This window comes from Hordeum vulgare, chromosome 1H, assembly GCF_904849725.1.
Source record: "Hordeum vulgare subsp. vulgare chromosome 1H, MorexV3_pseudomolecules_assembly, whole genome shotgun sequence".
Lineage (NCBI taxonomy): Eukaryota > Viridiplantae > Streptophyta > Magnoliopsida > Poales > Poaceae > Hordeum > Hordeum vulgare.
Window position 1 is genome coordinate 370,080,331 of NC_058518.1, and position 72,089 is coordinate 370,152,419.

The 72,089-nt window shown below is 47.6% G+C and overlaps 3 protein-coding genes across 4 annotated transcripts; 2 read left to right on the plus strand and 1 right to left on the minus strand.

The window, feature by feature from the left end:
• Positions 1-32,348: 32,348 nt before the first annotated feature.
• On the plus strand, positions 32,349-34,439 carry LOC123437915. Of its 2 annotated transcripts, XM_045115741.1 has the most exons (7): positions 32,349-32,603; positions 32,694-32,811; positions 32,908-33,069; positions 33,189-33,235; positions 33,778-33,937; positions 34,016-34,079; positions 34,176-34,439. In XM_045115741.1, the coding sequence occupies exons 1-7, from the start codon at positions 32,409-32,411 to the stop codon at positions 34,228-34,230; spliced, it is 801 nt and encodes a 266-aa protein (XP_044971676.1). In that variant the 5' UTR covers positions 32,349-32,408; the 3' UTR covers positions 34,231-34,439. The 2 variants fall into 2 exon arrangements, with proteins under 2 accessions (XP_044971676.1, XP_044971675.1); XM_045115740.1 differs by lacking the exon at positions 34,016-34,079.
• Positions 34,440-34,844: 405 nt separating this feature from the next.
• LOC123437899 (probable glucuronosyltransferase Os03g0107900) lies at positions 34,845-37,714 on the minus strand. Its single transcript, XM_045115739.1, has 4 exons — positions 36,908-37,714; positions 36,562-36,809; positions 35,910-36,365; positions 34,845-35,760 (listed from the first exon to the last, which is right to left on the minus strand). The coding sequence occupies exons 1-4, from the start codon at positions 37,475-37,477 to the stop codon at positions 35,748-35,750; spliced, it is 1,287 nt and encodes a 428-aa protein (XP_044971674.1). The 5' UTR covers positions 37,478-37,714; the 3' UTR covers positions 34,845-35,747.
• Positions 37,715-37,862: 148 nt separating this feature from the next.
• LOC123437941 lies at positions 37,863-38,856 on the plus strand. The gene is made up of 2 exons (XM_045115743.1): positions 37,863-38,136; positions 38,284-38,856. Exons 1-2 carry the CDS (start codon positions 37,962-37,964, stop codon positions 38,619-38,621), a joined length of 513 nt encoding a protein of 170 aa, XP_044971678.1. The 5' UTR covers positions 37,863-37,961; the 3' UTR covers positions 38,622-38,856.
• The last annotated feature ends 33,233 nt before the right edge of the window (positions 38,857-72,089 follow it).

Sequence of the window (72,089 nt, forward strand, 5' to 3'; positions counted from 1 at the left end):
CAACAGGGGCACCTGGGATTCGAACCCAGAACCCACTGTATAGCAACAATAGAGCCATACCACTCTGCCATAGCCATTCTATCGACAGGGAAGGGGGTGTGTACAGGGTAACAAGTCCCTGCTGGCTTCTGTACCGAAGCAAATGAGAAAAATAATAAAAGGTGCCGAGGGGGGATCGAACCCATGCCCTCTCATGAGGCTACAACACCCTGCTACCACTAGGCTACGGATCGACACTTGACAGGTAAGAGGGAGTAACTCTGAAGAGTATTCCCTTCTGCATATCTGCTACCCGACGAACGGCCGGAACAGGGGAGGTGCTCGCCGGCGTTGTGCTGCAAATCGAGCTGCGGGTCCTAGATGGAAGGTTGCTGGGGCAACCAGGGTTCCTGATGGGGTTATAGTCCTAGAGTAGGGTCATAGGCCTGCCCTGTAGGTCCTACCCAAGGACTACCCCTCATAAGGGACAGGGCCCTTAGTCAGTTCCGACTGAACTAAGGAGTTCCCATCATCCAGTCGGTAACAGATCCTCGACCATCCAGTCGGAGACGAGCATTCGGAGAATATCAAACTAACCGACTGGATTCCACTCTATGCATCGTAACCCCCTTGGAGGGAAACGGTCATACGTTTCCATGTGCCTTTATTAGCATTTAAGACATACGTTACCTGTAACATAGGCATTTATTCGCCACTAATGCACCCATGTGCACCGAACCGTTGTGGAGGGCAGCGCACTCTATATAAGCCACCCTCCCCCACTGGTGCAGGGGTTGGAAAATCACTGTATTCTATATTCCACTTGACAACAAGCTCCCAGAGCACTGAGACGTAGGGCTATTACCTCCACCGCAGAGGGGCCTGAACTCATACAAACCTCGCCGTAGCTAAGGCTCTGCCCATCCTTTCGTACCCTACACATCTACTGTCAGACTTATACCCACGACAGTTGGCGCCCACCATGGGGCAGGCGTCTAAGCGACTTCCGGCGAGTTTGCGACTTCATCGTTTCGTCATGTCGTCCGGTGGAGATTCGAGCATGGGTCACGAGATCCTCTTCGGCGCTCTCTCCTTCATCGTCGACGATTCGGCATGGCTTCGGGACGCCCCTCTCGACGTCGAGGCGCTTCCCTGCCGCGGGGCTACGCACTTCCATGCCGGCGCCCGCGGCATTCTTCTTCTCCAGCAGTCGCTCCGGTGTCGACCTACACCGTCGTCACGCGCCGCAACAAGCGGTCCCGCCGTCCGCGGCTCCAGCGTTAGGTGCAACACGCCCAGGCGCGTCAGAACGCGTCTTCACAAGTGGCGGTCCTAGAGTCGGTTGTGGTTGCCCCGCCGTCCCAGCGCTCGGACTCGGTTCCGACTGAGTTTCCTTCCGAGTACGTGGGTCGCGGGCCTGCAGCAGAAGTACACATGGCCAACTCCCATGAAGGTCCCCGTCAAGCTGGCCGGAACGAGCACGAGATCGGCGAAACATCCGGCGCTCGCCGTCCACCTCGCCGTTCTGCCAGTCGGCACACTCGGCGGAGCAACGTGGAGTTGTTCCGCACACCCATCCTCAACTTGGCTGCGGCTACCAAGATAGCCGATTCCCTTCAGCCGACTGATTCAGAGGCTGGCAGGGGGATCGAGCAAATCCGCGCCCTGTTGCACACGGCGCAGCAGCAAAATTCGGCGGTCTCCCAGTCGCACAACAGGATCCACAATAGTTCTGTTCATGCGAATACACATCGGTCAGTTCACAGCCCTGGTTCTCATCAGCGACACAGGGGAGGCAGCCGTTCCATAAATCCCGAAGATCTTCGCCATTCACGCAGCCCTCCGCGAGGTGGGCCCTACGGGTCCCGACATCATGATGATCGGCGTTCAGTCGGTGACACTTACGACCCAAGGCCCGACACGAGAGGACATATCGCCCAGCGGAGGGTCGACAGGGGCCGAGCCCACCGCGATGGTTACCATATTGACCGTCCGAGTGGAAGCAGGGCCATCGTTTCTGGTCCTGAATGTTTCAGTCGAGCCATCCGTTCGGCTGATATCCCTCCCAACTTCCGATTGGCAACGGGGATCAGCAAGTTTACAGGAGAATCCAAGCCAGAAACGTGGCTGGATGATTACCGAGTGGCAGTCCAGATCGGAGGAGGGGACGACCACGTCGCCATGAAGCACCTCCCTCTGATGCTCGACGGCTCGGCGTGGGCGTGGCTGAACGAGTTGGCCCCCTCAAGCATCTACAGCTGGGCAGATCTGGCCCGAGTGTTCGTCAGGACCTTCGAAGGGACGTGCAAGCACCCTGCTGGCCTCGTGGAGCTCCAGCACTGTGTCCAGAAGCAGAATGAGCCCCTGCGCGATTTCATTCAGCGTTGGACGACCCTTTACCACATGGTGGAGAATGTCACAGAGCATCAAGCAGTTTGCGCCTTCAAGGCAGGCGTGCGGTACAGGGATCCGTACCTGAAGTTCGGCCGAACAGGCGACATCTCCATGAGCAAGATGATGGAGATAGCGGCACGCTATGCAAATGGTGAAGAAGAGGATCGCATCCGAAGCGGCAAGCACAAAACAGTCGCCGACGAAGATGGGAGTAACACTCGGAAGCAGAAGCAAAAAGCTCCGTCCACTCCGCAGGCAGAAGCTGCAGCTGTTACCAACGCCAAGTTCAAAGGCAAGGGGAAGGCTCAGTTAACCCCCAAGAAGAAGCAGTTCAACAATCCCATCCTGGACCAGCCATGTCCGATTCATACGAAGATGGATGAAGAGGGCAACGCCATATATCCGAGGCATACCACTCGGCAATGTCGCCTCCTGATCCAGGGATTCGGCGAAGGGAAACCGAGTTAAAAGGACAATGAACAGGATGAGGAGGATAAGGAGGATCCGTTCCCCCAAGTCCATGCAACACTGATGATTTTTGCTGACGTTGAGAGCAAGAGTCGACTGAAGCTGGTGAACAGGGAGGTGAACATGGCCACCCCTACCAACCCCAAGTTCCTCAAATGGTCTCAGACTGCGATCACCTTTGACCAGTCGGATCATCCAGCACATGTACCCACCCCAGGGAGACAGGCTCTGGTCGTCGACCCGGTGGTAGAAGGAGTCCGACTGCGCAAAGTCCTCATGGACGGCGGCAGTGGTTTGAACATCATGTACGCCGACACTCTCAAGGGGATGGGCATTCCGATGTCCAAACTCAGCGAGAGCAGCATGCAGTTCCATGGAGTCGTCCCTGGATGAAAGGGCAAGTCACTCGGCCAGATCGCGTTGGACGTCGTTTTCGGCTCCGACAAGAACTTCCGCAAAGAAAAGCCGACGTTCGAGGTGGTGGACTTCCAGAGCGCTTACCATGCAATTCTGGGCCACCCGGCGTATGCGCATTTTATCGGGTTCCGAGCGTATGTCATTTCTTGATGCCTACTCGAGCTATCATCAGATCCGTCTGTATGGCCCCGATGAATTAAAAACAGCCTTCATCACCCCATTCGGGTGCTTCTGCTACATCACTATGCCATTTGGTTTGAAGAATGCAGGAGCAACCTTTATGCGCATGATCCAAAAATGCCTTCTCGACCAGATCGGTCGGAATGTGGAGGCGTATATGGATGATATCGTAGTCAAGTCACGCAAAGGTTCCGACCTGCTGACTGACTTGGCAGAAACATTCGCCAACCTTCGTAGGTACGATATCAAGCTCAACCCCGCCAAGTGTTCATTCGGCGTTCCCAGCGGAAAGTTACTCGGTTTCTTCGTTTCCGAACAAGGGATCGATGTCAACCCTGAAAAGATCGGGACCATCGTCCGAATGGAGAGGCCGGTCAGAATACACGATGTTCAACGGCTCACAGGTTGCCTAGCGGCTTTGAGCAGGTTTATCAGTCGACTCGGTGAGAAAGCACTCCCTCTGTACCGACTCATGAAGAAATCATATACTTTCGAGTGGACAGATGAAGCCCAGGTTGCGTTCGACGACCTCAAAGTCCTACTTTCCACCCAGCCGGTTCTTACTGCTCCACTCAGTAAAGAGCCCCTTCTTTTGTATATCGCGGCTACAAATCAAGTCGTCAGCACTGTTCTTACAGTCGAACGAGAAGAAGAAGGCAAAGTATACAAAGTTCATCGGCCAGTGTATTACGTCTTCGAAGTCCTGACCCCTTCCAAGCAGAGGTATTCCCACTATCAAAAACTTATCTACGGGATTTACATGACTGCGAAGAAGGTGGCTCACTATTTCCAAGACCACTCGGTGTCTGTCGTTTTTGATGCTCCGTTGTCGGAAATCTTCCGCAATCGGGACGCATCGGGCCGAGTGGCGAAGTGGGCAATGGAGATGTTGTACTGTGATATCAAGTTCGAGGCCAAGAAAGCTATAAAGTCTCAAGCTCTGGCTGACTTCATAGCAGAATGGATAGAACAACAACAACCGACCCACATCTACGCGGCTCATTGGACGATGTTCTTCGATGGGTCCAAGATGTTGAATGGCTCCGGCGCTGGCGTTGTGATCGTATCGCCAAAGGGCGACAACCTCAAGTATGTGCTGCAAATACACTTTGATTCCTCCAACAATGAGGCAGAGTATGAAGCTCTCCTTTATGGACTGCGCATGGCCATCACACTCGGCGTCCGTTGCCTGATGGTCTATGGCGATTCGGATTTGGTGGTAAATCAAGTGATGAAAGAGTGGGACATCAGGAACCCCACCATGACCACATACTGCAATGCAGTGAGGAAGCTCGAGAAGAAGTTTGAAGGTCTAGAACTCCACCATGTTCCGCGACTGAAGAACCAAGCAGCCGATGAGTTGGCAAAACTCGGATCCGCTCGGAGACCAGTCCCGAGTGACGTCTGCCTCGAGCACCTCCACCTTCCCTCAGTTAAAGAAGATCCTTTCACAGAGGAACCAGTACAACCAAAGAGCTTGACAGATCCGACTGAAGTCGACGTACCTGCTGTGGTTGATCTGATCATGGATATTCTTGTTGTCATCCCCGATTGGACTGTGCCGATCATCGCATATATCCTGAGGCAGGAGTTACCAGAAGACGAAGTCCAGGCCAGGCAGATAGTCCGCAGGTCGAAGTCGTTCATTGTCATCGATGGCCAGTTATACAAGGAAAGCGTTTCGGGCGTTCTTCAACGATGCATCTCCCCAGAGGAGGGACAGTTGATCCTGGAAGAAATTCACTCGGGAACCTGCGGTCATCATGCCTCTTCAAGAGCAATCGTCGCCAAAGCATTCAGAGCTGGCTTCTTCTGGCTACAGGCAAACAAAATGGCTAAAGATAAGGTCGACCGATGTGAAGGCTATCAGTTCTACTCCAACAAGTCCCACAAGCCAACATCTGTGTTGAAGACAATCCCTCTTGTTTGGTCGTTTGCGGTATGGGGATTAGATACAGTCGGTCCATTCAGGACAGTCCAAGGAGGATACACACATCTTTTGGTGGCAGTCGACAAGTTCACAAAATGGATTGAAGCCAAGCCTATCAAGAAGCTCGACGCCCTAACAGCCATCAAGTTTGTCAGGGACATCATCTCCAGATTCGGGGTACCTTACAGCATAATCACGGACAACGGGACAAACTTTGACTCGGACAGATTCAAAGGTTTCTGTGCAAGCCAAGGTATCCGAGTGGACTTTGCATCTGTGGCGCATCCTTAAACAAACGGACAAGCAGAGCGGGCGAATGGACTTATTCTGCAAGGTTTGAAGCCCCGATTCCTGCGAGAGGTGGGACATGCCGTTGGTGCATGGGTCACCGAGCTACCTTCAGTGCTTTGGGGTCTCTGCACAACCCCGAACAGATCTACGGGGCGATCACCATTCTTCCTCGTTTACGGAGCAGAAGCAGTCCTTCCGAGTGACTTGCTCCACAATGCTCCACGAGTCGAACTCTTCTCCGAAGCTGAAGCAGAACAAGCAAGGCAATACGGAGTGGATCTTCTAGAGGAGGAGCGCGAGATGGCACTGACTCGCTCAACAATTTATCAACAAGATCTTCGGCGCTTCCACGCGTGACACGTCGGGAGTCGTACATTCCAAGCTCGCGACCTGGTGCTCCGAGTGGATCAGCAGAGACCTCATAAGTTGGCTCCCGCCTGGGAAGGATCCTTCATCATCTCCAAGGTGCTGAACAACGGTGCATACCGACTCTACAACATCGACAGGGAAATAGACGAGCCGCGAGCATGGAACGGAGACCTCCTGAAGCGATTCTACACGTGACCGTCGACTGAAGCAATGTAAAGAACAAGTATTGGTGAAATAATACAAAGCAGATTGAGTTTTTGCAGATTCAAAATGCTTCCGCGGTCGCAGACTCCGGTCTCAAAAAAAACTTAGCTGCGATCAAGAATCGCCTAAGTACAAACTTCCTTCGAGTGTGCACTAAACGTCGCACTCGGGGACTTAGCTGCGATCAAGAATCGCCTAAGTACTAACTTTCTCCGAGTGTGCACTAAACGTCGCACTCGGGGACTTAGCTGCGATAAAGAATCGCCTAAGTACAAACTTCCTCCGAGTGTGCACTAAACGTCGCACTCGGGGACTTAGCTGCGATCAAGAATCGCCTAAGTACTAACTTTCTCCGAGTGTGCACTAAACGTCGCACTCGGGGAGTTAGCTGCGATAAAGAATCGCCTAAGTACTAACTTTCTCCGAGTGTGCACTAAACGTCGCACTCGGGGGCTTAGCTGCGATCCAGAATCGCCTAAGTACAAACTTTCTTCAAGTGTGCACTAAACGTCGCACTCGGGGACTTAGCTGCGATCCAGAATCGCCTAAGTACAAAATTTCTCCGAGTGTGCACTAAACGTCGCACTCGGGGACTTAGCTGCGATCCAGAATCACCTAAGTACAAACTTTCTCCGAGTGTGCACTAAACGTCGCACTCGGGGACTTAGCTGCGATCAAGAATCGCCTAAGTACTAACTTTCTCCGAGTGTGCACTAAATGTCGCACTCGGGGGCTTAGCTACGATCCAGAATCGCCTAAGTACAAACTTTCTCCGAGTGTGCACTAAACGTCGCACTCGGAGACTTAGCTGCGATCAAGAATCGCCTAAGTACTGACTTTCTCCGAGTGTGCACTAAACGTCACACACGGGGACTTAGCTGCGATCAAGAATCGCCTAAGTACTAACTTTCTCCCAATGTGCACTAAACGTCGCACTCGAGGACTTAGTTGTGGTCAAGAATCGCCTAAGTACTTACTTTCTCCGAGTGTGCACTAAACATCGCACTCGGAGACTTAGCTGCGATCAAGAATCGCCTAAGTACAAATTTTCTCCGAGCATGAACTAACCATCGCACTCGAGGACTTAACTGCGATCAAGAATCGCTTAAATAAGAAAGCTTCCTTCGACTGTATCCTACAGATACACTCGGGGACTCAGCAGACCCTCATTGAGGCTCATGTGGTTGTCAAGACAACTGACAATTACATGAGTAGCAGAACCTCATTGAGGCTCATGTAGATGTCAAGACCACTGACAATTACATGAGTAACATCCGTTCCGAGTACGACCTTACAGCCGCACTCGAAGACTTAGCCGCGATCAGGAATCGCCTAAGTACTCTATTGCCTTCGAGTGTATCCTGCAGGTTCACTCGAGAACTCAGCAGACCCTCAGTGAGGCTCATGCAGATGTCAAGACAACTGACAATTACATGCTCCGCATGTTTTCCATTGGCTTCACCAAGAAACGCCAAACAAAAGCACGAGCCAAATTCGTATCAGCAACTCTTTGGCAAAAGAAGAGCACACGGTTTGATTCAAATTCAAAGTTCACCTAAGGATAGTTTGCTCGGTGTCGATCAAGCTTATCCACACCTAGCCAAGAATGTGACAGCCAACAGCAGTGGCCAAAGTTTATTACAACCAACACTCGGCATACCGAGGTAAAAGTTTTCTCAAGCGTCGTCAGGACTGGTGATGGGACTGGCGGGCTCTACGAACGTATCGAGGTCCATCCCGTCAGCGATGCGGGTGGTGCTCTCAAGGAAGGTCTCCATGAAGTCTTCGAATCGAAGCTTTTTCGTGTTCACGACCTGCAATGCCTTCAGCTTCTCTTCACGCACCTCCTTGCAATGCACTCGGACCAGAGACAGAGCGATGTCCGCACCACAGCGAGCCGCAGACTTCTTCCATGACTGCACTCGGTTCGGGACCTCCTTCAGCCGACTCATCAAGCCTTCCATCTCGTGCCGAGACTCGTCTTCAGGCCAAAGCTCCTTGTCTATTCGGACGACGACTTCTCTCAGTCGACCGATGAAAGGTCCAACTTTGCCCAGCCGAATGTGCACTCAGAGCAGATCTCGATTGGCATCCTCGCCGAGTGGAATGTTCTCAAGCATCGACCGTTCAACGTCAGCTGTTTCAACCTCAGCGTCCATGCAAAAATCTGCAAAGACAGGACGACCAAACAGTCAGCGCAGAATGAAATGCACGGTCCACAAGCACTCGGAAAAACAAGACTTACCACCCAGAAGCGCTATCATCTTCCGGGCCCAATCACTGACGTAATTTTCCTGTGCTATGCACCGCCTGTTCAGCGTCTTCATCTGCCCCATCAGCTCGCTCCTTTGCGCCTTCATTCTCTCCACTTCAGCAGTCAATGCCTTATTTGCCTCACGGGCATGCTCCAACGACTTTTCTCGTTCCGCCAGAACATCCTTCATACCAGCCATTGCAACCAATGCCGCATCCAGTTCACCAGCAAACTGAACCTTTTCAGCCCTAACAGTCTCGTACGCTGTCCCCATCTTGCAAGTTTTCTGCCAGTCAGCACCAAGAGACGGTCAGACAAATTCAACAATAAAAAATCTAAGTTCTTCAGACCCCTGCCGACGCAAGCAGTCGACAGCGGTCTCGGGGACTACACCAAGTGGGTTCACTAAGAGTGACCCCACTGGCATGAAACTCAAACAGGTCCGCCCTATTGAGCTACATGACAACACCTAAGCCTATGAGGCTACTACTACCCGACCTGAGCAAAATTAGTCTCGGGGACTCATTCAGTAGGTGCACTCCGAGCGCCCCAACTGTCAGCATTCGAACAGATTAATTTGTGATCTGATCAAGTCAAAGAAACTGTGTATAAAGACAACTGCCGGTGCAAGCACTCGACAGAAGTCTCGGGGACTACATCCACTGGGTTCACTAAGAGTGAACCCATTGCAAAAATCTTACGGTATCCGAGCACACCCAGTGGGTTACAAGAGAAAAGTAATTACTTACTAGCCCACTTACTCGGATATCGTCTCGCAGTTCCAAACTTCGCTGGTAGAGGGACGCGATGGAGTCGTACGCCTTCTTGGCCTCTCCCGCCATCAGCTCCGCCTGCACCATGGCCCCCTTGGCCGCTCCCACCTGATCCTCCGGGAGGCGCTGGACGTTGTACTCGACAGTCGACGGGCCTGGGTCTGGCATCGTTGGGGGCTCCTTGGGCATCCCAAGGCCCGCTCCAGTCGATTCAGCAGCAACCAGCGCCGTTTCAGTCGAAGGCATCGCCTCAGTCGGCGGCACGTCCGCGGCGAGAGCAATAACTGGCGGAACAGCCTCAAGGACAGGCACCGCAACTTGCTCAGACCTCCCCTGGTCACCCTCATCCACATAAATCGCCCCTGAGGGAGACCCAACCGAATGGCGTGAGATCACAGGAAAAAAGGCAAGACCGAAGAACAGAATTCGTGATGCGATAATGTAAACTTTCGGATTCGCTACGACGCACCTGGCTGGGACGAGACAACATTATCCATGTCCATGGGGTCATCCCCCTGGCGTGCCGGAGAGGTAGCAGAGGTAGCAACTCTGTCGAGTGAAATTCATTCGACCAATAAACATGAGTTCAATCGAATGTCGGAAGAAGTTAGAAGAACAATGCACTTACGTTGAGGTGACGGGCACGATGACCCTCATCCGCGGCAAAGCCTTCCGAGGTTTAGATCCGCTCGGTTTGGCCACCTTGGAAGGCTGGCCCGCAGGCTCAGCAGCAGCGTCCTGGTCCTCTTGATGCTCCGAGCACTCGGAACCACGGGAACAGTTGGCGGGGCGCTCGGGACAGTAGGAGCGGTTGGCGGAGCAATCGAGGATGCTGGAGGGGCCGAGGGAGCCGCAGGTTCATGTCGGCGTTTGGTTCGAAGCTCTGGTGGCGGAGGTGGCGAGCTCTGCTCTTTGTTTTCCTCCTCCTCTTCCCCAGACTCCTCCTCCGTCTCCCCACTGTCGGAGACGTACTCGACGCTCTCCACGTTGCCCTCCTGGCTGCCCTCCTCCTCCTCCTCGGCCGGGTTCCTGTTCGAGACAGGAGAGAACCAATTGGTCCACTTCTGCATAAAATACAGTCGGTGACATCAGACGTCAGACAATGATTCAAGAAAGCGATAAATCTAAGACAGTTATGTGCATTCGACAAGTTGTACTCACCTCGTTCGGAGGAGGGTTGTCCGCGCGGAAAGCCCTCATTCGTCGGGGCCCTTTGGGGTTCTCGTAGGCGCCCGTGATCTGGAGCACCCACGACGCCACCATCTCCCCGATCACGCACTCGAAGTTGGTCCGAGTGGAGTCTTCGGGCCCCGTGTAGTGCCACATGGCATGGTCTCGGGCCTGCAGTGGTTGGATGCGTCGGCCGAGGAAAACCTCCAGCAAATCTATGCTGGTGACTCCCCTTCTGACGACTTCTATGAGTGCGTCGACCAGAGGCTGGATATGGATTTTATCCGCCTTCGTGAGCGCGAGTTGCTTAGGCGGAGCTGGTCGGTCTAAGCTAAAAGGAGGCAACCCTGTCGTGGCATTCGGACAAGCAACTTCCTGGCAGTAGAACCATGTCGACTGCCAGTTCCTAACCGATTCACTCAGCTGAAGAGTGGGATAACTACTTTTGCTCTTCTTTTGGAAGCCTAAGCCTCCGCAGAGCTGGAGAAGGTGGGTCTTATCATCCGACTGATTAAGTCGTTTGATGGTTTCGGATCTAGCAGAGAAGATATGTTTGAAAAGCCCCCAATGGGGAGGACAGCCGATGAAGCACTCGCACAAGACTACGAAAGCAGAGAGATGAGCTATGGCATTCGGGGGAAAGTGGTGGAGCTGCACCCCGAAGTGGTTCATTATGCCTTTGAAGAAAGGATGCGGGGGCAGGGAGAAACCTCGATGCATGTGGCTGAGCAGCAGGACGCGCTCCCCCTCCCGGGGCGCCGGCTCGGTCTCACCCTCCACCAGCAACCTCCACGACTTGTGCGCGATCATCCCGTGCTCCACCAGCTCCAGCAGATCCTCCTCCGTCACCGTGGAGGGGAGGAAGTCCCCCTGGATCCATCCCGCCGGTAGCGTTCGCTGCCTCCGCTGAGCAGGAGCCGCCGCCTTCCCCCTCTTCTTCCGCGCCTCTAGCTTGCTAGTATGCCCCTTTGTCATGGCGGAAGCTACGGATTCGCGAGGGAGAAGGAGAAGGAAGAAGCTTGGAGTGAGCGGAGAATGGCGAGGGAGGCAGAGCAAAGGCAAGATATCCGGCGAGCGTAACGAAAAAACCCTCGCCGCTGAGGTTTAAGTAAGGTTCCGACTGGGTCGCTGGCAAGTGGCCCCGAAATCTTATCCCCCGACCGGCCGCGGCGATATCAGTGGAGAAGATGAAGGCGCGGGATTCCACGCGTCAGGCACTACTCGAGCGCGATGCCGTTATCCCCGCTGAGAGCGCGATAACCGAAATTTCAGGATCTCGGAAAATCCGTCGTTGTCAGTTGACCGGTCACGTCAGAAGATACCACGGAAGCACTCGGTTTCCAACAGTTTGTTTCACAAATACTTCCACTCGGACCGTTGGTCAAAAAAGATAAAATGGATCGAGGCAAGCAACGCCAAAGTCACATCCGTACCAGTCAGATCCAAACTTCAAGCATCGCTTCGTCGTTCCAACCCCAATCCATTCGGGGACTAATGATGGGGTTATAGTCCTAGGGTAGGGTCATAGGCCTGCCCTGTAGGTCCTACCCAAGGACTACCCCTCATAAGGGACAGGGCCCTTAGTCAGTTCCGACTGAACTAAGGAGTTCCCATCATCCAGTCGGTAACAGATCCTCGACCATCCAGTCGGAGACGAGCATTCGGAGAATATCAAACTAACCGACTGGATTCCACTATGTGCATCGTAACCCCCTTGGAGGGAAACGGTCATACGTTTCCATGTGCCTTTATTAGCATTTAAGACATACGTTACCTGTAACGTAGGCATTTATTCGCCACTAATGCACCCATGTGCACCAAACTGTTGTGGAGGGCAGCGCACTCTATATAAGCCACCCTCCCCCACTGGTGCAGGGGTTGGAAAATCATTGTATTCTATATTCCACTCGACAACAAGCTCCCAGAGCACTGAGACATAGGGCTATTACCTCCACCGCAGAGGGGCCTGAACTCATACAAACCTCGTTGTAGCTAAGGCTCTGCCCATCCTTTCGTACCCTACACATCTATTGTCAGACTTATACCCACGACAGTTCCATTTCTAGCATTACTACGGCCCGAGGAGCCCTACGACGACGGATCCACGGCGAGCGGCAGCTCCGGCGACAGAGGCGAAGCTCGCGTCGATTCTACTGCTACTGCGCTCGATCTGGAACAGGGAGGAGGAGCACTACCTCACATACGGGTCGAGGAGGAAGACGCCCGTAGAGAAAGTAGTGGAAGAAGCGCGCGGAGTGGATGAGCTCGTCGGAGAAGACGCTCCGCCGGGAAGAAGAGGAAGCACGGGGTGATGGAGCCGATCCAGCAGCGGGAATGGACTCCTGGAGGTGCCCTCGAGCTGCGGGAACCTTCGGCAAGGAAGAAGATGCCCCACGACGACGGCGACGTCGAGCTTCACGGATCAGCCATGGCAGAACTGGTCGCTTCTTACCTTGCAGCGACGAGAGAGAGAGGAGGGGGAAGGGATCTGGTAGGAGCGGCGGCGGGGAGGAACCCTAGCAAGGCACGGACGCCAAGGGGCCCTTTATAGAGCGAGGGGGAAAGCGAGGGACGCGCGGGAGGCCATGTGCGCGTGCTCTCTCCAGTGGAACAGAGGGGATCGAAGGAGACGCTGACCGGAGAGACCTACTGTCGAGCTGGAAAGGGGGAGGACGACGACGGACGCGTGACGGGCTCGCGAGGAAAAAGACCGATGGGCCGCTAAGTGGGAGGGAGCCCACTTAGTGCGCCGGATAGAAGAGAGAGGCCCTCTGGCTCTTTTCCTATTAAAATTAAACCAGAGAAATAAAAATAGGTACAGGGCAAACTAAAGAAGATAAAATCAACACAAAAATGGCCCCGAACCTGAAAATGAACATACTATTTGAATAAAATACTAAAAGTATTTATGGGGCTGCTTTAATAAATACCAAAACAGCATTTAAATAATCTGTTTTGTTATTTATTTGTACCCTCAAGTCAACCAATAAAACTCCAAACTATCACATCATCAACTCCACAATGCACTCTATACACAAGACATTTTTTAAATCAGCTTTGGGGAAGATGGAATTTTGAACATGAAACAAAAGGAAAAGAAAAGGGTTTGAATTGCAAGGAGCTTTGAAAATACATAGAAACCACTCCTACACTCCACACACCATCAACACATGTGCATCAACACATGAAATCACAAGTCCCCACTCTAAGACATGGCAAGGTATAGATGCAAGCAAAACAAGGCATGGTAAGAATGGTATGGCATGGATGCATGCATGCAAAATAAGAAATACAAGGTGACACATGAATTCATACATGCATAGATAACTCTCATGACAATGTCAAGGTGGTCCCACATGGAAGGTTACAACAAGGGAAAGCTTTACACTTGGGGCACTACAAATTCTCCCACACTACAAAGAAGATCTCGCCCCCGAGATCTAAGACTGAAAGAAATAGGGAAATTCGGAACGGAGGTGATCCTCGCGTTCCCACGTAGCCTCTTTATCGGAATGGTGAGACCACTGCACTTTGAGAAATTTGATAGTCTTGTTACGGGTCTTGCGCTCAGTTGCCTCGAGAACCGCAACTGGATGCTCACGATAAGAAAGGTCAGGCTGAAGGTCGATATCTTGAAGATGCACAGTGCGCTCGGGGGTCTTGAAACACCTCCGAAGCTGAGAAACATGGAACACATCATGGACATTTGCAAAGGTTGACGGAAGCTCGAGCTGGTACGCAAGGTCACCCCTCTTGCCAACCACTCTGAACGGACCAACGAAACGAGGCGCAAGCTTGCCTTTGATGCCAAAGCGCTGCATATCCTTCATAGGTGACACCTTGAGATAGACAAAGTCATCAAGCTCATAAGACATGTCACGGTGCTTGCTATCGTAATAGCTCTTCTGACGGGACTGCCCTGCTCTGAGGTTGTCGCGAATGATCCGACACATCTCCTCAGCTTCTTCGATCATATCATTGCCAAGGATCTGACGCTCGCCTGTCTGGGACCAGTTGAGCGGAGTACGACACTTCCTGCCATAGAGAATTTCAAATGGAGCCTTGCCAGAACTAGCTTGATAACTATTGTTATACGAGAACTCCGCGAAAGGCAGACAATCTTCCCACTTCATGCCAAAAGAGATAACACAGGCTCTCAGCATGTCCTCAAGAACTTGATTCACTCTCTCCACTTGACCACTAGTCTGAGAATGGAACGCTCTGCTGAAGCGGATCTTCGTGCCCATAGCAGACTGAAAGGAGTCCCAGAACTTGGAAGTGAAGATACTTCCACGATCTGAAGAGATCATCATCGGCACGCCGTGCAAAGAGACAATCCTGGAGGTGTACAACTCTGCCAGCTGAGCTGCTGAAATGGACTCCTTGACTGGAAGGAAATGAGCCACTTTACTCAATTTGTCGATGACGACGAAGATAGCATCATTGCCCTTCTTGGACTTCGGAAACCCGGTGACGAAATCCATCTCAATGTGATCAAACTTCCACTCGGGAATCGGCAAAGGCTGCAAGAGGCCTGCTGGTCTTTGATGTTCTACTTTCACCCTTCGACATACATCACACTCGTTTACGAACTGTGCAATTTCACGTTTCATACGAGTCCACCAGAAAGTCTGCTTCAAGTCATGGTACATTTTGGAGCTTCCAGGATGAATAGAGAGCAGCGAGTTATGAGCTTCTTCCATGATTACCTTCCTGAGATCACCTTTCGGGACGACAAGGCGATCCTCAAAAAACAATGTGTCCCTCGCATCAACAGTGAAACACTTATACTTGGGGAGACTCTTTCCCACACCAATCTTGACCTTCTTCACCATAGCATCAAGTAGTTGAGCTGCTCTAACCTGATCTTCCAAGGTAGGAGAGATCTGAAGGTTCGCAAGAAAACCCTGAGGAACTAGCTGAAGATTAAGCTTCCTGAAAGACTCAGAAAGACCCGGCTGGAGAGGTTGCAGAATCAGACTGTTGCAATCTGCCTTCCTGCTCAATCCATCTGCCACAACATTTGCCTTGCTTGGCGTATACTCAACACTTGGATTAAAATCCTGGAGCATTTCCACCCAACGTGTTTGCCGAAGATTCAAGTTAGGCTGAGTGAAGATATACTTGAGACTCTTGTGCTCGGTGAAAACTTCAACCTTACGTTCCAACAAGAGATGTCTCCAAGTCATCAAGGCGTGCACAACAGCTGCTAGCTCGAGATCGTGCACAGGATAGTTCTTCTCCGCAGGCTTCAACTGCCTGGAGGTATAAGCAACCACCTTCCTATCTTGCATCAAGACTGCACCAAGACCCTGGAGAGAAGCATCGCAAAAGACCTGGTACGGCTTGGAATCATCCGGAGGGGCCAAGACCGGAGTGGAGATAAGCTTCTCTTTGAGTGTATCGAAAGCCAGTTGACACTCTGGAGACCAAACATACTTGACACCCTTCTGGAGAAGACTAGAGATCGGCTTGGCGATTTTGGAGAAGTTCTCAACGAATCTTCTGCAATATCCGGCAAGCCCGAGTAAGCTTCGAAGCTGCTTCACATTCTGCGGAGGTTCCCATTCAACAATGGCTTGAACCTTGGACGGGTCAACCTTAATGCCCTCGGCAGAGATAATATGCCCAAGATAAACCACTTCTTTCAGCCAGAACTCGCACTTGGAAAACATGGCATATAGCTTGTACTCTCTCAGTTTATCAAGCACCAACCTGAGATGTTTCTCATGTTCTTCCTCAGTCTTAGCGAAGACCAGAATGTCGTCGAGATAGAGCAAGACAAATTCATTCTTGTATGGTGAGAAAATATAGTTCATCAATCGACAAAAAGTCGGAGGAGCATTAGCCACACCAAAATACATGACCGTATACTCATACGAGCCAAAACTAGTCCTGAATGCCGTCTTCGGAATGTCTTCCTCGCGAATGCGAATCTGATGATAGCCCATTCTGAGATCAAGCTTGGAGAATACTTTAGCACCTTTCAACTGTTCGAACAACTCAGTTATGTTCGGAAGTGGATATTTGTTCTTGATTGTCTTCTTGTTCAATGGGCGGTAATCGACACACAGCCGGTCCGAACCATCCTTCTTCTTGACAAATAGAACACCACATCCCCACGGAGACGAGCTTGGTCTGATCAAACCCAAACGCTCCTGCTCATCGAGTTGCCTCTTGAGTTCCTTCAATTCTTCTGGACCCAGCTTGTACGGCCGTTTGCACACTGGCTCTGTGCCTGGCTCAAGCTCAATGACGAACTCAACTTCACGGTGCGGAGGCATGCCTGGTAGCTCTTCAGGAAACACATCTTGATATTCGCAGACTACTGGAACTTGCTGAATAGGATTGATCTCACCCTTTTCATTCAAGGAGAACAAACGGATTGTATCATCGCGCGCCGCAAATATAATCACATCCTCCGAAGAGTGGGTAAGCTTGACTTCTTTAGCTTCACAATCAATTGACGCCTTGTTCATGGCCAACCAGTCCATACCAAGAATCAAGTCGATGTCGGAATTGCCCAAGACAATAGGAGTAACCAGAAACGCATAAGCACCCATCTTGACAGAAACGTCCGGAACCACCATGTGAGAATTCATGATCTTACCCGGAGACACAATTGGAAGAGGCTTAAACAAATCACGAGTAGGGAACCCATGCTTAAATGAGAATGGCCTTGAGATAAACGAATGCGACGCACCAGAATCAAATAGCACTTTAGCAGGAATATCATTGATGAGGAGGTTACCCATGATCACATCAGAGGAGTTGTCTGCTTCAGCTGCATTCACCATGTTGACTCGAGCTGATCTGGGGTTGAATTTTACAAGAGCGTTGCTTGGAGGTTTGCCTGGAGGAGGAGGCGGCAGACGGAGCTGAGAAGTACATTTGTTGGCATAGTGACCCTTCTGCCCACATTTGTGACAACTGACATCTGCTGGCTAACGGAACTGAGTCTGAGGAGGCCCTTGCTTCTGATGCCGGTATCTCTGCTGGAAGCCAGGGTTGGGTGGGTGGGAAGAACCACGTCCACCTGAGTGCTTCAGCTGCTGTGAGTACTGAGGAGGAGGAGGAGAAACCCAAAACCTTTGTTGCTTCTGAACCACCTGAGTCGAGGAAGAGATGGAACCTCTGAAGCGCTTCTTGGAGTTTTCCACCCTGAGCAAGGCTGCCTCTGCTCGGAGAGCTAAGTTGTAGAACTTGTCAAACTCCTCAGGATCGTGCAAAGCAAGCGCTAACTGCAAATCCTCCTTTAAGCCACCCCTAAACTGGTAGATCTTGCTCTTCTGATCCGCGACATCCTCCAACGCGTAATGGGCCAGCTCGTGGAACTCGACATTGTACTTGTACACAGAATTGCTGCCCTGCTTCAAACGCCTGAACTTCTCACGCATCTCCTCCACAAAACTGGAAGGGATGTAGTGGGACCTGAAGTCACGACAAAACTCGTCCCAAGACATCACCCTGTCACCTCTGGAGTCCTTAAGCTGCTGCCACCAAATAGAAGCCTGCCCCTTCAACTGAAACGTAGCAAACTTGACATAGTCCTCCGGACGCACATTGCTACACTCGAAATGCTTGTTCATATCACGGATCCAATCTTCCGCATCAAACGGCTGGTCGCAAGAAGTGAACGTCTTAGGCTGGTCGCATCTTCCTCTACGGGCGTCTTCCTCCTCGACCCGTACGTGAGGTAGTGCTCCTCCTCCCTCCTCCCTGTCCCAGATCGAGCACAGTAGTAGTAGAATCGACGCGAGCTTCCCCTCTGTCGCCAGAGCCGCCACTCGCCGTGGATCCGTCGTCGTAGGGCTCCTCGGGCCATAGTAACGCTAGAAATGGAACCCTGGTTGCCCCAGCAACCTTCCATGTAGGACCCGCAGCTCGATTTGCAGCACAACGCCGGCGAGCACCTCCCCTGTTCCGGTCATTCGTCGGGCAGCAGATATGCAGAAGGGAATACTCTTCAGAGTTACTCCCTCTTACCTGTCAAGTGTCGATCCGTAGCCTAGTGGTAGCAGGGTGTTGTAGCCTGATGAGAGGGCGTGGGTTCGATCCCCCCTCGGCACCTTTTATTATTTTTCTCGTTTGCTTCGGTACAGAAGCCAGCAGGGACTTGTTACCATGTACACACCCCCTTCCCTGTCGATAGAATGGCTGTGGCAGAGTGGTATGACTCTGTTATTGCTATACAGTGGGTTCTGGGTTCGAATCCGAGGTGCCCCTGTTGTATTTTTGTCATTTCTTTTATTTCTATTTCTTTTGCTTGTCCTACCACATTTGTGCCTAACCCATAGGCATTAAAGTGGACCATTTTGATTTCTTCTCTTGCTATGCATAGATAGAGGCAGAATCTTTGGTTGTGTGTGTGTGTGCACACACTTGTGATAGTACAAGTGATGTGTGTATGTGTTTATGTGGCTTAAGTGAAAGTGGCTCATGTGATCTTGCTAGTATGTTTGGGTGTGTAGTTCTTTCAAAGTATGTGCAGTGTGGAGTAGGTGAGGTGTGTGTGTATTGAGGTGATGTGTGTGTAAGTAGTGCACACAAATGTGGTACCTAGCAGGAGTGTATGTATGTGTGGCTCCATGTTTACTTGCATAGAGGTTTTTCCTTCATGTTGTACTTGAGATTAAGTGCTTGTGATGAGGGTGTTGTGATGATATGTGTGTGGTCATAACAGCCCCATTTGCAACACTTGTGCACATCCTCATGTTCATATGAGAGAGGGCATGATGTGTGTGTGTGGGGGGGTGATCTAGTGGTAGTTGTGCAAGTGGTGTTGATGTGCATCACACATACATGGGGGTCAAACCCCCATGTCACTTTGTCATTGTGCACATGATCTCAACCTTTGTAGTTGTTGTCTTAGTAGGAACTACATGAAATGATGCCCATTCCCTAGGCATGATTTGGAGTAGTTTCCTCTCCCTTAATTTGTGGTCACTTGTTCCAAGTAAGTGCCCACATATTATATATGATTTTGGGGTAGAATCTCCCAAGGAATCCAGTGGTGAAGTTAGTTTTTCCATTAGGATACTTTATGGAGTTGACATATTCAGATTTGTTGCAAGTTTGATCTTTGATTCCATGGAATAGGTGGAGCCCAAGGGCATGAGTTTTTGTGTGATAGTAGTAGGGGTTTTGCTCTACACCATAGTGGTGTCATATATCACTTGGTGTTACTTGTGTGCAAAATATGCCTAGACAAAGTGGGCATGTGGATGAAAAGGTCCAGCTTAGTGAAATCTGGAATTTCACCAAGTCTGGGATTCTGGAAACATTTTCTTCTCTTATAGATGAGGATGTGCTGGTCATTGTGTTGAGAACTAGCCTTAGTTCAGTGCTAGGATTTTGGACCTGATATGTTCGTGAAGCTCCCTGTCAAATTTCAAATCATTTGGAGTCCAGTAGGTTGTGTTTTGATTGCTGTCAAAAAGCTTCAGAACAAAGACTGAAATTCAGGTGCAGGAATTTTCACCAAGTCCCTGAGATCTGATGGTTTTGGGAAAGTTTGTGGCCTTGTATCTTCTAGAGTTTAATTCCTTTTGCTGTGATTCTTGCTGGTGTTGGTAGTTTTCTTGGTGGGCTACAGCCACATATATAATTTGTCATGTTTGGAGGTCTGTAGCTATGTTGCATGTAGCTCCGAAAGAGCTAAGATGCAGATTATGGCAGATTATGTAGTATAGTCATTTTTGATCATTGTGTGTGCTTAGTTGATGTTGTGGTGTTCTTCCTTGCGCCAATCCATTCATGTTGGGTTGTTTTATGTCTTGGCAACCTGGGAATACCAGATTTGTGCCAATTGTGAGTGTGGTGTTGATTCTTACACGTAGAGCTTCATATCTTGTTTCGTTGATTCCCGTTGATCCGTAGCTCCGTTCACAATGTTCTTTATATGGTTTTGCATCGTTTTCATGAGCCGTGTCTGTTCATGCCATCCTCATGCATGTAAAAATAGCCTAGTGTACAGTTCTGTCCAGAAACTTATAGTAGTTCCTTTTGCTTGCGCTAGTGATAGAAATAGTGATGCATGCTCATTTTTCGTCTCATGCATCATGTGATTGTTGCATCTTGTGGTGCTGCCGTTCATTAGTTGTTATTCTTATGTTGGGTAGCACCGAGATCGGAGAACGAATACGTGGAGTCAGGAGAGTACGTGCAGGACGAACCAGAACCATTCCAAGCTGAGGATATCACACGCAAGATGATATGACCTTGATTCCATCTCTAGACTTGTTATGCTAGTTTCGTTTCCATGTCATATTGCTCGCTGCCTACCACTGAATTAAATTGCCTCTTGATATGCCATGATCCCAAAACACTGTTCCCTTCCTAGCAAAACTTGTATGGCTAAGTAGGCTTTGCTCAGCTACTAATGATAGCGTTGCTAGATGCAGGAGCTTTGACTCATGTGATAACCTGAGCTTGATATCATTATCTTAAATTCTGTTATTTAATTAATGCACCTATATACTTGGTAAATGACGGGAGGCCTAGCCTTTGCCGGGTGCTTTGTTCCGTTATTGCCGCCTTAGTTACCGGTTACCGGTGTTTGATTCCATAATGATCGCTCCTAACACGTTTGGGGTTGTTATGGGGACCCCCTCGATAAATCGCGTAGTGCTAAGGCTTGTCCGGTAGGACCCAACATTGGTTTTAATCTGTTAACCACAAAATAATCTGCATAGGGAATAGCTACCCCGAGGAACTTAATCAACAACCCGGGCCAGTGCTCCTCATGAGTGTTGGCCCCACGTGAGCGATGTCCGGGGCCCCACTGGTCACCCAGAGGTTTAGCCATCCCGACTTCTAGCTCATCCGTCGTGTCCTGAGACTGAGATACGCGGCTCTTATCACGGTCGTCAACACGAGGGGAGGTCCTGCTAGCCTTGTCTTACCTTAGCGGTATATCATGCGTATAGGAATCCCAGTGAAACTTTGGTTTCCCCAGAGTTGAGGTTTTCCTCTAAGGAATCCGACGAGATCACGAGATTCGTGATAGAGGATGCCTTTGCGGCCTGTGTTCGTTTGTGATGGACTAGTTGGAGCACCCGTGCAGGGTTTAATCTTTCGGAAAGCCGTGCCCGCGGTTATGTGGCAACTTGGAATATTTTGTTAACATCCGGTATTAGAGAACTCAAACATAAGCTAATAGAATTGCCAACTGTGTGCGTAACCGTGACTGTCCCCTCGAAGATCTCTCTTCGATCGGGAACACGGTGGGGTTATGAATGCCGTAGGTAGGTGTTCAGGATCACTTAGTGATCAAGTAATCCCGACCGCTAGTGTAGACCACCTTCACATTTACTTTGCGTAAGTTAGCCACTTAATCAAGCTTAGGATGCTGCAGCCTTATACACTTCACCCTTACCCTACCTAATAACATGTCTACTTCTGGCACCAAGGTCTTAGATTGCTGAGTCCCCGTGGCTCACGGATTCCTCCGAAACTCCCAGCAGGTACAGGTACCCCAGAGACAGATGATCCCGACGGCACCCAGCTGGTGTGGCAGTACGACGAGGAGACAGGCCGCCTCTACGTGAACTATCCAGAGGACTGAGGCGTGGTCGTGATCGTGGGCCTGCAGGCAGGGTAGCATAGCATTTCCATGTTTTGTAGTCCATAGCGGAACTACCTTGATTGTATCTGTGATGTACTCTGAGTTATTAATAAGAAGACAGTTGAATCCCGAATTGTCTACTTCTATATTTATTTGTGCTATGTTACTTGCTTGCGAAACGCTTAGATGCGCTTCTTTCCTATTCGGGGGCCTCGACCCCCAGAACGGGAAGGACCGCATCTTGGTCGTTACAATTCACCACACGATGCACAACACAAATGATGCATGAGCAGCTGAAAACATGCAAGTCACCGCATGAAAATCAACACAATCAAACACTACACATTAAGTGAAGTTCAATATGCAACGAGTTGCATATTGACGAAACTCCACGTTAATTATTTAGTTCTATCCTGATTAGGTACACGGTAACATTAAATGTGGTTAAACATGGCAAGAGGTGAAGCATAGTTAAAATAACTATCTAGGCATTTTAAATGAGGTCGGAAATGACATATAGCACCTCCGAGACGACCTCACATGTTAATTTACAATTCGGTCCAGATCTGAACTAACACATTTAATTGGTTGTTAAACAGAAAAACAAATAGGTTCACGTGGTTCTACGCGTCATTTCAAGCGATCTACACATAGAGAAAATCTCCAACGGAGCTACGTATCAAAAGATACAAGCACCGCAAGATATGATGGCATGGATGCGATATGTGTGCCATGACGGTCACGAGCACTTCAAAACATACAACCAGCAAGAGAAAATGAAACTACACGAGATTCTAAGCAAGTTTCATGTAGGACACGATCAAATCGGAGCTACGGTTCAACAACTACGAGCAAAACAAGAAAACACTACAATCTGCCAAAATCAGCCACATAGCATTTTCTACGCCCCACAACTACGGGCTACACAACTCCGATAAACTCAAGCAAGGCATGGCACTAAATATGGCAAGAAGCACTACTACAAACAACTAACAACAACTAGCATGGCATCATGGATCACTAGGGAAATAAGACACAAAATGGCATCTCACACACTATTTCAGACTTAGTGAAAATTACACCCCATGAAAGTGCAGTTTTCGATCTGAAGCAATATTGACAGCAGAAAAACATAAGCTACAGGACTCCAAATGGCATGAATATAATAGATTCCATTGCACCAAGGGCTACAACTAACTCCATTGCACCAACCTCAAAAGAGCTACAGATCAAAAGCTAGAAGCAAAACAAAACAGCAACAAAATATAATAGATTCCAGACTTAGAAATATTTCAGCACCTCCAAATCAGCACTATTTCTAACAACTTGAGAGCAAGCAAACCACACCTAAACATGCCTTTCTATTGCAACCAAAAATACCAGGGGCTAGACTAAACACCCAAGAACAACTCTCTACTTGACAACTCCTTCAAACGAAGCACGGAATAAATCCTACGAATTAAACAAGAGGGCAACATGGCAAAATATCGCGCGAACTAAATTGCTCTAATGCTAAAACTAATTGCACAGAAAAATATCATGGATTTTTCTACCCCGAAAACATATAAAATATGTGGGGTTGCGCAACAATATTATTGCCACACGTAAAAGCGAGATAACGTCCTAAACACAAAAAATAATCTAGCGGCAAATCCCTACGTGCAAAAATACCAACGGCTACTCTAAAATACATGGCAAATGGGTCCCTAGAGCATGAAGATTTTATCTAAGGCATTCGAGCAAACCGGGCACGCGCGAAAAATAAATACGGGACACAAACATAATAGGACAGCACGTTAATCTATGCATACGACACGCCAAACGACGTCAAACAATTATGCAAGTTGGAAAAACGGATTCTACGCGAGAAACTACATGAAAACCATATCTAAATCATCGTGATCCGACATACGGATTAAAAACTACAGACGTTTTAATATACGTCTATTTTTCTGAAATTAACTAAACCGAATCCTAAAAAAATAAGTTTATCGGGCCTAAACTACTAACAGGCAGAACCGGGCATGCGTAATATAATGTTAAAATGCGCCATGGGCGCCGGATAGGGGTAGAGGCTCACCTTGGCCGGCATGGGGCGAGGAGGCAGTGGGCCGAGGCGGGGGGAGTTGCTGGGCCGAAGGAACTGGCGACCTGGGCCGCTGGCGCTAGGGCGAGGCCGGCCTGGCCTGGCGCTGGAGCGCCCTGGGACACCGGCCCACACGAGGCTGGCGAGCTGCCTCGTCCCGTGCTCGATCCCGAGCGGGACGAGCGAGCGGTGGCGGCAGTCATGGCGGCAGCAGGCGAGGCACCGGCGGGGAGGGGGCCGGGAGGCGGCGGTTCCAGCGAGGGCCGACCAGGCCGCGGCAGCCGGCGACGGATCCGGCCGGTGGGACACTACAGCGACCGCTAGGGCGACGGAATCCGGCGAGGGAAGCTAGTGGCCATGGCGCGAAGCTGCTGGCCGGAGCGAGGGCGAACTCCGGTGGCTCCGGCCGGCGAGGGCACGCCCTACTGCGGGGCGGCGCGGAGAGGCGCTCGCGGCGGCTGGCGGCGGCACGAGGGGAGCGAGGGAGGCGCGAGGGGAGGCCTCGGGCAAGGCGGCGGCGGATGGGCTCGGGCAGGCCCAATCTGGGCCTGGCGGGCCGGCGGCGCCAGGGAGGAGAGAGGAGGGGGGTTAGCGGCGCTAGGGTTAGGTGGGGCGCGGTTTTCGAGGCAGGGGATAGGGTTTCCGTTAGGGGCAGGTTAGGGGTGCTTAAATAGGCAAAGGGGGCTAGGTTTAGTAGTTTTTCGCCCCGGTTTCAACCGCGTGGTCGGAATCGAACAATTCCGCACGCGGGGATGGGTAAGTGACTGTGTAGAGTAGTTATCCAGAGACGAGAGGGAAAACGGGCGACTTGGCAACGAGATTCAAAATATCGAAAGACGTCTGACGATAGACCGAATACAGTGCCGGTACGGTCGACCGTTCGGGTACCAGACGGACTCCGATCGCGACGAAATTCGACAGGCGGCCTAGCTATAACTACTTACGATCGCATGCCAAGTTTCACCCTGATCAGAGAAAGTTTTTACGCACACTTTCAAAACAGGGTTTCGACGATGACGCGGGCGCGTGCGAGTGCGGTCCGGCTCAGAACGAACAACGACGAGAACCGGCAACTAACAACGGATGCAAGTTTTGAAAACTGGCGGCAACAGAGATGCCGATGCAATGCTGATGATGCGCATGATGCGATGATGATGCAACAAATAAAAATACCCACACGACGGAAACGGAAAAGAAGGGGAATCTTCTGGAACGTTGGTCTCGGGCTGTCACAGCTGCTCTGCTACTAGCGAAAAACAAGAAAGAAAAAAGGGGCCTGCAGGGAATTGAACCCATGACGCGCTGCACGTGCCCAGGCTCGGTTTCCACTGTGCTACATGGGAGACACTTAAGAGAGAGGGGGAGCATGCTCTTTTGAGCAGCCCCTCTGCCCTATTCTACCACGCCGGCGGCCGAAATAGGGGAGGACGACGGCGACTACCTGGCGATCTAATAGAGACGGCAAGCTACAGCACGGGACGCGAGAGACTTGGGGACTCCATTCCCGTGCCAAACGCAACCGGAGGAGGCCCACGACGGCGTCGCCACGACGCACCTAACTACGGCGACGGCGGCGACAACAGAGGACTACGGCGACGACTACGCGTGACCGGGGTTCTACGCTGAGGGAAAGAGGACGGAGGGGGAGGAGCATCTCACCCTGGTGTGCTCGGAGAAGCACACGCAACCGAGAAGAGGAAGAAGGGGAAGAAGCCTGCGACGACCCAAAGCTCCGCTCCGGCGAAGTCGTCGTGGAGGAGGCGCCAGGGAGGGGGAGCAACCCCTCTAGCGACGGGAATGGAACGGGGGGAGGACCCCCATCCTCGCGGATGCCTCGGGCGCCGCGGGGAGGCTGCCGGCGACGAGGAGGACGCGGGATCGACGGCGGCGGCTCTTTGAACTCTGTGAATCTCTCTGGAGCTTACCTTCAGAGGGAGAGGGAGAGAGATGGGAACGAGGTGGCGGCGGGGAGAGGAACCCTAGACACACTGCCGAGGGGGAGGCACTAAATAGAGGCGGATGGGACGGCCTCGACGTCCATGAGACGGCGGACGCGCGCGGTCTCTCTCTGTACCTGACGGAAAGTACGGAGGAGGAAGGGAACGACATCACAGAAGAAGAGAGGGACGCCGAGCGGGCCAAGCGCTAGCGAAGGAAAGAAAGAAAAGGGACGAGGCCCAGGGAGAGAGGAGGGAGCCAACCCACCTGGGTATCTCTGAAATAAGAGAAAAGGGTTTTTCTTTTTTTCAAATAAGCCAAACAGAAAACAAAATACCCACGCTTACACAGGGGTTTGGAAAATAAAAATAAGACACCTCGGGCATGAGGGAATTATGCCCTATTTAACTAAAATACCAATCTGATTTTTAGGACAACTAAATTATATTCCAAAACAGGGATTTAATATGCTATTTTATTAAAAACTCCAATTGATTTAAAGCTTAAAAACCACAAGACAATACCCCCTCAACCACAAGTTGATTCTCTGCAAATATAACATTTTTAAAACAGATTCACTCAAGGTTTGACACACAAGTTTAGAAATATCAAAAAAGGGCTTTGCCTTGTTTGAATAGTATAGTTGAGAAGCATTGTTTCAAACCAATGGTTTGAAAACACCACAACATCGCATGGCTACAAGCAAGCTAGCAAACAAGATGGAACAACTAGCAACACCAGAGTGAAAGCAAAACAAATGAAATGGATGCTAGCATGATGCAAAGTGATGACATGAAAAGAGCCACATGAAATGATGACTTTAACATTCAAAACATGGTTCCACAAAATGAAAGGATCCCAAAATGGCAAGGATTACATCTGGGGCATTACATCATGCTACAAGAAAGTTAGAGGCTCAAAAGTAATGGGCGGTACGCCAAGACAAGTAGACTGTTTATCCATCAGCATCTACTCACTAATCATCCACCTTGAGATATCTATCCAGAATATCTCGCTGGTATTAAGTTGCGAGCCCCACCCAAAGTGTAAACTCAAAGCAACAGACAACTGCATTAACGAACTTTGCGTAAGGTAAACAATCCTTGCAACCGTGGTTACAAGCACCGTTGTTTTCTCCCTGGTGGCAACAACACATCCCCTAGTCTCATGTTTATGTCACTCAAGCTAGACATCACGGGGCATGAACCCGCAATCATGCATAACGCTCCCTCTTGGAGTTACAATCTACTACTCGGCCAAAGCAAAAAAAACAATGGAGAACATGCATGAATTATTCAAGAACATAATATAAAAGGAGAACCAAAAATATAACTAATCACAATTTGAACATAATCTCATAATCCATTGGATCCGAGCAAACTCAGCATAGCAACAGAAGGTAAATTACATAGATGCCTTGATGATGTAGGGCAGCTCACAAGGGCTAAGCATTGAAGCACAAGATTGGAGAGAAGACATCACATAGCTACTGGTCATGGACTCATGGTCCAAGGAGGACTACTCATGGCACGTTTGGGAAACGTCCATGGTGGTGGAGAAGCTCTCGGAGGTCAATCGTCCCTCCAGCAGGGTGCCGGGGAGAGGTCTTCTAACGCTCCCGATCTCGGAAGCGCTACGGCGGCGGAACGGTGGACAAATTCGCGATTCTGGATATATCTTTAGGGTTTTCCGTCCGAGGGGTAAATATAGGTCAAAGGAGGGCGCCAGGGGGTGGACCCTCCACCCAAGCGACCTGGTGGCGCGGCCAGGAGGGGGCCCGCTCCAGGTGGCCGCCTAGGTGAGGCCTGGCTCCCCTTTGTCCCACCTTGGTGCTTCGTGAAGCTTCCGTCACGCTGATTTTTATTTTTTTTCTCGGGATTTTTGGGGCTCTAAAAATTAAGGTAAAGTCCCTGCAATTAAAAGACATCAACAGACAGAAACTGGCACTGGGTGCACTGAGTTAGTAGGTTAGTCCAAATATGTGTAAAAAGGTATGAAGGTGTAGCAAAACATATAACAATGTCACCCAAAAGAGCATGGAGCAAACATAAATTATAGATACGTTTTGGACGTATCACCAGCCGCCACCTCTCCCATCTCCTCTCTCCTCCCAGCGGTCGCGGCCCGCCGGAGCCCGTAGCCGGTCCGCCCGATCCCACAGTCGGTCCACCCGAGCCCGCCAGAGCCCCACTTCCCCGAACCCTAGCGCCCGAGAGCTCCTTCCCGAGATCTCCCCGCGTCGCCGCCCCTGCCATGGCCCTTGCCGGAGTTCCTTCCGTCAGCCATGGTGCCTGCCACCCTGAGCTCGCCTTCCGCCGCCAGGAACGGGCAGATCCGGCACCGACCAACTGGATTCGGCCATCCCCCACCGCACCTCACCGCCAATGCCTCGCCCTGGACTCGCCGTGCCCCGCCGCCGTCACCTGCCGCCATGGTTGTTGCAAGCCGTTGCATCGCTCGCCGGCGTGAGGGCCGCCCTGGGCCAGCAACCGCTCCGAGCGCCTAGGCCGGCCTCGCCTCACTTCGGTCCAAGGCCCATGCGCATCGATCCACCGGCCCGACCCGAGCCACAGCCTCCTTAGCTCCCGCAAGGCGAAGCCGCCAGCCCAGCGCCTAAGTGAGCTTACCCCGCCCGTGCTATCCCTCGTCGTTGGCGTGTTGTAGTTATATTGCGCACGTCTTGTTGTTCCAGTTTCGGCCCGATACTGTTTTTTTAGCACCGGCGATTGTAACCAATGGGTGCATATTAAATTCTGGAATAGATGCATATTTAAAATGCTCATATTTATTTAACCGTGCACCGGATTAAAATGATTTCAACATGTAAATTGCTTAGAATTCTATGTAGTTTCACAATAACCAACTCCCAATCATGTTTAAATGTTTAACTTGTTGTTTAAATTTAATTTGCACCGATGCCATGCTAACGATTTAATTCAAAATTAATTAACTGTAGCTCCGATTAAAATGTTCCATATGTATAAATTGACCAGAAAATTATATAGAACAACATGGTAGCATTTATTTTTCTTCTTTAACAACCCTAAAATTGTGGGTAGATCTATAGCAAATCCAACATTACATATGGGGAATTTCTGGATTTGTTATTTGTTGTTTCGGACTCATTTAAACTTGTGTAGAATATCATGTAGCTTCATAGTATCTCGTTGCATCCATGTTTTAACATGTTGTGGCTGTCATTTGCATGCATTTGCATTCGTGGCTTATCATATTGTGTTGCTCATATCTTTTAGTCCATAGCTCCATTTTAGGTGATCTATATATGTAAATCGACTAGAATGACGTGTACAATCACATGGTCCACTTTATTTTGCTGTTTAATAAGTATAAATGTGTTTAATTCAGATATGGACCAATTTCGACATTAACACATGGAGTCATTTCGGAGATGCTATATGTTGTTTCCGACCTCATTTAAAATGTCTAGATAGCGTAGTTTATTTATGCTTCACCTCTTGCCATGTTTAAATAACATTTAATATTGATGAGTACCTAAACGAGAGTGAACTAAATATTTGAACGTGGAGTTCCGTCAATAAGCAACTCGTTGCATATTGAGCTTCATTTAATGTGTAGTATTAATTGTTATGCTTTGTCATGCCTTGCATAATTAAATGAACATGCATCATAATTGCTTGCACATCATGTTTTGTATATGTTGTGGTGTTATCGTGTGTTGATTGTTGTTCCTGAATGTTTTTTCTCCATAGAGTTTCGAACCGCTTCGGAGTGTGAGGATCCATTTGATTATGTTGGTTCGTCTGCTTCACAGATTCGTTCTTCTTCCAAGCAGGATCACACACAAGATGACCATTTCCCTAGATACCATTACTATTAATGTCATGTTGGTTGTTCGTTTCTTTCGATATGTCATGCTGCCTATCACTAAAATTTCAGCCTCCCAACATTGTCCTGAAAAGCCCCTGACCTTCCACAACCCAGCAAACCCTTGTTTGGCTATGTTATCGCTCGCTCAGCCTTCTTATAGTGTTGCTAGTTGTAGGTGCAGTTGCTTCCATGTGAAAACATGGGTTCCTTGTTATATCACCATATTATTGCTATTTAATTTAATGCACCTGTATACTTGGTAAAGGTGGAAGGCTTGGCCTTCTAGCCTGGTGTTTTGTTCCATCTTTGTCGCCTTAGTTTCGGCTATCGGTGTTATGTTTCATAAATGAGCGCTCCTAACATGCTTGGGGTTGTTATGGGGACCTCCTAGATTTTCTTTTGGGATAAAACTCGTCTGGCAAGGCCCAACATTGGTACTATACTTTCCCAACATAATAATACTAAACACCATTAACAGCATAGGGCATCATGAACCAGAGGAGTAATTCAACATAATACACGGGGGCAGTGCTGCTAGTGCTGGTCCAAAACAGAGCCACTTGCGGGGCCACCCGGGGCAACTCGGGGGATTTCTATTCTGCCACCGTACGTAGTTCTCATCCGTCGTGTCCTGAGAACGATATACGCGACTCCTATCGGGATCCTCGACACGCCGGGCGGCCTTGCTGGATTTGTTTTACCTTTCTCAAACATCTTGTGTGAGGGATTCCGAGGATAGTTTGGGTTATCTCGATGTTGAGGTTTTCCAATATGAACCCGAGGAGATGACGTCTTTTCCGTGGTTGAGCTCATTCCAGCACAATGTGTGGTAGTTTGTGATGGACTAGTTGGAGCACCCCTAAAGGGTTAAATCTTTCGGAAAGTCGTGCCTGCAGTTATGTAGGTGTTCAGGGTCATTCATTTGATCATGATTAGTTCACGTCTGTTATGCGTGGATCACCCCTCTCTTATTCTTGTACTAGTAAGTTAGCCACTCAAATAAAATGCTTAGTCGTTTGCTGGAGCCTCACCACTTAACCATGCCTCACCCTTTATGCTTTGCTAGTCTTGATACCTTTGGAAATGAGATTGTTGAGTCCCTGTGGCTCATAGATTACTACAACAACAGTTGCAGGTACACGTAAAACAACACTTTGACGTGAGCGCGGTGATTGTTCTATTTGGAGTTTCTTCTTCTTCATCATCGATATAGAATGGGATCCAGGCTGGCAGCCTGGAATAGCAAGGATGAACATCGTTCTTTTATCGTTTGTTTTCGTCCGTAGTCGGACCCTGCTCTTCAACATGGTGACTGAATATGTTGTTGTATTGATGTAATATTGATGTAGCTTGTGGCGAGTGTAAGCCAATTCCATATACGCATCTCTTCTGTACATGTACTTGTAACGATATCCATTCTTTCAAAACTATGAGATGCGCATCTATCCCTGTCGAGGCCCTCATGGCAAAATGAGGATAAGATCGCATCTTGGGCGTTACAGATTGGTGCAGTCTCTACGGAAGTGTCCTTCCCGGAAGCAGCGAAAGCAGAGGCCCTCCACCTCTGACAAAATCTCCTTCCATAGGCGAGCAGGCAGAGCGCCTTGTCCTGAGGACTCAACAACACCATGACGCCTCCTCCACATCTCCTTCTTCAACGACGGCGGGTGCGACCAGATTTGCTGTGTAGAGGTCATAGTAGGAGGAGCAACCACCGACGGAGGGACGCGCGCCTCCGAGTCATCGGAGCTGGAGGAGAGGCCGAGGCCTGAGACCACCGGCTGCTCCCCGGATTGACGGAAGGAGGAGGTGACAGAACGCGTGCTTGCTTCCATGAGCAAGACCGGAGGGAAACGACCCGGACGGAAAGGAGAGCCGCCGGAAAACCGGAGGAGGGGTGGCTGCCGAGGCCGGAGTGACCAGCGGCGGGAGGTGGACGCCGCCGCCGGAGTGGCAAACGACGGAGGGATTGTAGTCGCTCTCGCTCGTTTGGTACTACTCCCTCCGTTCTTAAATATAAGTCTTTTTAGAGATTTCACTAGGGGCTACATACAGAGCAAAACAAATGAATCTATACTCTAAGTATGTCTATATACATTCGTATATTATCCACTAATGAAACCTTTTAAAAGACTTATATTTAAGAACGAAAGTACTCCCTCCGTTCCTAAATATAAGTCTTTTAAAAGTTTCTACTAAAAAACTATATACGGATGTATATATACATACATTAGAGCGTAGATTCAATCGTTTTGCTCTGTATGTAGTCCCCTAATAAAATATCTAAAAAGACTTATATTTAGGAACTGAGGGAGTATATTGCATGAAAAATCAGGAACTTATTTCAGATAAGCCATTGTGTGTAGCATGCGTGTTATGCTTTCAATACTGGATGCGTAAACAACTCTGGCGCAGAATTACGCTTTCTTGTTCGCGTTACGTAACGTTGTTGTGGTCGAGTCAAACCCAGAGGAAAGACACGGCGCTCGCCCCGCGCCTCCGCCTCCTCCCCTCGTCGTCGCCGTTGGTCCAGTTGCGAGATGGCGGCGGCGGTGGACCTGGAGGACGCGTTCGGCGCGGTCTTCGGCGAAGCCAAGGCGGAGGGCCACCCCACCGCGCGCCCCATCCTCTTCCGCGCCCACGCCCGCTCCGCCGCCGCCATCCGCGTCGTCGCCACCGACTGCCACTCCCTCGCCTGGGACTGCTCCCTCTCTGTCTCCGACCTCGACGACCTCGTAAGACCCCCCCCCCCCCCCTTCCTTGCTCGTCCTCATCTGCACCTACCTGCATCCAACTGGTGCTAACACAAAGATTCTCCATCCAAGAGAGACGATGTTGGAATCGGGGGCTCCTGGGCCGACTTCCTGGATTACCTCAAGTCCTCCTTGTCCTCCGGCGAGGTGAAGCTGCTCTTCGCCGCCGACCAACTCCGCAAGTCAACCGGCATGCCACCCACCTTCCCGCTTCAAATCCCCCAAATGTTCATTTCACTTGTGCCAAACATCACATGATAGATAATGCCATCTTTGCTTTGTTCAGGCTCTGATGGTGCAAAGCTTGTGGCTACAAAGGCAAAGGGCCTGCCTCGCATCACCATTTCTCTCCATACTGTTACTGGTGCTGGGACGAGTGATGTCATAGCTGAGTTCTCGCTAGCGCTCTATGGAGCTTATAGGACTACACAGGAGCTTGCATCCAAAGGTTGTTGTTGCTTGCTTTTTTCTACACATAATTTCCTATCTGGTAGTTACGTTTGTTGCTGACAAAATATCAATTGTGACCCAACTATATTCATATGTGCTATTTTATTTGTTTTGCAGAACAAGAACACAAGTCACAATTGATGGGGAGTCTGTTAACTGAAAGAGTAGGTCATCTTATCTCCTAAGTCCTAAACAATACTTCCAAATTAGTGTTGTTCGTGTTGTTGTTGCTGCTGCTTGATGAATACAGTAGTGTAAATGGGATCATGAGTGTCATTCACGGAATCTGTGTATTTTCTTGTTAAACTGTCGAATAGTGTTTAACAGAGTAGCTTAACATATTCCCATTGTACGTACAAGGTTTTGTTACTCGAAAGTCTACATGGCATGTTTTTGCACACTAAAACATGATCTGTGAGAGTTTACTGTCTACGAATGCTTACATTCAGCAATTCATTCCTTCTCTCAAAAGCTTTCATGAAAGCTACAACATCTTGGTTTCTCACTTGACACAGTTTTTATATAAGAACTCCATATATTGTTTGAGGTTCATTGCGATATGTCATTTGCATGTGCTGTTTCTTCTGAGTTACTAGCATGCTTTCTGCATAACAGCGAAGCAATTTCTGTGTAGTTTTGTTTTGCTCTATATTTGGATATTGGGAATGTAAATTGCTGGGATGTTTGTAATAGTCTCATTTCACAGGAAAAGAATGAAATCATGCAAAAGCAACTTGAAGCTCTTTCTTTCCTAGATAAAAGAAAGGCAACAAAGCCAAAGCTGCTGGCTGATCAGGTTTCAAGTGTGTCTGCTGTGACTCTGGGCTCTGATCAAGTTACAGCTCCTGTGCGGCAGCAAATATCAGGTGATCATGCTTCTTCTTCTTCTTCTTCATGCAGAATTGCAAGTTAGGATATCAGCTAATGGAATTGCAAACCTGCAGTACCTTCACCTAGTAAAGCCCCTCCAGCTAAAGCCACAAAGAGGGTAGCCCCCACGTCTCGGAGGTTGTGCGGCAGTCCTTGAAACACTACTTTGATGTGAATGGAAGTTTAGTACATCGGATAGTAGATTGGCTCTAATGTATGTTATTCTTTCTTTAGGGCAAGGGTGCGAGGAGCTCTGCTGCAAGATAACGAGGATGAGGATGATAATTGACAAAAAGCTAGAGATGCTGATATCTTGGTTTAAGTTTGCCACATATGTGAACCTACAAAGAGTGGCTTGTGGTTAGTCAGTTTTCTGTCTGTTTTAACTCGTCTCAAACTTGGAGATGAAACTAATTGCAGTTCATGGTATGAAAGTGCAGGACATAGTACATGCTATGATGCTAAGTCCATATATAATACATTCCTTATTTCCGTATACATCCGTATCTAGACAAATCTAAGACAACTAATTCGGGAGGGAGGAAGTAGTATATTTTTCCATATTTAGTGTGTCTCTCTACTCAACATAGGTGGATGCAATGGCCAAAAGCTGCTCCTCTGAATATGTAGAGAATAGACCCCATGTGTTGGGAGGAACTGAGTGACTCCTGGCTTGTGTTCTTGTGTGTCACTATTAACTGTCTGCTCAAACGGATGTATATGGAAGGGAGGGAGTATTTTTTCTTTTTCAGTTATGGCTTGCATTGACATGCCCTTGTTTTCTTGCATCGTTGAGTTTCAGTAATTGCGAACAAGTTGTGAAAGAGGAATGAGGAATGATTTTGTGCATGCATTCATCAAGTCCGATTTTGTGTTGTTTTAATTCGAGGAACAAGAGTCAAGTAATAAAATGAAACATATTTATCAGTTTGCTCAAAGTAAACACTACTTGATGAACAAATTCAACAACCAGAAAGGGAATTATGTTAAGTAAACAATGAGCTCCCGAACACGGGCATTTCAGAAGCAACTAGCCACTAGCTCCTGCTGGTATTCAGTGATGGCACCAGCCTCGCCAGACACCTCATCTACAAGAAAATCTTTCTCACCTCATCTACAAGTAAATCTTTCTCAGGAAATAAGGGAGGAAAAGCGACCAGGCGATGGCAACTTCATTTTGCAGAAGCTCATGTCAAGCTCACCATAGCTCCGACCGCCGTCCTCAGGCGTGAAGAACACCTTCCTTGTCGCAACCCGGTCGCCACCAGCTGCTCCGAACTTTCAATAGAAACATGTCGTGAGAGCTTGATCGCGTCATTGGCAGCAACAAGACTATCCATGCTGGCGCTATAGGCAGTGAATCGGCATTTGAACCCTTCTGGCGGCGATCGTAGCCTTGATGGAGGAGACTACTATGCCGTATGCCACCTCCAGCGTGGTGTGCTTGCTTGTGTTCTCTTCCCTGCGCACGTACGAATTATTCCAGTGCCACTGATGTCCTCCCCTACCTGGGACCAATTTCAACCGCCCGAGCTCTAGTGACCTTTCATCCCAAATGTGAATCTCAACCAGGAAAGCTGGCTTTGACATTTGATTACCGTTGTTCTTTCTCCTCCTTTTCGATCGCCTGGTATCGTGCTTGCGACCGATGATTCGCTTGTTTAACCTCATCTTGAGGAATCACTTCGCTCAGATGAAAGGCAAAACGAGCTTGCTGTCGTAGTAGCGTTCGATTTAGATCTTTGTCCTCGGTACCGCCCTTCACGTTCAGCACGGCTTCAAGGGAGCGGGTAGGACCTCTCAGTGCTAGATATGGATCCTGCATGTGTGCAATGCCATTCATTCAGTGAGTAGTAGATAATATGTTACCAATTCATTTCTGATGAGATGGAAGTAGAGCACAGCACATATTGCCAGCATAAACAAAGCAACAAGTCAGAGAAGAGGTTCACAAGACGGTTGCCTCACCTCCTCCGCCCCTGCCGTCGCAGCCGCTCCAGCTTCGCCTCAAGCTCCTTGAGGACCTGCCAGGTGGCGTCTCCCTCCTCCATCGGCCGGTTAAAAACCAGCGCCTTCCGTTTCACGGGGTCCCACAGGTTCCCCTGAATCGTCGTCAGGTTGGTCGCCGCGACGTGGTCTAGCACCGCCTCGAGGCCGGCCACGTCCCTCTCGGCCACCTGCAGCGAGATGTCGGGCCACCGTAGCACGCCGGGGAACGGCAGGCGTATGTCATCTGCGATGACGACGGGGATGCAGCCCAGGAGGACCGACTCCACTAGACGAGGGCTCCATGGCGCCCACCCCAGCGGGCAGATGCAGAACAAGGAGCGCGCCATCTCCGACCGGTAGCCGTCGTTCCGTTTCCGCTTCAGGTAGAACTTGCGGTTGCGGCCATACAGCCGCAGAAGTTCAGTCCTCACCTTCCTGAACGTGATGAATCGATTGATAATCATACTTGGTGACATGAATTTCGTATTCTACATATGGTGATGCAATTTATGAACTTTGCGTCCTGGATATTTGACCAGTGGACTGTGCAAGATGAAGCAAAATGACGAGTATTCTTGCCCATGAATTTCTTATAAGGCGATGTACTCCTCGCCAAGTGGATGCTTATTACCTGCTGTAGAAGTGGCCACTGATGTTCTTGGGGTGGACCTCCATCTTGCCCCGGAAGAAGGCAAATATGTCCCGATGCGCCTTCTCCGGCTCCGGCAGCTCCCGAGGAGCCAGCTCAGGCGGCACGTAGGGCGGGATCACCACATGCTCCACGTCCTGGCAAGGGTGCCGGCCCTGCACGCCGAATGTCTGCAGTAGGATCGACCCCTTCAAGAACTCCGGGATACCGGCGGCCATCGCCACATCCTCCTGATTGATCAACCATTAGGCCGCAAGATCAGGCACAAGAACAATGCACGCAAGAAACAGCTGAGGATTAGAGGCTGGATCGAGCAGCGGGCGGTCACCATGGGGTGGAAGCAGGCGCCGAAGTCGTGCGACGCGACGAAGACGTGGTCGGCCCCAGCGGAGAGGTTCCAGAAGGGCATCTGGGCGCGGACGAGGCCGACGGCGTCGGCGAGCAGCCCGCGCGCGTGCGCCAACGACGGGAGCCCCGTGGGCGTGGAGAAGTTGCAGCAGGCGTAGACGGGCACGAGGAAGAGGTCGGCCTCCTCGGGGCGCAGCCCCGCGCGCCGCTGCCGCAGCAGCAGCGCCTCGTGCACGGCCACCTCGGCGGCGAAGAGGTGGCGGGAGCACCGCGCGTCGGCGGCCGCCCAGCGCCGGTTGAAGCGCGGCGGGAGGTCGTAGGCGTAGATCCGGACGCCGGGGCGGGGCTCGGAGCCGGGGCCGCGGCGGGAGGGGGGCAGTGCCGGGAGGAACAGGTAGGCGGAGAGGGCCAGCCAGAGGATCCACCGCCACCTGTAGAAGTGGCGCGTCCTGAGCCTGTCGAGGAGGTGGAGGTGGCGCGGCTTGTGGGCTCTTGCTGTCTTCTGCTTCGGGTCTCTCATGGCGGGGGAGGGGTTCGTTCGATCGAGCATCGGAGCCAGGTGTTAGGCTGCGGACACTAGTTCTAGCTCAGATTCTTCTCCATTTCCGCCTCGGACTTCTCGCTCGGCGGGGCGCGCGACGGCCATTGCTGGCGGAGCTTTGACTCTCGTAATCCTTCCTTCTCGGTTGAGAGAAGCTGGGAAACAGTGAGGGGAAAGTGAGCGAAAGGGAGAGCCGATGCGTGTGATGATCACCCACTGGCATGTGGGGCCACCTGGCCCACATGCTGGCGTCACATCAGCGCGTGCAGCGTCCACGTCGGTCGGACTGGGCTATTCTACTCTGCCGTACCGACACCAGGAAATGGCGCGCACGTCGTCGTCATCCTATAACGAGTTGGGCTCACGTCGACCACCATGGCCGATAAAGCCGCCGCGCGCTAGCTTGACACACAGCTCGCTCGGTCGACCCCATTTCACCGGCCCATCCATTGCATTCCATCGAGCAAGCTAGCTACTTGGTCGTTCGTCGGCGATGGCTTGGAGGAGGGGGTCGATGCTGGCCGCGCTCGTGCTGGTGGCCGTGGCGACGTGCGCCGACGCCGGTGACAGCTACGGCGCGTCCAAGTTCACGGTGACGGGCACCGTGCTGTGCCAGGACTGCACCAAGAACTGGAACGCCTACGCCTACAACGCCAAGCCCATCGCCGGTACGGTCCGCCCGAACCTTCTATTACTTATATCTCTAGCACGCACTGGCCATCGCTCCTCGCCGGCGACCTGCACCTTCGTTGCTCTTGGCGTGCGCACGACGGCATGATCGACGAATATGTATGTATGCTGTGATGGTTTCGCAGGCAGCGTGGTGGCGGTGACGTGCCTGGACGAGCACACGGGGCGGACGGTGATCCACCGGACGGACACGACGGACGAGGAGGGGGTCTTCAAGGTGGACGTGCCGTACGCCCACGACGGCGGCAGCTGCCGCCTCGACCCGGCCCACTGCCTCGTCCGCCTCGTCAGGTCCGGGGACAAGGGCTGCGCCGTGCTCACCGACTTCAACGGCGGCAGGACCGGCGAGAAGCCGTCCCGCCCCTCGCGGGTCTGCCCCACCGAGGTCGCCTACTCGGCAGGGCCCTACTACGCCACCGTGCCGCAGTGCGACGTCGACGACGACGACAAGAGCTGTTCCTGATCGATCGAGTCATCTCTTCGTCTCTGCGCGGCCTTGTTATGCAGGTGGAACGATCGGTTCTGGCGTTTGGGTTCAAGTTTTCTATACACGGGTTCTGAATGGTTCCATGCTAGCATACATGTGCGTGTTTGTTTTGCTTCTAAAATGTCCGTGCGTACGATTTTTGTAACATGATCTGATTTGTACTGTCAATGACTATTGTTTTTTGAGCTTATCTACTCCCTCCGTTTCAAAATATAAGACATTTCACTAGGAGACTACAAACGGAGTAAAATAAATGAATCTATACTCTAAAATACGTCTATATACATTCGTATGTAGTTCATAATGCAATCTTTAAAAGGTCTTATATTTAGAAACGGAGGGAGTATGTGTTATGTTTCTATGTTAGGTTTCGTAATGCACCGGTGCTTATTTCTACAAGATAGGTGTCTAAGACCCTGTTTGGAACCATCCAGATTATATAATCTAGTTTTTATAATCTATTATGTTTTCAAACAGGACAACCTATAATGTAGATTATAAAAACTAGATAGATAGATTATTAAAAACTCGTAATCTACTCTATACCAACTAAAATCAGATTATGAATTGCTAATGACCCATTACCCTTATAAAATTGGAGATAATAACATTTCTACCACCGCTACCCTCCTCTTTAAAAAAACAGAGGATAGACAGGTCATTATGCAATGTAAAACCTGGATTACAGTTTATATAATCTGGCCTCCAAACATGTTCACCTAGATTATTTTTATAAACCAGATTATATAATTTATCTTCATAATCCAGATTATCATAATTTATTATGGTTTCAAACAGGGCCAATTAAGCGTCTATTCTATGCAAATAAGTAGGTGCTTAAAAAAATCTAATTTATTTTTTTAAACACCTCGTCTAAACATCTTACATTGTACAAGGTCTTATACCTACTCCCTCCGTCCACAAATAAGTGTGTATATAGATTTGTACTTAGTCAAACTTTTTAAAATTTGATCAACTTTATAAAAAATAGTAGCAACATATATGGCATGAAAATGATATATTTGGAAACTTTATGTAAAGATAAATCTATTGATACTTATTTGATGTCATAAATGCTAACACCTTTTTCAATAAAGTTAGTCAAAGTTTAACTAGTTTAACTGACAAAAAAAAAAATACACTTACTAGCGGACGGAGGGAGTAGTCATCAATTAGCTCAGAATTAGCTCAATGCCACACGGGAGAATATCCAGTGCTACACGAGCACCTCACGTTAGGTGCTCCCAATTTTCAAAATGCACATTTTAATATTTCAAAAAAAACTATGGATGTTCACATCACATGAGTGTACAATTCCTAAAAATTTGAAATCAAAATTCAAAATACACATTGAGAAAAAAAGAAAAATCCAACATGAGTGTTTTCCTCAAACCCCCCAAACATTACCGAAATGATGCTTTGGTCCACATCCCGTGATGCTGCCTATTCGATGTGAGATCGACGGACGAGGTCGCACAGGAGCACCTAATGTGAGGTGCTCCCGTAGCACCGGATATTTTTTTTTTTGAAAAAACAGCAAGAGCTCTGCCTTTTCATATAGAAGAAGAAGAATTGGCCAGTTAATAAGGAAAACTGGCCGAAAAACGATACAAGAACGACCCACACACCGACCCCGAGGCTGCCAACTCCGTCGCCCGAGCAACCGATATCGACACCCTATGTGACGCCCTCGATTTAATCGTATGCTAATCATACACGCAAATGCGTACGATCAAACTCAAGGACTCATGGGAAAATATCACAACACAACTCTAGACACAAATAAAACAATACAAGCTTCATATTACAAGCCAGGGCCTCGAGGGCTAGAATACAGAAGCTCGATAAACACACGAGTTAGCGGAAGCAACAAATATCCGAGTACAGACATTAAACAAGAGGTGCCTTAGAGAAGGCTAGCACAAAAGATACAACGATCGAACGAGGCGAGGCCTCCTGCCTGGGAACCTCCTAACTACTCCTGATCTTCAGCGGCCTCCACGAAGAAGTCACCATCGAGGTGGAAGACGTCGGCAGGAAACTCCATCTCCTGGGCCCCATCATCTGGTCGCAGCAACGGATCAAGGGGACAAAGAGGGAGCAAAGCAACGGTGAGTACTCATCCAAAGTACTCGCAAGTCTTACATCAGAACTATACTAAGTATGCATCAGTATCAAAGAAGGGGTTTATATGTGGACTGACTGCAGCAATGCGAGAATAAAGAGAGAAGGCCTAGTCCTATCGAAGACTAGCATCTTCAGGGGTCTTGCAGCAATAGACGAGAGTAGAACATGTAACACAAATATTATAGTCATATTGTTGCAACAATAATTAATATGAGGTCACGCCCACAAATCCTCCCTCGACTCCCTACGAGGAAGCAATCCCGGAGCAACTATTTGTTGGGGAACGTCGCATGGGAAACAAAAATTTTCCTACGCGCACGAAGACCTATCATGGTGATGTCCATCTACGAGAGGGGATTTTCGATCTACGTACCCTTGTAGATCGCACAACAGAAGCGTTAAGAAACGCGGTTGATGCAGTGGAATGTCCTCACGTCCCTCGATCCGCCCCGCGAACCGTCCCACGAACCGTCCCGCGATCCGTGCCACGATCCGCTCCGATCTAGTGCCGAACGGATGGCACCTCCGCGTTCAACACACGTACAGCTCGACGATGATCTCGGCCTTCTTGATCCAGCAAGAGAGACGGAGAGGTAGATGAGTTCTCCGGCAGCGTGACGGCGCTCCGGAGGTTGGTGGTGATCTAATCTCAGCAGGGCTCCGCCCGAGCTCCGCAGAAACGCGATCTAGAGGTAAAACCGTGGAGGTATGTGGTCGGGCTGCCGTGGCAAAAGTTGTCTCAAATCAGCCCTAAAACCTCCGTATATATAGGGGGAGGAGGGGGAGCCTTGCCTTGGGGTCCAAGGACTCCCAAGGGGGTCGGCCGAGCCTAGGGGGGCAATCCTCCCCTTCCAAACCGAGTCCAACTAGGTTTGGAAGGAGGAGTCCTTCCCCCTTTTCCCACCTCCTCTTTTTTTTCTTTTTTCTTTGATTTTTCTTCCTATGGCGCATAGGGCTTTCTTGGGCTGTCCCACCATCCCACTAAGGGCTGGTGCGCCACCCCTAATGCCTATGGGCTTCCCCGGGGTGGGCTGCCCCCCCGGTGAACTCCCGGAACCCATTCGTCATTCCCGGTAACTCCAAAAACCTTTCGGTAATCAAATGAGGTCATCCTATATATCAATCTTCGTTTCCGGACCATTCCGGAAACCCTCGTGACGTTCGTGATCTCATCCGGGACTCCGTACAACATTCGGTAACCAACCATATAACTCAAATACGCATAAAACAACGTCGAACCTTAAGTGTGCAGACCCTGCGGGTTCGAGAACTATGTAGACATGACCCGAGAGACTCCTCGGTCAATATCCAATAGCGGGACCTGGATTCCCATATTGGATCCTACATATTCTACGAAGATCTTATCGTTTGAACCTCAGTGCCAAGGATTCATATAATCCCGTATGTCATTCCCTTTGTCCTTCCGTATGTTACTTGTCTGAGATTCGATCGTCAGTATCCGCATACCTATTTCAATCTCGTTTACCGGCAAGTCTCTTTACTCGTTCTGTAATACAAGATCCCGCAACTTACACTAAGTCAGATTGCTTGCAAGGCTTGTGTGTGATATTGTATTACCGAGTGGGCCCCGAGATACCTCTCCGTCATACGGAGTGACAAATCCCAGTCTTGATCCATACTAACTCAACGAACACCTTCGGAGATACCTGTAGAGCATCTTTATAGTCACCCAGTTACGTTGTGACGTTTGATACACACAAAGCATTCCTCCGGTGTCAGTGAGTTATATGATCTCATGGTCATAGGAACAAATACTTGACACGCAGAAAACAGTAGCAACAAAATGACACGATCAACATGCTACGTCTATTAGTTTGGGTCTAGTCCATCACATGATTCTCCTAATGATGTGATCCCGTTATCAAGTAACAACACTTGCCTATGGCCAGGAAACCTTGACCATCTTTGATCAACGAGCTAGTCAACTAGAGGCTTACTAGGGACAGTGTTTTGACTATGTATCCACACAAGTATTGTGTTTCCAATCAATACAATTATAGCATGGATAATAAACGATTATCATGAACAAAGAAATATAATAATAACTAATTATTATTGCCTCTAGGGCATATTTCCAACAGTCTCCCACTTGCACTAGAGTTAATAATCTAGTTCACATCACCATGTGATTTCAACGAATCCAACACCCATATAGTTCTAGGGTCTGATCACGTCTTGCTCGTGAGAGAGGTTTTAGTCAACGATTCTGAAACTTTTAGATCCGTGCGTTCTTTACAAATCTTTATGTCATCTTATAGATGCTGCTACTACGTGCTATTCGGAAATGCTCCAAATATCTACTCTACTATACGAATCCGTTTCACTACGCATAGTTATTCGGATTAGTGTCAAAGCTTGCATCGACGTAACCCTTTACGACGAACTCTTTAACCACCTCCGTAATCGAGAAAAATTCCTTAGTCTATTTAGTTACTAAGGATAACTTTGACCGCTGATCAGTGATTCAATCCCGGATCACTCTGTGTACCTCTTAACAGACTTGCTGCAAGGCACACATCAGGTGCGGTACTCAGCATGGCATACTTTAGAGTCTACGGCTAAGGCATAGAAGACGACCTTCGTCTATTCTCTTTATTCTGCCGGGGTCGGATTTTGAGTCTTACTCAAATTCACACCTTACAACGCAACCCAGAACTCCTTCTTTGCTGATCTATTTTGAACTCCTTCAAAAACTTGTCAAGGCATGCATCTTGTTGAAACTTCTATTAAGCGCTTTCGATCTATCTCCATAGATCTTTGATGCTCAACGTTCAAGTAGCGCAATCCAGGTATTCCTTTGAAAAACTCCTTTCAAACAACCTTGTATGCTTTACAGAAATTCTACATTACTTCTGATCCACAATATGTCAACCACATATACTTATCAGAAATTCTATAGTGCTCCCACTCACTTCTTTGGAAATACAAGTTTCTCATAAACCTTGTACAAACCCAAAATCTTTGATCATCTCATCAAAGTGTATATTCCAACTCCGAGATGCTTGCACCAGTCCATTGAAGGATCGCTGGAGCTTGCATACTTGTTAGTATCTTTAGGATCGACAAAACTTCCTGGTTGTATCACATACAATGTTTGCTCAAGGAAACCGTCGAGGAAACAATGTTTTGTCTTCCTATGTGCAATATTTCACAAATAATGCAACAACTACTAACATAATTCCAACAGACTTTTAGCATCGCTATGAGTGAGAAAGTCTCATCATAGTCAACTATTTGATCTTGTCAGAAACATCTTTGCGACAAGTCGAGCTTTTCTTAATAGTGACTTATCACCATTATCGTCTGTCTTCCTTACAAAGATCCATCTTTACTCAATAGTCTTACTACCATCAAGTAGTTCCTCCAAAGTCTACACTTTGTTTTATATATGGATCCTCTCTCGGATCTCATGGCCTCCAGCCATTTGTCGGAATCCGGGCCCACCATTGCTTTCTCCATAAATCGTAGGTTCACTGTTGCTCAACAACATGACCTCCAAGACAGGGTTACCGTACCACTCTGCAGTGGTACGCGACCTTGTCAACCTACGAGGTTTGTAGTAACTTGATCCGAAGCTCAATGATCACCACCATCAGCTTCCACTTCAATTGGTGTAGGCGCCACAGGAACAACTTCATGTGCCCTGCTACACACTAGTCGAAGTGATGGTTCAATAACCTCATCAAGTTCTATCACCCTCCTACTCAATTCTTTCGAGAGAAACCTTTGCTCAAGAAAGAACCTGTTTCTAGAAACAAACACTTTGCTTCCGGATCTGAGATAGGAGATGTATCCAACTGTTTTGGATATCTTATGAAGATGCATTTATCCACTTTGGGTTCGAGCTTATCAGACTGAAACTTTTTCACATAAGTGTCGAAGCCCCAAACTTTCAAGAAACGACAGTTTAGATTTCTCTAAACCTCAGTCTATACTGTGTCATCTCAACGGAAATACGCGGTGCCCTATTTAATGTGAATGCGGTTGTCTCTAATGCATAACCCATAAACGATAGTGGCAATTCGGTAAGAGACATCATAGCATGCACCATACCAAATAGTGCGTGGCTATGACGTTCAGACACATCATCACACTATGATGTTCCAGGTGGCATGAACTGCGAAACAATTTCCACATTGTCTTAACTGCGTACCAAAACTCGTAACTCAGATATTCATTTCTATGATCATATCGTAGACAGTTTATCCTCTTGTTACGACGAACTTCACTCCTGAAACAGAATTGAACTTTTCAATATTTCAGACTTGTGATTCATTAAGTAAATACTCTTGTATCTACTCAAATCGGCATTGAAGTAAGAACATAATGATATCCACTGTGTGCCTCAGCACCCATTGGACTGCATACATCAAAATGTATCACTTCCAACAAGTTACTATCTTGTTTCATCTCAATGAAAACAAGGCCTTGCTTATGTGGTATGATTTGCAAGTCACTAGTGATTCAAAATCAAGTGAGTATAAAGATCCATCAGCATGGAGCCTCTTCATGCAATTTATACCAACATGACTCAAGCGGCAGTGCCACAAGTAAGTGGTACTATCATCGTTACCTCGTATCTTTTGGCACCAATATCATGAACATGTGTAACACTACGATCGAGATTCAATAAACCATTGAAGGTGATTATTCAAGCAAATAGAGTAACCATTATTCTCTTTAAATGAATAATCGTATTGCAATAAACACGATCCAATCATGTTCATGCTTAACGCAAGCACCAAATAAAAATTATTTAGGTTTAACACCAATCCCGATGGTAGAGGGAGTGTGCGATGTTTGATCATATCAACCTTGGAAACACTTCCAACACGTATCGTCACCTCGCCTTTAGCTAGTCTCCATTTATGTCGTAGCTTTCATTTCGTGTTACTAATCACTTAGCAACTGAACCGGTATCCAATACCCTCGTGCTACTAGGAGTACTAGTAAAGTACACATCAACATCATGTATATCAAATATACTTCTTTCGACTTTTGCCAGCCTTCTTATCTACCAAGTATCTAGAGTTGCCCCGCCTCAGTGATTGTTCCCCTCATTACAGAAGCACTTAGTCTCAGGTTTGGGTTTAATCTTGGGTCTCTTCATTAGTGCAGCAACTGTTTTGCCGTTTCAAGAAGTATCCCTTCTAGCCCTTGCCTTTCTTGAAACTTAGTGGTTCCACTAACCATCAACTATTGATGCTCCTTCTTGATTTCTACTTTCACAGTGTCAAACATCGCGAATCGCTCAAGTATCATTGTATCTATCCTTGATATGTTATAGTTCATCACGAAGCTCTCACAGCTTGGTGGCAGTGACTTTGGAGAACCATCACTATCTCATCTGGAAGATTAACTCCCACTTGATTCAAGCGATTGTCGTACTCAGGCAATCTGAGCACACGCTCAACGATTGAGCTTTTCTCCTTTACTTTGTGGACAAAGAATCTTGTTGGAGGTCTCGTACCTCTTAACAAGGGCACAAGCATGAAATCACAATTTCATCTCTTTAGAACATCACTTATGTTCCGTGACGTTTCAAAACATCTTCGGCGCCTTGCTTCTAAGCCATTAAGTATTTTGCACTGAACTGTCGTGTAGTCATCAGAAACGTGTATGTCGGATGTTCACAACATCTACAGACGACGCTCGAGGTGCAGCACACCGAGTGGTGCATTAAGGACATAAGCCTTCTGCGCAGCAACAAGGACAATCCTCGATTTTACAGACTCAGTCTGCAAAGTTTGCTACTATCAACTTTCAACTAAAATTTCTCTAGGAACATATAAAAACAGTAGAGCTATAGCGCAAGCTACATCGTAATTCGCAAAGACCTTTAAACTATGTTCATGACAATTAGTTCAATTAATCATATTACTTAAGAACTCCCACTCAAAAAGTACATCTCTCTAGTCATTTGAGTGGTACATGATCCAAATCCACTATCTCAAGTCCGATCATCACGTGAGTCGAGAATAGTTTCAGTGGTAAGCATCTATATGCTAATCATATCAAGTATACGATTCATGCTCGACCTTTCGGTCTCATGTGTTCCGAGGCCATGTCTGCACATGCTAGGCTCGTCAAGCTTAACCCGAGTGTTCCGCGTGTGCAACTGTTTTGCACCCGTTGTATGTGAACGTTGAGTCTATCACACCCGATCATCACGTGGTGTCCCGAAACGACGAACTGTAGCAACGGTGCACAGTCGGGGAGAACGCAATTTCGTCTTGAAATTTTAGTGAGAGATCACCTCATAATGCTACCGTCATTCTAAGAAAAATAAGGTGCATAAAAGGATTAACATCATATGCAATTCATAAGTGACATGATATGGCCATCATCAAGTGCTCCTTGATCTCCATCACCAAAGCACCGGCACGATCTTCTTGTCACCTGCGCCACACCATGATCTCCATCAACGTGTCGCCATCGGGGTTGTCGTGCTACTCATGCTATTACTACTAAAGCTACATCCTAGCAAAATAGTAAACGCATCTGCAAGCACAAACGTTAGTTTAAAGACAACCCTATGGCTCCTGCCGGTTGCCGTACCATCGATGTGCAAGTCGATATTAACTATTACAACATGATCATCTCATACATCCAATATATCACATCACATCGTTGGCCATATCACATCACAAGCATACCCTGCAAAAACAAGTTAGACGTCCTCTAATTGTTGTTGCATGTTTTATGTGGTGACCATGGGTATCTAGTAGGATCACATCTTACTTACGCAAACACCACAATGGAGATATATGAATTGCTATTTAACCTCATCCAAGGACCTCCTCGTTCAAATCCGATTCAACTAAAGTTGGAGAAACCGACACTCGCCGGTCATCTTTGAGCAACGGAGTTACTCGTAGCGATGAAACCAGTCTCTCGTAAGCGTACGAGTAATGTCGGTCCGAGCCGCTTCGATCCAACAATACCGCGGAATCAAGAAAAGACTAAGGAGGGCAGCAAAACGCACATCACCGCCCACAAAAACTTTTGTGTTCTACTCGAGAAGACATCTACGCATGAACCTAGCTCATGATGCCACTGTTGGGGAACATCGCATGGGAAACAAAAAATTTCCTACGCGCACGAAGACCTATCATGGTGATGTCCATCTACGAGAGGGGATTTTCGATGTACGTACCCTTGTAGATCGCACAGCAGAAGCGTTAAGAAACGCGGTTGATGTAGTGGAACGTCCTCACGTCCCTCGATCCGCCCCGCGAACCGTCCCACGAACCGCCCCGCGATCCGTGCCACGATCCGCTCCGATCTAGTGCCGAACGGACGGCACCTCCGCGTTCAGCACACGTACAGCTCGACGGTAATCTCGGCCTTCTTGATCCAGCAAGAGAGACGGAGAGGTAGATGAGTTCTCCGGCAGCGTGACGGCGCTCCGGAGGTTGGTGGTGATCTAATCTCAGCAGGGCTCCGCCCGAGCTCCGCAGAAACGCGATCTAGAGGTAAAACCGTGGAGGTATGTGGTCGGGCTGCCGTGGCAAAAGTTGTCCCAAATCAGCCCTAAAACCTCCGTATATATAGGGGGAGGAGGGGGAGCCTTGCCTTGGGGTCCAAGGACTCCCAAGGGGGTCGGCCGAGCCTAGGGGGCAATCCTCCCCTTCCAAACCGAGTCCAACTAGGTTTGGAAGGAGGAGTCCTTCCCCCTTTTCCCACCTCCTCTTTTTTTTTCTCTTTGATTTTTCTTCCTATGGCGCATAGGGCTTTCTTGGGATGTCCCACCAGCCCACTAAGGGCTGGTGCGCCACCCCTAATGCCTATGGGCTTCCCCGGGGTGGGTTGCCCCCCCGGAGAACTCCCGGAACCCATTCGTCATTCCCGGTACATTCCCGGTAACTCCGAAAACCTTCCGGTAATCAAATGAGGTCATCCTATATATCAATCTTCGTTTCCGGACCATTCCGGAAACCGTCGTGACGTCCGTGATCTCATACGGGACTTCGAACAACATTCGGTAACCAACCATATAACTCAAATACACATAAAACAACGTCGAACCTTAAGTGTGTAGACCCTGCGGGTTCGAGAACTATGTAGACATGACCCGAGAGACTCCTCGGTCAATATCCAATAGCGGGACCTGGATGCCCATATTGGATCCTACATATTCTACAAAGATCTTATCGTTTGAACCTCAGTGCCAAGGATTCATATAATCCCGTATGTCATTCCCTTTGTCCTTCCGTATGTTACTTGCCTGAGATTCGATCGTCAGTATCCGCATACCTATTTCAATCTCGTTTACCGGCAAGTCTCTTTACTCGTTCTGTATTACAAGATCCCGCAACTTACACTAAGTCACATTGCTTGCAAGGCTTGTGTGTGATATTGTATTACCGAGTGGGCCTCGAGATACCTCTCCGTCATACGGAGTGACAAATCCCAGTCTTGATCCATACTAACTCAACGAACACCTTCGGAGATACCTGTAGAGCATCTTTATAGTCACCCAGTTACGTTGTGACGTTTGATACACACAAAGCATTCCTCCGGTGTCAGTGATTTATATGATCTCATGGTCATAGGAATAAATACTTGACACGCAGAAAACAGTAGCAACAAAATGACACGATCAACATGCTACGTCTATTAGTTTGGGTCTAGTCTATCACATGATTCTCCTAATGATGTGATCCCGTTATCAAGTAACAACACTTGCCTATGGCCAGGAAACCTTGACCATCTTTGATCAACGAGCTAGTCAACTAGAGGCTTACTAGGGACAGTGTTTTGTCTATGTATCCACACAAGTATTGTGTTTCCAATCAATACAATTATAGCATGGATAATAAACGATTATCATGAACAAAGAAATATAATAATAACTAATTATTATTGCCTCTAGGGCATATTTCCAACACTATTCCAGTTAAGTAACAATTGTAGTTGTATAAGATCATGGCACAACTCCTAGTCCTCGTGTAACCGTGGACGCGACTATCCGAATAGTTAATTTTCATCCCTGCAAGGGTGCACCAAGTTTCCCGTCACGCTCGATAACACTCTCGCCGGACACACTTTTCTGGGTCATGCCCGGCCTCGGAATATCGACACATCGCAGCCCCACCTAAGCTCAACAGAGAGGCCTGCCCGCCGGTCTATATCCTAAGCACAAAGGGGTCGTGGGTCCATTTGCCCTCTACGGTCATGCACGATGCAAGGGCGGCCGATGTCAGTCCTAGCACCCCTTAATCACAAGCGCGATGCATCTCGGGACCACTCGGGTGCACGCCGCTCCATTGTTGACGTTTGAAGAGCTTCGGGTGATACCACGACGTCGAGTACCCATAATTCTTCTCGCATAGCCGGTTAGTGCGAAAAGGTCCCCAACCAACCCATATCAAATACCCAAATTCATTATCATTTTAATTAAGTCATCGACACAAACACGCGGGAATCCACCCGCCTAACATCTATTCATCAAAGATCCCAGTAACATGGTCAAGGAACTGTGTGGTAGCAACATCAGGGGGGATCCGAGGTATCACCCTCATTGGATTTCGAACGATGTATCCTTCAAGGTGTACCTAGAGGAATCACCCTCGAGGGTCCCACACTTGAGGGGTTGCACGACAGAGGCATCGTCGGGAATGATGAAAGAGGAATCACCCTCGATAACCACGTCCGACTAGCTGTACTACAAAGATATCATCAGGAGTACTTCACGAGGTGTCACCCTCGGTACCCGATAGTATCTCTGTAGCGTCGCACAACTAAGGGGGTGTAGGTGCTGTGCCGGGTCTGGCTCATCGATCAGGGATCGAGACTTGAAAAACAAAGCAGGGCAACTGGACTACGGGGTCAGAGGGGATGACTGCTCCACCTATACTAAACAATTTAAAGTACGGTACTGAAAGTAGCAGTTCATCAAAATTAGGCTATGCATCAGATATAGGAGCTAACTACAACAGTAGCAAAATTCTAATGCAAGCATGAGGAAGAAAGAATACGCGATATAGGGATGATCAAGGGGGTTTGCTTGCCTTGTTGCTCTACGGCAAAGGGCTTGTACCCGGCAACAACGTCGGTCTCGGGGTCTACCAGTAATAAGAGGGGGAGAAATAATAAATAACAGCAACAGATGCAACACTAAGCATGACATGACAATATGCAGGCTAGGCATGAGCGAACGGAGTAACATCCGTCATAGATGGGTCGGGAAAATATCACATGATATTTCCCGGGTCTTTGGCTACTACCGGTGAGAGTGAAAACGATGGAAAAGTTCCATGCTTGCTATTGTAGAGACGCGTGACACACGAATGGACCGTGTATCCGGGTTCGTCTCGTTCTGCTGATCAACTTTCATGTTAAAAATATTTTGATCTGACTTAGGTTTATTTAATATTATTTTTTGAAGTTTTATTAATATTTAGGAATTAAAAACAGATTTGATTACTTATTAAATGCTATTATGACATCAGCATGATGTCATGCTCACATCAGCAGTTGACTGGTCAAACTGACCAATGGGTCCCATGTGTCATGGACACAATTTTTAATTAGGGTTAATTATTAATTAATTAGATTAGTTTAGTGGGGGACCCACGTGTCATATTCTAATAGGATAATTATTTATCTATATTAATAGATTACTAATTTATCTATTTAATTAATCAACTAATTAACTAAATAATATATCTAATTATTTATTTTATTTTATTAATAAAAACATTTTTTTTTATTTTATGTTTTTAGGAGGGACCCCACGTGTCATTTGGTGGGAGTGGTGGGACCCTACTGTCATTGGGACAGCGAGCCCACACATACGTTACACGCACACACATCCATACCACTAAATTCATACATACCACATATACACATATTCCATATACATACACATATATTTCATACATATCCATACATATATTTACATACATACACATATACATTATCCTTTTTTTCTAACATCTCTTTTCTATCTTTCTATGCATCTGTGTGTTCAACTCTCTCTCTCTCAACAAAGAGACAGGAGTCAAACTCCACTCCTCCTCTCACAGGAGAGCAACGGCGCCGGGACGAGGCGATGAACGCCAGAACGGAACCGGAGGGTGGAGGAGAGGGAGAGGGGGCGTTCTCACCCACATCAGGGGGGGGGGGGTAGGCGAGGCTCGATGGAGCCGTCGGGGACGAGGTGAGGAGGCCAGCGTGGGGCTCGTGGCGTCGCCGTGGGGCTCCGGAACGACGGAGGAGGTTAGTGGCTGCCGATGCTGGAGGAGGGGCCTCCCATGGAGGGCCGGCGAGGCGACCGACGACGGGAGGAGGGCCGGCGCGAGGTGGAGCTCTGCCGAGGGCACCGACGCAGCCCGAGTGTGGCTCCGGCACGGGTCCGTTGGCGGTGGGAGGCAGGGAGCGCCGGAGGTGAGGGGCCTCGGCCCAGGGATCCACGGCGGCGTGGGGAGATGGGGTTCGGTGGGGAGGCGAGGGAGGCGTGGGGGAAAGGGCGACCTGGGGAGGGTGAGGGGCGAGGCGAGCGTGGTTAGAGGAGGCGCTCGAGGGGAGGGAGCGGGCGACGGGAGGGAACGGGAGGCACTAGCGCTCCTGGCGATGGGTGGGGCGACGGGATCGAGAGAGAGGGAGGCCCACGAGGGGCTGGGGAGCGATGAGGAAAGGGGCGATGTGAGGAGCGAACACGTGGGGGACGAGGGAGGAGCCAAGCGAGGGAATCGCTCCCTGGCTCGTCCGTGGCGGCGGCGTGTAGGGAAGTGGGGAGTGGAGGCGCTCGGTTATGGTTCCCGTGGGGGTCTTATACCCCCGCGCGAATGGGTTGTGGGTGTTGGGCCATTTGGCCCAATTGGCCGTGGCCTTTTGGTTTTTTTATTGTTATTACTGATTTATTTATTTATAGTTTGTGTTTTAATCATATAGGGGATTTAAATAATTCTAAAAATGCCCTATTCAGATCTATAAATTATTAAGGAATATTTGTAACTCATCCGGCGTTCTTATTTTAGCATTCGAAAACTTTTCTCGTTCGACTTGTTTTTAAATTTTGAATTTGACTCAGTTTCGACTAACACGAGATCAACGATAGAAATCACGGTGACGTGGCATCATTAGCGTGGGATCACTGTAGCTTAATTACATTCAACAGTGTAGCACAAGGTGAGGATGCCACACCTTGCAACCCTTTTCTGGAGCCGCCGCTCCGACTTACAACCAACAAAAACACACGTCGAACCCAAGGTCGCACTCCGGGCGAGCCACCCGCTTCGTCACCCAAGCAACCGAAGCCGACACCCTACAACCATATCCGGAGCCACTGCTCCGGCATCCACACTAGCCCCGAGGCCACGATCCAACCGAGTCGTTGGCTTTGCCGCCCAAGTGACCAAAGGCAACACCAAACGCAAAGGAAATCTCCGGAGCCGCGGAGCCACCGCTCCGACTTCCACACCGGCCCGAGGCCGCGCAAACACCTGGCCGATGACAAAACTCCAAGCCATCAGAGCTAACAAGGGTCCGGACCTCCAAAGGCATCGCCCCAAAGGATGAAGCGACCGAACGCGTCGATGCCCGCTGCGGCCAAGGCCGGAGCTAAGGTTTTCACTCGGAGTTCGAGTGAGGCGGCAAGGAAGGTGAAGGGGCTCCATTCGACGACGCCTCCAAGGAGGGAAACGATGTCCAAAGACGTCGTCACCGCCGGCATCAACCGTGGTCATGCTTGGCTTTCGTCCGGAGCTCACCAAACCCATTGCCGCCGCAACCCGCCGACGTCCCTCACAAGAATCCATGATGCACCAGAGAGCCTGCCGCCGCCAACGACCAGTCACGCACGGCCAACAAAAACCACCGCGGCACATCACGCCGTCGTAGCCGCCCGCTCCAGCCATCACATGCAGCGACGCCGTGTTGCCATCCTCCACACCTCCGCACGAGACCAACCCACCCGCATCACCGTGCACTTACCGCGGCACACCACCACTACCGCAGAACTGCAGGAGCTAGCCGGAGCCGCCGCAACTGGGCCGACCAACCCCACCATCACGGCACCGTCGCGCCGTCATCCAAGCTGTGCCTCGCCGCCACCAGCATAGCTTCCCCGGCCGAGAAAGGGAACCCCGCACGCCCCGTAGCCGCAGCCCGTCGGAGAGCCTCAACCGCTAGATCTGGGCATCGGGCGCCAGATCGATGGCTATCGACCTTTGCCATGCCGGCTCGCCAGCCAGTTAAGGGAGGGGGTGCGCAGCGCCGGCACCATGCCTGGGGCCGCCGCCCCGGCTTGCGCGCGCCGATGAGGCGCGACCGTCGCTGGATGCGGGCCTTCGACCAGGGCCGAAGCCACGCGACACGCGACGAGGGCCCTCCGCCACCGCCGTCCGCCAAGCGGGCTTTGCCCGTCGGCCTCCTCCGACAACAACGGGGGGAGCGAGAGAGGAGAGGGGAGCGGGGCGGCGGCGGCTAGGTTTTCGCCCGATCCGCCCTTGGGAGGGACGCGAGCGAGTGGTGGTAGTTCCATACTGTGTAGCCCCAGATATTCACCCGTTGCCACACAACAATGATTGCATTAGCCAACTCACACCATTATGACGCATGTTATTAGAGATATACTCTAGAGGCAATCATGTATGATGATATTTCCTATGTTTTTATGAATAAAGATAGTCCTTGAACATTATCAGTGATGTGTATTAACAAGTATGTGACTTGTTTGTGAGACTATGCATTGTATGGTGATTGTCCTAAAATGGTCCCTAGTTGAAAGGGTTGTGTCGATACACAACCAGTTAGAATAGCATATGACACGGTGGATGGTCCGGTCTCAATGGTCATGTAGCATTGTGAAAGGATCGATATGGTTGACTAGAGGGGGGAGGGTGAATAGGAAACTAACAATTTTAAGATTTTCTTTAACAAATTAAGTTTAGCAAGAAATAGGTTGTCTAGATATGCAGCTAAGGGAGCAACCTATATGATGTTAGCAACAATAATAACACACAAGTAGCTAATACAAGTAAAGGTAAGAAATAACCACAAGTGGAACCGATGAAGGCGAGGATGTGTTTCCGAAGTTCCTTCCCTTTAAGGGGAAGTAAGTCTCCGTTAGAGAGGTGTGGAGGTACAATGCTCCCCAAGATGCTACTAAGGCCACAGTATTCTCCTCACGCCCTAGCACAATGCGAGATACCGTGATTACACTAGTGGTGCCCTTTAAGGCGGTGACCGGACCTTTACAAATAAGGTTGGGGCAATCTCCACAACTGAATTGGAGGCCCCCAACGAAACCACGAAGCTTCACTACAATGGAATATGGCTTCGAGGTGACCTCTTCCCTCTAGGGTGCTCAAACACCCAAGAGTAAAAAAGATCCGCGGGGGATTAATGGGGGGAACAAATTTTCTCTTGACGGGAGTGTAGATCAAGGCCTTCTCCTCCAAACCCTAGAGCATCAACAAGAATCGATGGCTAGCGAGAGAGGTCTGACAAGATTGAGCTTAGGAGCAACAATGGAGCTTCGAGAGGGAAACGGTAAGGTCTCTTGGGGGAAGAAGACCTATATTTATAGTGGGAAGAATCTGGACGTTTTTTGCCCAAAGTCGCACTTAAGAGGTAGTACCGCGCAAGGGAGCTGTACTTCTGCTTGCATGGAAGTACCGACCACCACAGGCAAAAGAGAATGGCCTGGGAAGCGTTAGTTCGGCGGGAGCGGTACTACCACCCAACACCAAGCGGTACTTCCGCTCAACATGGTCGATAGGGACCAACGATATGTAGCGACCCGACTCAAAACGAGTCAAGCCTCTGTGTATCTGTGCCATCCCTGGATCAGTATGCTGGCACACACAGTACATCAATGTATATATCAAAGTGCAATCACATGGAAATAGCGTAAAACTGATATATACCTTAAATATCTCAGCGGAAGCAGTCAAGGGAGTGGAGTCCCAATAAACACCAACGGCAAGTTGAGTGTAGACCGTAACCCTGAATCGTACTCTTACTCGTCGAAGAAAAATATCTGCAACATAAGACGTTGCAGCCGTGTAGGTCAGCATATTGAATATGCCGGCGAGTCACATATGAGAGGGGGTAAAATATCATCTATACTATATGCATATATGGAAGGTGGTGTTGTAAGTTTTAGCGTAAAGCAAATTTTCTCCTACAGCAAGAGGGGCTAAAAGCAAAATATTACTGCGTTGTTGGTTGTTAATGAGATGGTTCTGCAATCAGTTCTCATACCCAGGTTATCAATATTACCCACATCAAATATATATAAATGGTGTTGAGAATTCCAGATAACTTCAGTTCCTTTGGCTCAAGTTGTCCATGACCGTGGACACGGCTAATCGATTAGGTTTGAGTACTCTGCAGAGTTTTGCACACGTTCCCCACAAGATTTGATCGCCTCCGTGTATGTCCTCGCACTTCAGGGTGTCTGAAGACCGGATGATCAAAACATGGTCTTTCAACGGGTCCCTATGAATCCCTGTTGGTGCCCATCCAATCCTACTGTTCTTCTACATATGCTAGCACCGCCTGTCCAGAGTCGCCGCGTTGTCCAACCAAGCGAGAGCCCATAATGACTTGTGGTTGTGTAGGTAAGCCTTGGGTCTTTAAGCCTCCGTCCATCTCTTCGAGCCTGGGTGAAGCTTTCCGCAAGATGTCATGGCACGTCTCCATGCATCCCGGGTCATCCACTGGTTTCTCCAGCGAGCCGATCAACCGTCCTTCACCCAGAGTTGCATTGCATCACGAGGTCTTGAAAAGTCTTGACTTAACCGGTCTTGGTTATTATATTATTCTCGCATCACTCGTGATAAACTCTCAACCAGAATCCCGTCTACTCAAGCATAGCAATATGAAATTTGTCGTTCCGAGTCAAGTAACAGGGTTGTTGGGGTGCCTACCACATGATACTACATCAAGTAAACATATTTTTCCAAGTACCTAGTTAGCATGCAAATGGGTATTGGAAGGTAGAACTACGATGCATAAAACATAGGTGATACATGATCAAATGACTTGCCTGGTGATGTTGACGAACAAGAATTTTTGTTCTCGAGGAATAACTTGATAGACTACTCGTCATTCTCTGATAAAATCTATATAACAACCATATCATTCACGTAAGCACTCATACTAGCAATCATTCTAGCAATCAAAACAAAAGAGAGAGCGAATAAGAATCCGAAAGAAACTTCAACTAAAACTAGGATCTTTCTACTACATCAAACACTAAATAGTTTTTTTTGTTCTAACTGAAAATAAAACATTAAATAACAGAGAACTAAGATATAAATTTAACCAAGATAAAATAAAGTATTTTTCACAAAACTATTTTGAAAGTATTTTCAAATGGGAGTTGAAACAGTAGAGAAATCAATTGCAAGTTATTAGAGAACTAGAATTGATTTCATGATAACAAATAAAAATAAAAATAAAAATAAAAACTTGTTGCAAATATACTGTTAACTAATAGAAACAAAACATAATCTTTTTGGAACAAAAAGAAAATACTTTAAAAACAACTAAAGAGAGAGTTATAGTGAAAATCCTAAAAAAAAGTGAACAGAAACTGTTTCACTTGAAATAATGAGTTAAAAGTATCAAACAATTCATAAATGTTTACCACTGATAAATAAGATCACTAGTGATCAGTAGCAAAAAGAATCAAATTAAAAGCTATATTTAAACTCCCAGAATAAGCAAAACAAGGTTTAAACTAAATCTGATCTAATTCAATTTTTATAATTCCAAACATAGACAAATTATATATTTTCCGACTACAAGAAATTTGTGATCTAACGCAAAAAAATCACCTAATTTGGAGTTACACACTAATAGATATGAATTTTATAAGTTTGCTCTTTTTCTGAAAAAAACTGTGACGGGATTTCTTTGAAGCTCACCATGGATGGAAGGTTGGCCGTGGCTGGGAGGTTGGCCGGCGAGGTGGGGCTTGCTCCGGCGAGGGGAGGTCGCCGGCAGGGAGGGGGAATGCGGAGGGGGTCCCGACGCTGTTGGGGAGGGGCTTCAGGGCGTCCTGGAGGCGAGGAGGGGCGTCCTGGGCATGTGTGTCGGCGTACTCCTGGCGGTTTCTACGGGATCTTGGCAGGGGGATGTCGGCGGGGAGGTGACCTGCAAGGGGGCGATGTGGTGAGGGGGAGTTGGCGTGGGGGGCGCGGCAGGGAGTGGGGGGGCGCAGGAGGGGTGGGGTGAGGGCAGGGAGCTCCTGTAGGCTTCGTTCTTGGCAGGAAGATGGAGATGGTGACGAGGTGGCTACGAGCAGGGAGGAGACGAGGTGATGGGGAAAATGGAACGAGGAGAGGAGGGGCGTTCTTATAGGGGTGGTGGGAGGCTCGGGAAGGAAGTGTAGCCCGTGAATCGGGGGAGGGAAGCTTCCTGGGAAGCTTCTGCCATGGCCACAGAAGGAAGCTCGTGAGGAGGAAGAAGAAGGTGGGATTGGGCCAGATTGGTTTCCTAACATGGTCCAAGTACATTCCTAAAATAAGAGATCTCTTTTCCTTTTTATTAAAACAGGAATTAATACGATTAAAAGGAAATAGAATATCCTTGGAATATAGGGGTATAATATATTAAAATTTTCAGAAAAGTAAATTCAAAAAGATGGACATTTTTCCACGGCCAAAATAAATACATCAAAAAAAAGTTTTTTCAGAAAATCCCCTAAATGCTTTATTTATTTTTGCAAATAATTACTCAAATAAATCTTGGGTTTCATGGCTCAAATATTTCAAAGAATATCCCCGGGTTTGGAGGGTCATGTTTCTCCTCTCTTTTTCTCTTGTTTGACAAAGTATTGTTCCCGACATTCCGTGGGTGAAGAAGAAAACAAAACGCAAAGGAAAAATCGAAAGGAAATTCAAGTGCCACCTTGGTTCAAATTCTTTCTAGTTGAAGAAGTCATGCTATCTCCTCTCGCTGGTTTTAAAAAGATGAATTTGAACTCACAGGAAACGGGAACGTCATTTTATTCCCTCTCATTCAAAAGTTTTTGAAAAGTTTCAAATTTCACTCAAGTTTCAATCACTCAAACAAACAAACAATCAATCTAATAATTTTATTAACATTCCAAAATTTGGGATGTTACACAATACCAGACGGAAAAATAAGCGAAAGAAAGAACGGAAGGGAAGGGCGGCAGTACCGCTGGAGCGATACTATCGCTCCTGCCGAAGTGGTACTTCCGCTCAAAATGAAAAGGGACCCCGAAGATGCGAGAGAGCAAAAATGAGCTGAAGAGGGGCCGAACCCTAAGGGTGGTAGTACCACTGGGGTGGTACTACCACTCCACAGAGTTTTACTTCCACTTAAGTCACTCTGAATGCCTAAGGGGCATAACAAAGGTTCCATTGTGCCGGGAACAAGATGGGGTGCAAGTGTGTATGTGTTTGTTCCTCCCAACCTTTCCATATGTGGGTCCCCTCTTGATAGTACGGGTTTACCTATGAATCAAGTCCACCAACACTAAATGGATAGATAAACACTGTCTTCTCTTTCAACCATTGAGGGGTAAATAACTGTCTTGTGCCACCTGATAATCTGTGAAAGTTTAATGCACACGATTAGTCCGCAAGGGGCATCGCCTTCAACCACGAAGACTACTTAGGATAAATTGTGCTCTTACACATTGGATGCTAGCCGGATAAGATGGACTCAAAATGATCTGGTCGGATTTGACGTAGTCGGATCCGAGTTGAGATAAGGTCTGAATTGGACAAACCCAACTATGAGACACAGCGACCGGTCATCTACGAGTCTCTGGTACAACATACATTCTATATCCTAAGACCTGAGCTGGCGCATGTACTCGGTATGGTGAAAGACTTGCTTTAGGCCGGCCAAACGCTACTTCGTCACTGGGTAGTTACAAAGGTAGGTTTCGGGCTTGTCCAGCACCATGCTGTGAGACATGGTCGAGCAAGATGGGATTTGCCCCTCCGATCACGAGAGATATACTCTGGGCCCCTTGGGTGATCCGACCTCGATAAGCACGGCCATGCGATGAGGATTATGAGATAATCCGAAGTGTTGGTCGGATTCACCAGAACGAGAAAGAGGTCGTGCTGCAACAAGGATGACCATGTCGCCTTGTGCACGACAACATATATCGTGTGGCAAAGGGAACAAAAGTACGAAGTATAGGTTCACCTAACCAGCTTCATCGAACACTTGGATTCGGCATGCCTTGATAGAGGCCGCTACCGACTGGCCGAGTCGGATGTGATCTCACTCGCGACCAAGTGAATGAGAACCTAAGGGGCCGCGTGCTTAAGGAAAGGAAAACATGGGCTTTAGGATCTATGCGAGGCCCAAGAGTTGAGCCCGCGTCGGATGCCTATATATAGTGGAGGTGTGGCACACTTAATCAGTTGATTTCTTTGGTGCCGTCATTAGGGTTTTTCATGTGTTGCAACTAGCCATACCCACTCGCCGTCGTCGACAGTGTCATCCAAACCTAGCAGTTCGCCACATGGTGTTCCTCCTGCACGCATGGATACTATTTAGAGGCGGTGCACTTGTCCACTCCGGTGAACTTGTATGTTGGATCCATCAACCGGCTGTTCGAGGGAGATCAGACGAGAAGGAGACGGACCACGCGAACGCGCTGCCCCCAACTCTTCTGTTGCACGACACTGCGCGTCTAGCGGTAATGACCCGTGATCCATCTCCGTAGCATGTTCTTGGTTGTTCTATGCATAGGAAAAATTTAATTCGCATGCGAAGCACCTATGGCAGAACCCAACAGTGGTACCAGAGCCTGTGCTATAGGTTTTGGCTTCAAATCAGATGCATATTCGATATGTGGAGGCGGTGGATGAGATCCGTCGTCGATCTTGAGATCAGCTATGTACACGGTTGATGAGATCACCTGCACATCGGGATCACTGATGCTATGTTTTCTGTTAATGGGAATCGATGAGGTCGTGACACAACCTACCCCTACCGATCAGTTTCCGCCATTGGGGTTAACAATGAAATGTAAATCCGAGTTGGGTTCACGGTGATCGATGAGATCGGTGAGATGAGAAAATTGTTGGAAACGTTGCATGGGAAACAAAAAATTTCCTACGCACACATAAGATCTATCCATGGTGATGACCATCTACGAGAGGAGAGTTCGGATCCACATACCCTTGTAGATCGATAAGCGGGAAGCGTTAAGAAACGCGGTTGATGTAGTCGAACGTCTTCATGATCCAAATCGCAAGCCGTCCTGCGATCCAATCATGATCTAGAGCCGAACGGACGGCACCTCCGTGTTCAGCACACGTGTATCTCGATGAATATCTCTGACAACACGAGGTGTGACGGTGATGTTGGAGGAGCTGATCCGGCAGGGCTTTGTCGTGCGCTGCCGAATTAGCCTACGGGGTGTCACGAAGTAGTGGAGGGAGAGGGGCTGTGCCATGGCTTATGGTGCGTCTAGCCTCTCTCCTCTCCACTATATATAGGTGGGAGGGAGGGGTGGCACCCTAGGGGAAAATCCCTAGGGTTAGCCGACTGTGCACAAGGGGGAGGAGTCCTCATCCAATTCGGTTTGGTGGAGGAGGAGTCCTCCTCCTAATAGGATTGCCCCACCTCTTCTCTATTCGGCGCATAGGCCCATGGGGCTGGCCACCCAGCCCACCAGTGGCTGGTGCACCACCTCTTGGGTCCATGTGGTCCCCTCTGGGTGGGTGGCCCCTCCCGGTGAACCCCCGGAACCCATTCGTCACTCCCGGTACTTTACCGGTAATGCCTGAAATCTTTCCGGCATCCGAATATACCTTTCCAATATATCAATCTTCGTCTTCGGATCATTCTGAACTCCTCGTGACATCCGGGATCTCACCCGAGACTCTGAACAACATTCATTCACCAACATACATAATTCAACTATACCGAAACGTCACCGAACCTTAAGTGTGCAGACCCTGCGGGTTCAAGAACTATGTAGACATGACCGAGACACTCTCCGGTTAATAACCTATAACGGGACATGGATGTCCATATTGTCTCCTATGTATTCTACGAAGATCTTTATCGGTTGAACCTCTATGTCAAGGATTCATCTAATCTCGTATATTATTCCCTTTGTCCTTCGGTATGTTACTTGCCCGAGATTCAATCGTCGGTATCTGTATACCTAGTGTAATCTCGTTACAAGTAAGTTTCTTTACTCGTTCTGTAATATAAAATCCTGCGACTAACTCTTAAGTCACATTGCTTGCAAGTCTTGTTGTGATGTTGTATTACCGAGTGGGCCCCGAGATACCTCTCCGTCATATGGAGTAATAAATCCCAGTCTTGATCCATGCCAACTCAACAGACACCTTCAGAGATACCTGTAGAGTAACTTTATAGTCACCCAGTTACGTTGCGACGTTTGATACACACAAGGTATTCTTCTGGTGCGAGTGAGTTACATGATCTCATGGTCATAGGAACATATACTTGACATGCAGAAAAAATAGTAGAAATAAAACGACACGATCACATGGTACGTTCATAGTTTGGGTCTTGTCCATCACATCATTCTCCTAATGATGTGATCCCGTTATCAAGTGACAACTCTTGTCTATGGTCAAGAAACCTTGACCATCTTTGATCAACGAGTTAGTCCTATAGAGGCTTACTAGGGACAGTGTGTTGTTTATGTATCCACACATGTGTCTGAGTTTCCATTCAATACAATTCTAGCATGGATAATAAACAATTATATTGAACAATGAAATATAATAATAACTATTTCCAAGAGTCTTCCACTTGCACTAGAGTCAATAATCTAGCTCACATCACTATGTGATTTACAATGTAATGAATCTAACACCCATACAGTTCTGGTTTTGATCATGTTTGCTCGTGAAAGAGGCTTAGTGAACGGGTGTGCAACATTCAGATCCGTGTGCACTTTGCAAATACTTATGTCCGCCTCTTTGATGTAATCACGGATGGCATTGAAGTGTCGCTTTATGTTTCTCTTCCTCTTGTGAAACCTTGGTTCCTTGGCTAGAGCAATGGCACCAGTGTTGTCAAAGAACAGATTCGTTGGATTTAGTGCACTAGGAACAAATCCAAGATCTCTCATGAACTCCTTCATCCAGACAGCCTCCTTTGTCGCCTCTGAGGCAACTATGTACTCTGCTTTGCATGTAGGATCAGCTACCATGCTTTGCTTGCAACTGCATCAGCTTACCGCACCCCCATTGAGAATAAATACATATTCGGTTTGAGACTTAGAGTCATCTGGATTAGTGTCAAAGCTTGCATCGATGTAACCCTATACAACGAGCTCTTTATCACCTCCATAAACAAGAAACATTTTCTTAGTCCTTTTGAGGTACTTTAGAATATTCTTGACTGATGTCCAGTGTTCCATTCCTGGATCACTTTGAAACCTGCCTGCCATACTTATGGAAAGGCTAACATCAGGTCTTGTGCACAACATTGCATACATGATAGAGCCTATGGTTGAAGCATAGGGGACGACACTCTTCTTTTTTCTATCTTCTGAAGTTACTGGGCATTGAGTCTTACTCAACTTCACATCTTGTAGAATAGGAAGAACTCTTTCTTGGACTGTTCCATTTTGAACTTCTTCAAAACTTTATCAAGGTATGTGCTTTGTGGAAGTCCTATTAAGCGTCTTGATCTATCTCTATAGATCTTGATGCCTAATATGTAAGCAGCTTCCCGTAGGTCCTTCATTGAGAAACTCTTATTCAAATAATCCTTTACGATTCCCAAAAGTTCTTCATTGTTTCCAATCAACAATATGTTATCCACGTATAATATTAGAGACGCTATAGAGCTCCTACTCACTTTCTTGTAAATACAAGCTTCTCCATAAACTTGTATAAACCCAAACGCCTTGATCACCTCATCAAAGCGCTGATTCCAACTCCGAGATGCTTGCACTAGTCCATAAATGGATCGCTCCAGTTTGCATACTTTGTCAGCATTCTCGGGATCGACAAAACCTTCCGGTTTCATCATATACAACTCTTCCTTAAGGAAACCGTTAAGCGACACTGTTTTGACATCCATCTGCAAAATTTCATAATCGAAAAATGCAACTATTGATAACATGGTTTTGATGGACTTAAGCATCGCTACGGGTGAGAAAGTCACATCGTAGTCAACTCCTTGAACTTGTGATAAACCCTTTGCCACAAGTCGAGCTTTATAGGCGGTGATATTACCGTCTGCATTCGCTTCTTCTTAGAGATCCATTTATTCTGAATGGACTTTCGTCCTTCAGGTAATACTTTCAAAGTCCACACTTTGTTTTCATACATGGATCCTATCTCAAATTTCAATGCCTCTAACCGTTTGTTGGAATCGGGGCCCAACATAGCTTCTCCATAGCTCGTAGGTTCATCGTTTTCTAACAACATGACTGATAAGACAGGGTTACCGTACCACTCACGAGCATTACGTGCCCATGTCGACCTACGAGGTTCGATAGCAATTTGATCTGAAGCTACATGATCATCATCATCAGCTTCCTCTTCAATTGATGTAGGCTCCATAGAAACATCTTTCTACGCTGCGCCATTCTCTGGTTGAATTAAAGGTTCTATAACCTCATCAAGTTCTATATTCCTCCCAATCAATTCTTTCAGGAGAAACTCTTTCTCAAGAGAAGTTCCATTTTGAGTGACAAACACTTTACCTTCGGATCTGAGATAGAAGATATACCCAACTGTCTCTTTTGGGTATCCTATGAAGACACATTTCGCCGCTTTGGGTTCCAGCTTTTCAGGCTGAAGCTTTTTGACATAAGCATCACATCCCCAAACTTTAAGAAACGATAACTTTGGTTTCCAGCCAAACCACAGTTCATAAGGTGTTGTCTCAATGGATTTTGATGGTGCCCTATTTAAAGTGAATTCAACTGTCTCTAATGCATAACCCCAAAATAATAATGGAAAATCAGTAAAAGACATTATAGAACACACCATATCTAATAAAGTACGATTACGATGTTCGGACACACCATTACGCTGTGGTGTTCCAGGCGGCGTCAACTGTGAAACAATTCCATATTGTCTTAAGTGAGTGCCAAACTCATAACTCAGATATTCTCCTCCTCGATCATATTATAGGAATTTGATCTTCTTTATATGATGATTCTCAACTTCATTCTGAAATTGCTTGAACTTTTCAAACATTTCAGACTTGTGTTTCATCAAGTAAATATATCCATATCTACTCAAGTCATATGTGAAGCTAAGAAAATAACAATAACCACTGCGCGCCTGTATGCTCATTGGTCCGCACACATCAGTATGTATGATCTCCAATAAGTCACTCGCATGCTCCATTGTTCCCGAGAATGGAGTCTTAGTCATCTTGCCCATGAGGCATGGTTCACATGTGTCAAGTGATTCAAAATCAAGTGAATCCAAAAGTCCATCAACATGGAGTTTCTTCATGCGTTTTACACCAATCTGACCTAAGCGGCAGTGCCACAAGAAAGTGGTGATATCATTATCAACTCTACATATTTTGGCATCAATGTTATGAACGTGTGTGTCATCACTATCGAGATTCAATAAGAATAAACCCCTCACATTGGGTGCATGACCGTAAAAGATATTGCTCATATAAATAGAACAACCATTATTCTCCGATTTAAATGAGTAACTGTCTCGCAATAAACAAGATCCAGATATAATGTTCATGCTTAGCGCAGGCACTAAATAACAATTATTCAAGTTGATCACTAATCCCGAAGGTAATTTAAGTGAGAGCGTGCCGACGGGGATCGCATCAACCTTGGAACCATTTCCCACGCGCATCGTCACTTCATCCTTCGCCAACCTCCGTCTATTCCATAGTTCCTGCTTTGAGTTGCAAATGTGAGCAACTGAATCGGTATCAAATACCCATGCACTACAACGAGAGTAGGTGATTTACACATCAATAACATGTATATCAAATTTACCTTGTTCGGTGTTGCCCTCCTTCTTGTCGACCAGATACTTGGGGTAGTTCCGCTTCCAGTGATCAGTCCCCTTGCAATGAAAGCACTCGGTTTCCGGCTTGGGTCCAGTCTTGGGTTTCTTCATGGGAGGGGCAACTACTTTGCCACTCTTCTTGGAGTTACCCTTCTTGCCCTTGTCGTTCTTCTTGAAATAGTGGTTTTATTGACCATCAACACTTGATGTTCTTTCTGGATTTCTGACTTAGCGACTTTCAGTATCGCAAACACCTCGGCGACTGATTTATTCATCCCTTGCATGTTGTAGTTTGATACGTCTCCAACGTATCTATAATTTTTGATGGTTTCATGCTATTATCTTGTCAAACTTTGGATGTTTTGTATGCCTTTTATATATTTTTTGGGACTAACTTATTAACTCAGTGCCAAGTGCCAGTTCCCGTTTTTATGTGTTTTTGACCCTTTTCAGAGGAAGATTTGAAACGGAGTCCAAACGGAATAAAATCCCCGAAAAGATTTTTTCCGAAACAGAAGAAGATCGGGAGACTTGAGAACCAAGGCAGGGGGTCCCCAGGGACCCCACAATCCCCCTAGCCCCAGCCAGGGGGGAGGTCGGGCCTCCCTGGCTTGTGGGCCCCCTGGACCTCCTCTGCCCTAGGTTTTGCGCCTATATATTCCCTAAAATCCCAGAAAAAATCAGGAGATCATCGAAAGTACTTTTCCGCCGCCGCAAGCTTCTGTCTCCGCAAGACCCCATCTGGGGCACGTTCTGGTGCCCTGTCGGAGGGGGGATTCGGATATGGAGGGCTTCTTCATCAACACCATGACCTCTCCGATGACGCGTGAGTAGTTCACCATAGACCTACGGGTCCACAGCTAGCAGCTAGATGGCTTCTTCTCTCTCTTGGATCTTCAATACAAAGTTCTCCATGATCTTCATGGAGATCTATCCGATGTAATCTTCTTTTGCGGTGTGTTTGTCGAGATCCGATGAATTGTGGATTTATGATCAGATTATCTATGAATATTATTTGAGTTTCTTCTGATCTCTCTTATGCATGATTTAATATCCTTGTAATTCTCTTCGAACTGTGGGTTTTGTTTGGCCAACTAGATCTGTGATTCTTGCAATGGGAGAAGTGCTTCGTTTTGGGTTCATACCGTGCGGTGACCTCACCCAGTGACAGAAGGGGTAGCGAGGCACGCATCGTGTTGTTTGCATCAAGGGTAAAAAGATGGGGTTTTCATCATTGGTTTGAGATTATCCCTTTGCATCATGTCATCTTGCTTATGGCGTTACTCTGTTCGTCATGAACTCAATACACTAGATGCATGCTGGATAGCGGTCGAAGTGTGGAGTAATAGTAGTAGATGCAGAAAGTATCAGTCTACTTGTCTCGGACGTGATGCCTATATGTATGATCATTGCCTTAGATATCGTCATGACTTTGCGCGGTTCTATCAATTGCTCGACAGTAATTTGTTCACCCACCGTAATATTTGCTATTTTGAGAGAAGCCTCTAGTGAACACTATGGCCCCCGGGTCTACTCCACACTATATTTTCAGCCTTACACTTTTACTTCGTTGCACTTTCCGCCTTCAGATCTCACTTTGCAATCAATCTTGAAGGGATTGACAACCCCTTTATAGCGTTGGGTGCAAGCTCTTTTGTGTTTGCGCAGGTACTCTGGACTTGACGCGATTCTCCTACTGGATTGTTACCTTGGTTCTCAACTGAGGGAAATACTTACTGTTCCTGTGCTGCACCGCCCTTTCCTCTTCAAGGGAAAAAACCAACGCAAGCTCAAGGGCTGACAGAAAGGTTTCTGTCGCCGTAGCAGAAGGATTTTTGGCGCCGTTGCCGGGGAGGATCAAGTCAAGAACTCATACAAGTAAGTGTCGCAAACTCATCTCTTGCATTTATTTATTTTTGCCTCTCGTTTTCCTCTCCCCCACTTCTGAAAAAAATTTACAAAAAATCTTTGCCTTTTTCGTTTGCCTTTTACGTTTGCTTTTTCGTTCGCCCTTTTCTCTCGCTTGCTCTTTGTTCGCTTGTGTGCTTGCTTGCTTGCCGAAGTCACCCTGAATGAAAACACCAAACTTTGTGACTTCACGAATACTAATAATAATGATTTTATTAGTACTCCGATTGTTCCCGCCACCAGTGCGGAGTCATACGAAATCAATTCCGCTTTGCTGAATCTTGTTATGAAAGAGAAATTCTCCGGCTTTCCTAGTGAAGATGTCGCATCCCATATTAACACCTTCATTGAGCTTTGTGGTATGCCAAAGAAGAAAGATGTGGATAATGATGTGATTAAATTGAAGATTTTTCCTTTCTCATTGCGAGATCGAGCAAAAACTTGGTTTTCGTCCTTGCCCAAAAATAGTATCGATTCTTGGGATAAGTGCAAAGATGCTTATATATCCAAGTATTTTCCGCCGGCTAAGATTATCTCTCTCCGTAATGATATCATGAATTTTAAGCAACTTTATCATGAACATGTTGCTCAATCTTGGGAGAGAATGAAATTGATGATTAGAAATTGTCCCGCTCATGGCTTGAGTCTTTGGATGATTATGCAAATCTTTTACACTGGCTTGGATTTCGCTTCTAGAAATATATTGGACTCCGCCTCAAGTGGAACGTTCATGGAAATCATGTTAGGAGAAGCCACAAAACTCCTAGACAATATCATGACGAACTACTCTCAGTGGCACACTGAAAGGTCACCTACTAGTAAGAAAGTACACGCTATAGAAGAAATTAACTCGTTGAGTGCGATGAGTTAATGAATTTGGTTGCTAGTAGAAGTGCTCCTTTAGATCCTAATGATATGCCCTTGTCTTCCTTGATTGAGAGTAGCAACACTAGCTTGGACGTCAATTTTGTTGGTAGGAATAATTTTGGCAACAACAATGCTTTTAGAGGAAACTATGTTCCTAGGCATTTTCCTAGTAACTCCTCTAATAACTTTGGCAACTCCTACAACAACCGTCATGGAAATTACAATAGATTACCCTCTGATCTAGAGAGTAATATCAAAGAGTTTATCAACTCACAAAAGATTTTCAATGCGTCCATAGAGGAAAAACTACTCAAAATTGACGATTTGGCTAAGAGCGTTGATAGAATGTCTAGTGATATTGATGCTTTGAAAGTTAGATGTGCTCCTCCCAAGATCAATATGGATGAAACTTTGAAAGCCATGCGTGTTTCCATGATTGAGAGCAAAGAAAGAACCGCCCAAATTCGTACTAGACATCAATGGCTTAAAAAGGCGTGTTCTCGTGATAAGAATCACGAAGATCTTAAAGTGCTTGGTGTGACTCCCATTGAATCTTTGTTTTCTTGTGTCAAACCCAATGATGATGGGGCTGGATATGAATCTACTTTGGTTGAAAAGAGCCCCAATGATTCGGAGTCCATTTATCTTGATGCTAAAAGCATTGAAAGTGGAGTAGAAGATATTAAAACTTTGAGTAGTAATGAAATTACTACTTTGGATTTCAAGGAATTCAATTATGATAGTTTCTCCTTGATTGAATGCATTTCCTTGATGCAATCCATGCTAAACTCTCCACACGCTTATAGCCAAAACAAGGCCTTTACCGATCATATCGTCGAAGCTACGATAAAATCTCTTGAAGAGAAACTTGAATTGGAAGTCTCTATCCCTAGAAATCTTCATGATGAGTGGTAACCTACTATCAAAATAAAAATCAAAAACTACGAATGCAATGCTTTGTGTGATTTGGGTGCTAGTGTTTCCGCGATTCCAAAGTCTTTATGTGATGTTCTAGGTTTTAATGAGCTGGAAGAGTGTTCTCTTAATTTGCATCTTGCGGATTCTACTATCAAGAAACCCATGGGAAGGATCAATGATGTTCTTATTATTGCAAATAGGAACTATGTACCCGTGGATTTCATTGTGCTTGACATTGATTGCAATCCTACTTGCCCTATTATTCTTGGTAGACCTTTCCTAAGGACTATCGGTGTTATCATTGATATGAATGAAGGGAATATTAGATTTCAATTTCCTTTAAATAAGGGCATGGAACACTTTCCTAGAAAGAAAATACGATTACCTTATGAATCCATGATGAGGGCCACTTATGGTTTGAGAACCAAAGACGACGATACGTGATTCTATCGCTTTTATGCCTAGCTAAGGGCGTTAAACAATAGCGCTTGTTGGGAGGCAACCCAATGAATTTATCTTTTTATTTCTGTTTTGTTGCGCCCACACCATCATAATTCTGTTGTGATTGTGTCTTTTGTGTTTCTTTTTGTGTCTGAGCCAAGCAAAACCTTTATGACTAGTCTTGGTGATGGTTGTTTGATCCTGCTGGAAAAAGACAGAAACGTTTCGCTCACGAGATGATTTTTAATTTTTATTCAGAAATAGCTTTTGAGTTGATTATTTTTGCTGCTGGTTGATATGCCTTTTTCCCAGACAGTCGTAATTTTTCAGATGTTTTGAGGTACCAGAAGTATACGAAGTATACAAATTGCTACAGACTGGTTTGTTTTTGACAGATTTTGTATTGGTTGAGTTGGTTGCTTGTTTTGATGAAACTATGGATAGTATCGGGGGGGTACTAGCCATGTAAAAGTGAGAATACGGTATCCCAACACCAATATAAATAGAAATCAAGATTGCTACAGTACCTAAAGTGGTGGTAGTTTGTTTTCTTGTGCTAATGTTATCACTAGTTTCTGTTTAAGTTTTGTGTTGTGAAGTTTTCAAGTTTTGGGTGATGTTCTCATGGACAAAGAGATAAGGAGTGGAAATAGCTCAAGCTTGGGGATGCCCAAGGCATCCCCAGACAAATTCAAGGACACCAAAAAGCCTAAGCTTGGGGATTCCCCGGGAAGGCATCCCCTCTTTCGTCTTGAATCCATCGGTAACATTACTTGGAGCTATATTTTTATTCACCACATGATATGTGTTTTGCTTGGAGTGTCTTGTATCTTAGGAGTCTTTTATTTTTGTTGTGTCGCAATCATCCTTGTTGCACACCTTTATAGAGAGACATGCACTCATCGTGATTTTGCTAGAATGCTCATCATGCTTCACTTATATATTTTGAGCTAGATATTTTGCTCTATGTGCTTCACTTAGATCTTTTAGAGCACGACGGTGCGTGACTTGGTAGTTGGCTTATGCTATGAAAGTAGTCCCAATGGTGATAGGTACCCAAAGAGGATGCAAAAACCTCCATCTTCATGTGCATTGAGTAGAAAGAGAAGTTTTTATTCCTCTCAATTAGTTTTGAGACGTGGATTTGGTAATATTAAGAGCTATGCTTGTAGGGTGTTGTGAATCTAGAAATACTTGTGTTGAAGTTAGTGATTCTTGTAGCATGCACGTATGGTGAACTGCTATGTTAGGAAGTCAGAGCATAATTTATCTATTGATTGTCATCCTTTGTGTTGAGGTCGGGATCGCGCGATGGTTAACACCTACCAACCCTTCCCCTAGGAGTATGCGTTTAACACTTTGTTTCGATTACTAATAAAAACTTTTGCACTGTGAGTTCTTCATGACTAATGTGAGTCCATGGTATAGATGCACTTTCACCTTCCACCATTTGTAGCCTCTCTAGTGCCGTGCAATTCTTGCCGGTACACAAACCCACCATATGCCTTCCTCAAAACAGCCACCATACCTACCTACTATGGCATTTTCATAGCCATTCCAAGATATATTGCCATGCAACTCCCACCGTTCCGTCTGATGACTTGTGCCGTCACTCTCATATTTCCATTGCATGATTGTAAGATAGCTAGCGAGATGTTTCAACCTCATACGCCAAGCTAGATCGTTGCACATCCTGGTACACTGCCGGACGCATTTCCTATAGAGTCATCATCATTTTGAGCTTTGAGATGTGAGTAAATAAAAGTGTGATCATCATCATTATTATAGCATTGTCCCATGTGAGGAAATAAAAAAAAGAGGCCAAAGAGCCCAAATAAAAAAAATGAAAAAAAAGAGTGGCCTAAGAGCCCCAAAAAAAAGAGAGAGAAAAAGAGAGAAGGGACAATGCTCCTATCTTTTTCCACACTCGTGCTTCATAATAGCACCATGTTCTTCATGATTGAGAGCTTCTTGCTTTGTCACTACCATATGCTAGTGGGAATCTTCATTGTATAACTTGGCTTGTATATTCCAATGATGGGCTTCCTCAAATTGCTCTAGGTCTTCGTGAGCAAGCAAGTTGGATGCACACCCACTAGTTCTCCTTTTGAGCTTTCACATACTTATAGCTCTAGTGCATCCCTTGTATGACAATCCCTACTCATTCACATTGATACTATTAATGTGCATCTCCATAGCCCTTTGATACTTCGAGTCAATG

Bases quoted from the DNA above. Each gene is read 5' to 3' on its own strand.
- LOC123437915 (XM_045115740.1), top strand. From the start codon at position 32,409: ATGGCGGCGGCGGTGGACCTGGAGGACGCGTTCGGCGCGGTCTTCGGC. The intron at 32,604-32,693 runs GTAAGACCCCCC...TCTCCATCCAAG, and splicing joins TCTCCGACCTCGACGACCTC to AGAGACGATGTTGGAATCGG. The intron at 33,938-34,175 runs GTGATCATGCTT...TTCTTTCTTTAG, and splicing joins TGTGCGGCAGCAAATATCAG to GGCAAGGGTGCGAGGAGCTC.
- LOC123437941 (XM_045115743.1), top strand. From the start codon at position 37,962: ATGGCTTGGAGGAGGGGGTCGATGCTGGCCGCGCTCGTGCTGGTGGCC. The intron at 38,137-38,283 runs GTACGGTCCGCC...ATGGTTTCGCAG, and splicing joins CAACGCCAAGCCCATCGCCG to GCAGCGTGGTGGCGGTGACG.
- LOC123437899 (XM_045115739.1), bottom strand. From the start codon at position 37,477: ATGCTCGATCGAACGAACCCCTCCCCCGCCATGAGAGACCCGAAGCAG. The intron at 36,810-36,907 runs GTGACCGCCCGC...TTGATCAATCAG, and splicing joins GCGCCTGCTTCCACCCCATG to GAGGATGTGGCGATGGCCGC. The intron at 36,366-36,561 runs GTAATAAGCATC...CATCACGTTCAG, and splicing joins AGTGGCCACTTCTACAGCAG to GAAGGTGAGGACTGAACTTC.